Here is a 72,089-nt window from a genome sequence, read left to right on the forward strand (position 1 = left end):
GGGGATGGTGCCCTGAGTTTGATCCCTAAATGGTCTGGGGTCCTGTCACTGGTTTGGTGGATGCTATGCTCCCAACAGAACTACCTGACCTTGTTAGCTGAATCCTGCCATTGGAATAGTGACCCATTTAACCCAGGCATCGTGCACTGTTGTAGGCATTGGGGCGGACAGAACAGAGGTCAAAATAATCAAAACATTTGACGCTCATAGAGCTTACGAATGAGGTGGTTTTGTGTCAATTTACTAAAAAGTGACCTTTTGACACAATTTGATCAGAAAACTTGCTTTCTTTGTAACCTGGTAGTGAAGTTGCAACGGAATAGCTAAACCTTGCCTATTGCAGGATACTGCCTTTAGATCAGAGGCTCTGGCCCTGGACCCAGCATGTTAAAGGGCCTTTGTCTGAACTGTTCCAGACACATCCCTCTCCCAAGGCAGCTGTATGTGTCAGAGCCCTGCAGCCTGGTGGGCTCACGACAGTGCTTCTGCAAGCTGATGAAAGCAGTGATGCAATGCAGGGGCCAGAGGTGTATGTCAGTGACCAAAGCCCCAGACGCCCCGAGCTGGATTACAGCCCGGGGTAGACCATTGCCCTGATGTCTCATAGGCCTGGCTCCACAACTATAAATGGGCTGTGTCTTTTTGCACTAAGCCTAACTGTCCTCAGTGGGTTGGGACTTGAAGGCAGTACATCCATTTTCTCCATCATGCTACAATAATGGAGTAGCAATTCCAAGGAACTGTATTTCTATCACATATATAAACTAGGAGATTTATAGTGATCTTTAGGGATAAATAAGTTATATTTATAATACACATAGATATTCTGTATCCTGTGGGAGATTTTTATGGTAATGACCTCCAATGAATCATACCTCCTAGTATCCACACCTTTGCCAGTCCCTTGCCACCTTAACTCTGGCCTTGGCCTGTGACTTGCTTTGGCCAGTGGAACATTGGCAAATGTGACGATGTCAGCAGAAGCTGGGAAAATGCTTGCAAATGGCAGCTTACTCTCTGGCAACCCCAAGGCTACCATGCTGTGAAGAAGCCCAGGTCTTTAAGAGAAAGGCCTAGATTGTCTTCACTGCCCCCAGCAGCCAGCTTCTATCTCCCAGCCTACCCACCAGCTGAATGCAACTGCAGGAGCAAGCCCAGGTGAGGGCAGCAGCAGGACTTCCCAGAATTGTGGGAAATAATAAGGTGGTTGTTTAAATGTTTAAAGCCACTAGGTTTGGGTGTGGTTTGTTATGCAGCAATATAAAGCATTTATTAATTGATTACCAAAAATATTGTATATGAAAATGTAGATTTTAGTATAAAGTGAGGTTGATGCTCTGCTTTATATAAAGATTTTCCTCTGTTAACATTGAAAATATGATCCTAAGTGTAAAGCATTTGATTTACAGACTAGTTTTCACATCTATTGAATGAGGTAGCCATGAGCTAAGTCCACAGCCTATAGGAACTGCAACACCAATAAATGAAGTGTGTCAAACCCTAATCTTAATTTTTTTAAATCTGTTTACCTATAAGAGACAAAAAAGCCTTACTTCCTGAAAATCTAAAAATCATTCCAGTCAATTGAATATTTTCTCATAATGCACGTTAGTTAGGGAAGCAAATCCTCCGGGCACAAAACTGTTAGAAAACTCTAAGAGAATGTGAATAAATGCAGAATGAACAAGCACAGACGACAAGCGCTCTGAGAGTTTATAAAGAAGGAGAGGCTCATCTGGGCTGGAATCTTTAGGAAAAGTCTTAGAGAAAAGGAGCTTCCGATTAAACATGACAAACTGAACATATTCGTTCCTTCCTGATTGCTACTACATGATTGCTACTGCCAGTTTTTGTCATTGTTATTGGAGTGGTAACCTTTGACGCAGGTTAGAAGTTGAGGAAATTCGCCACTCCCCAAGTAGAAGAATCATGGCGGTACGGAACTGAACAGGTAGAAGTCTAGGCTTCAGCAACAGAGAAACCAACTGTCAGCATCTGCCTATCTTATCCGAAACCTGGATATCTTTAGGCCTCTGAACCTTTTTAAAGTCTCTTGAGAATTTTAAAAAGAAGAAATGTTGGCTTTTTAAAAAGCTAACAAAAAATAATCACAATAATTTTAGGCTGGAAATGGGTGAAACCCAGAAGCAAGCCAGCCCACTCTGCAGGACCACTGTCCTCAAAAACACACTCAGGGAATTGGAGGCACAAGGATCTCTGACAGCAGGGGTAGCAGGCAGAGTTGAAGGCAGGAATGCCTTCCACAGGTCCAATGTCAATTTAAGCAGCAGCCTGAGCCCCCTCAGGGCTGACCCCACGTCCCTCCCTAATCCTGCCCAGGTCTGAAGCTCTGGACTTGGGACACCAAATACAGCCGAGGTCACGAAGTAGTTTTCTGACATAGGGCTATTACGCGAAAATCTTCACATCAAATTAGATCCCTCAAGTGCCCTTTTTCCTTGTCTCCGAGATCACTAGCAGCTACGTGTATATTTTAAAGGCAAGAGATTAACGGTACCATCTGGAAAAAAAGGATCATAAAACAGAAAAGACCTAAGGATACACATAGGCAACGAGCAGAGCCTACAAACAGAGCTTCTGGTCAGATCTGATGGACCTTACTCTTAAATAGGAAGGGATAGCCCAAGAATCACCAGCTATTTCAGGGTAGCTTCAAACATGAAAAAAGAGAGTCAAACAAACAAAGAGACTGGAGAAGAAGAGACAGTGCAGGAGCTAGCAAAGAAGTCTAAAATAGTATAGCTAACATCTTCAGAAAACATTTCATATCTATTATGCTGTAGAAAGATGTTTTTAAAAAAAAAGGAAAGAACATTCAGAGAAAAAGAAGGGAAAATTAAGTGATAGGAGAAATTTTTTAAATTCAAATAGAAGGTTTGGAAGCCAAAATGGAAACAATGTTCCAGAAAACAGAACAAAATTAAATGAGATGCAAAGTAAGAAAAATAAAACTGGAAATTAGTCTCAGAAGTCAATCATCCAAATATAAGGAGTTAGAGAAAAGAAAGGGGGAGGAAGTGATGGAAGAAATAAGAAAGTGTTCACTAAATAACGGAGTTTCCAGATTGTAAGTACACATCAAGTTGCAATAGAATGAATGAAAAAAGATACAATGTGAAATTTTTAAAAAATGTTGGACGAAAAGCTCCTTTAAAAGCTTCCAGAGATGGAAGAGAAATATCAAAACAAAAAATTTGAAATTAAAATGGCATCTGATATATTCAACACTGGAAGTTAAAATAAAAGGGAACGATGCATTTAAAGTTCTGAGGAAAGATGACTTCCAGCCTGGGATTCTATACTCAGACAAATAATCAAGTCTGAGGGCAGAATAAGTTTTGTCAGCTAAGTGAGTCTCAAAAAGTTGACCTCCTTTGTAAATTTCCTCAGGAAGTTACTAGAATCTGTGCTTCAGCAAAGCAATGGAGCAAACCAAGAAAGAGGAAGATGTCACATTCAGGAAGCAAGCGATCCAGCTGAGGGGAGAAGTACAGGGAATCCCCAGGCTAGCGGTGAAAGGACATCCACGCATCCACGGATGCCCAGGTGCTGCCCGCCTGACTACAGCCAGTCCAGGTGGGAGCCGAAGGACGACTCTCAGGAGGTCTGTCTCCAAGAAAAAAGATGATTACTTAGCTATGTTCAGACACATTGAGATGGGATTTATCCTGCTGTTGGAGTGTTCAGAGGTTCATAGAAAATTAAAAGTAACAATTATTAACTCAAGGGAAAACAAAGAGTTATAGAAGCATGAAAATGTAATCATGGAATACCGCATGGCATGGCTCGAATAACAGGTCCACAGGCTTAACAACAAAACCATTGAACACTGGGCCAACCAAAAGGCTTGATAGAAATTTGTTGAGAGAGCGGGGGAAGGGTAAATGTGGGGAGGGGCATGGTATAAATCTCCATTTTTAAAGTATGAATCCAACAATATTCCAAACTTAAATCAAATAGGAAATAGCAGTATAGGTATGCCATCTAGAAATATGGAGGTAAATATCCAAAGAAACAGCTTTAAAAGTCAAAAAATAATTACCTGTTGTAAGTCTGAATGGGGAACAGACAGGGGACAATTTGACTAAAAACTATATACATATAATCAATTAAACATCATCATGTTTTTTAAAAAATCTTTTAAGGGCAACTGAGCAAGCTGGAATCTAGCCAGGTGGAAGGAAGACAAGTTCTGCTCAATCCTGTTCTGTTTAAAGTGAAATGCTTGACCACAGAGCTCAGCGTCCAGTGGGAGAGAGGCATCCCAGCTTGGAACGATGCCTAGGAAAAAGCTGAGAGGTCCATTTTTTTCAGCCTTAAAAGAAGATGATGGATTTCAGAAGGCTGGAAGGGAAAAAAGAAGACAGCAGCTCTGGAGAGAAAGAACAGCATGAAAGAAGGAATGGCTCCACATCGAGCGTGGCAAGTGTGACCAGACAGGGAGGATTTCAGCCTGGCTACAGGAGTATTGAGTTGGGGAGCAACATTAGAAAGGCAGAATGGAGCCAGATTCCAGTCTGAGGAATTTGCCAACTCTGGGCCTTTCGGCCAGCATCTAATCTGTGGCTCCTGTGGATACTGGTAGCTCAGAGCCACGCACCAACCAGAAACTTAATCATGAAGCCTGTGAAATTAGGCTACTGCAGACACTGACCTCATCTTCCATCACCCTCACATGCTTTGTGGTCTCCCTGCCCCCAAGCTCAGGAATTAATTGTAAGACTACCAAAATTCACCAGGAGGGTGAATTCTCAGCCCTGACACATCTTCTACACCGAAGTCAGGGCCCTGATAGGAAGGAGGAGAACCCTGAGACTTGTAATGGGGTTATCTGGGGAGACACACTTGACAGCCTTGAACCCCAAATTTCCCTGAACCCTGTGGGCCTGTAAAAGTTGCTCATTTCCCCTATTAGAGGATAGCAGCCACCCCTTGTTTGAAGTCAATGCAGAATCTTCAGTCAAGGCAGGTACCTTACTGGGCAATGCTTGCCCTCCCCAGGATCTGCTCCCACAGCTCAACTCGGACCAAGAACTGGGGTCAAATCTCAGCATGGCCCACTGGGAGAAGTTCAGGCACGCTAAGGGATGAGAAGGATTACACACTGAAGGAGCTGCAGGAGCTAGCAAAGGTATACCCACAAGAAAGGTGAGAATTTGACTGGATGTGGATCTTGAAGATGCTGAATCATGGGGAGTAGAATAGAAAGCTGGGTAAGGGAGTTCATCAGTATGGGGATGCTCTTCCAAGACACAAGATTTAACACCCTGATAAGGCCCCAGGGACTTTTCCTAATCCCTTGTTGGAATGGTTCTTACAAGCCTGGAAAATGTAGTGACCCACGTTAAAGGAAGGAGGATACCAGACCCACTGTGGCAGACTCTGGAGGAAGATTAAAAGGCTCAGAGAAATGGGCATGCTAAAATGGATTGATTATAATCTGCTCACCAGAAAACCCACTATATTCCTTGGGAAAGCCCAGAGATCACTCTGGTTATCAAGACAATATGAAGTGTGCTGGTGAGGGGGGGGTCACCGGCATCATCAAGAAGCTTAGCAGTTGCATTCTTCTGTAAACTGTCCTCTGCAGGCAGAGGATGCTGTTTCGATGTTGGTTCCTGACTAGCTGTGGGGATCGTGGAACTCCAAAACAGCAGAGGGCTGGTAGCAGTGCTTAATTACAAGGAGCTAAGTGATCATAATTACCATCCTGGGCAGCAAAGTCAGAATAGTAGCCAGTGGTGGCTGACCTATATGGATCTATAGAGCGCGGTGTCCCTAGAGACGGGATATACCGATAGCCAAGGGAGTATTGCTTAGTGTTACTAACAGAGACCAAGAATGTAGGAGCAGAAAGTTGAGATCAGATGCCCCGATAGGAAGTCATGATCCTTTGCCCAATTTCCAGACCCAAGTCAGTTCTCAGAACCAGAATCCACTGATTGAAAGAGAGGACAGACAAGTCAGGGGCACAGACAAATCTGAGCATCAAAGTAATGATAGTAAGGAACTAAAACATATTAAATAAAGTAAAAATCCATGGGCGCTACAATGGTATAAATAAATAAGAGGGATGGGAAAGCTCTTGCAATAGAAAGCCAACCAATCAATGTAGAAGGGATAACGAAATCAGAAGCCTCCATGTAACAAGCACCTTGACCCAGGCAAGAATCACTAGTGATTGCCAAAACAGTGCATGACAGTTTGATAAGAAACGGGAGATGATATTCACATAGTCTCAAGTATCACTGCCCCCTAAGATATTTATTAATTACCGAGTGTATAATAGTATCCTGGCAGGTACTTCTTCAGCCAAATTATCACACTTAACATCACCAGTAATGGGACTAATCTATGGCACATGTCTCTTGCTATGATGCCCCGCGAAGGCAACAAGACCACTTCAGTGGTAGTTCTGCCAAAATATGCGTAACTTGAATCCAAACATGAGACAAACAACTCCAAATTGAAGGACACACCACAAAATAATTGGTCTGTACTCTTCAAAATGTCAATTTCATGAACTACAAAGACAGACTCAGGAACTGTTGTAGATTAAAGGAGACCAGAGAGATACGACAACTGAACGCAATGCATGACCTTGGATATTCTCTTATTATAAAGGATGTTATTGGGACAATTGGTAAAATCTGAATAGAGTCTATATTTCTGATAATAGTGTCATGTCAATTTCCTGATTTTGATCATTGTACTATGGCTATTTAAGAGAATTACTTGTCTTCAGAAAACATACAATGAAGTGTTTAGAAATAAAGGGTAAGCATGCTGCAAGTTAGTCAAACAGTTCAGGAAAAAAATGGTGTATATATATATATATATATACACACACATATATACATCTATCTATCTATCTATGTATCAAGAGAAGGATATAGCAAATGTATTAAAATGTTAACATATGGAGGATGTGGGTAAAAGATACCCAGGAATTTTTTATACTCCTCTTGCAACTTTTCTGTCAGTTTTAAATAATGTAAATATTAAATATATATGTAGGAAAGGAAGCTTCAATACCACATCAGTTGTATACAGTTGTGATTCCCAGAGTACTTCCTAAAAGAAGTCTATGTTCATTTACTCAGATAGCCATGTATTGGGGGGACGAAGAGGACACTGATCTTTTAAGGGACTGCTGTGCCCAAGGTCCAAGGTGACATTGATACCCAGAAAACTAAAGCACCATTCTGACCTCCTGTTAGAGCAGAGGTATTTGGGATCAGGTAATAAATGGATTTCTCACCCAATCCTACTCATCTCACAGTGGGTCTGCTGGGTCCATGGAGCTACCTAGTGGTCATTTCTCCAGCTTCCAAATGTGTCAATGGAACGGACATACTAATTTACAAAACTCTTGCGTTGGACATCGGTCCCTTAAACACTAGGGTAAAAGAATTGTAGAAACTATGCGGGCTCGGTGAATCAAGGAGTTGAAAGATTTCTTGGACTCTCAAGGTCTGGCAGTAGTGCTCTTTTATTCAGAGAACAGCATGGAGTAGCAAGGGGACAGGACCCATGGGCAGTAAGAGCTGCAATGTGTTGAGGGTTAGAGCTAAATTTATAAGGCATAGGTATGTGAGTTATTTCTTTACAAGACAAAGGAAAGATGATGTAAAAAGTCATTAAATGGTATCAGTGCAGGTGGGGTCTGGTTATTGGGTGGTCCTGTAACTTTAGATAAAAATCAGATTGGATTAAGTCAGGGCGTCCTATGCTTCCCGGAGGATGATATAGATCTATAGATCGGTATGTAGGGAGGTCACCTTGGGCTTCTCTCCCTGGGGCAGCCTTGATCCTCATCAGTAGGAAAGGTGAAATGGGATCTCCTGAAATAATTTATTCTAACACAAATGTCCTCAGGCACCCCCTGTAGACTCAATTCCCACTGAGGCAACATTAATATCCCAGGTTCCCTGGACTATCACCCCCACCTACTGGTGCAAATCTCATCTTCCTCATTCATTCCTGGACGACCCAAAGGGAGCCTCACAGTGCTCAGGAACAAGTGTGCTCATGCCCTCTGCCTCAGTCTCCTCCTCGATGTCGGCATCCTACACACCACAGGAAGATGGTGCCACAATGCTGTGGACCTGAGGCTCCCTGAGTGCTGGCTGCTGTCCTCAAGGCTTCCAGACTCTTGAAATGACAGAGTCCTCCTTGATTCCCAGCTGAAATCACGTTGGAGCTTCACTGTTTGAGCAGCACTGGGGGTACTAATGCTCTCCCAACCCCAGTTTGTTTTCCAAGCAGACTTGCAGCACAAAGAGCACTGACGAAGAGTCTCTTTAGAGTAGCTGATAGTGTTGATTCATACACCACCGTCCCATTCACTGAGCATTTCATATGGGTATATGTTACCTAATCAACAAGATTGGACACTCCTTCAGGGAACCTACTTCTTCTGTATAGTCAATAATGTGCATAGTGGTACAAGGCACAATGATCATGCTCAAAAAATCCTGGTTAAGTGATCAGCCAATAGAGACCTGGACAAGGTTCCTAAGTCATTGCTTAAAGAGACGAAAGTTTCGTTCCACATGATGGTAGAAGTGACTATAAGTGAAAGTGGAATCTGTTAATTAATTTGATCATAGGAATATCTGCTGTTATTTGGGGGCTACAGTGTACTGGCACCCAAGACCTTTGACAAGTTAAACTAGAAATGAAAAATGGCTGAGACAGATGGTCAAAGCAGTAGAATGCCCCTTGGGCCTGTAAGAAGTGAGTAGACCTTGTTGGTAGGTCTTTACAACTTAAGTGAAAATAGTCCACCAGAAGAGGGTAAGCCACGGGAAACAGAAGAGGGAGAATCTCAGAGGCAAATGTTGGCAGTACCTACTCCCAGCCCTCAGACACCTGGGAAAGATACCCCAAATCATACTTTAAAACAAAAATTTTATACATGCACACACAAGCCCTAAGAGGGAAGCTAATGGAAATACAGTTTTGTCCAGGGGCTGGTTAGCTCAGATGGTGACAGCACATTGCTAAACAGCAGCAACAACCCTTCAGATTTGATTGCTGTGATATTTGTGATAGGAAATTTATACTTGGTCTTCCTCCTGTTCCTGGAACAGAACACAAAACCCTTGGAATCTCCCTCGAAGAGAGCAATAAAGGTAGCTTTTGTTATGTTAATGAGGTGACTTTGGGAAAGCACCTAAGGTTGGGGGCTGGTTGCCAGTGGAACCAGTGATTAGAGTGTTGGAAGCTTTCAGTCCCATACCACCCCGCCCCACCTCTAGGGAGGGCAGAAGGGCTGGAAATTGAGTTCAATCACCAGTGGCCAATGATTTAATCAATCATGATGATGTAATGAAGTCTCCACAAAAACCCAAAAGGAGAGGGTTCAGAGAGCTTCCTGGTTGGTGAAGACATGAAGATGCCAGGAGAGTGGTGCGCTGGAAGAGAGCTCTGTGCCCTTTCCCCATACCTTGCCCTGTGCATCTCTTCCATCTGGCTGTTCCTGAGTTATATCCTTTTATAATAAACCGGTAATCTAGTAAGTAAATGTAAGTACAATAAAGTAAAACATTTGAGTTCTATGAGCTGTTCTAGCCAATTAATCAAAACCAAGGAAGAGGTTGTTGGAACCTCCTATCTATAGCCAATTGGTCAGGAGCCCAAGCGGCAATCTGGATTTGCAGTTAGTGTCTGAAGCGGGCAGGGGTGACACTCTTGTAGGACCGTGCCCTTAACCTGTGGGATCCAACGTTATCTCCAGGTAGATAGTGTCAGAGTGAGAATTGAGTTAAATTGTAAGACACCTGGCTGTATCAGAAATTGCTTGGTGGCCCCATCACACACATTGGAATTTGGAATTGGCATCGGAATCACAGTGGTGATCAGAAGTGGGATCAGAATCAGATTTGTCCTCACTCACTCATGCAACCGCTATAAAGAGACTGCTTTGTAAAAGGTATTCCACTCGCTACTTTATTTCCCCAAAGATATATACAAAACCAAGCAAAATAAAACACGCTAATAGCTACAAAGGCAGTTTGTGATGAGTTCCTTGAAACTCACAACATAGGTAATGGGAAATTAAGACCAAGGATAAAATTGAAGTAGTATTTAATTTTGTCTTGAACACCTAAGATTTGGGCAGGTAAAGGATAGGAGAGCCAAAGTTTCTCCTCCTAAACCAGCTAATTGTTTTTCAGATATAATAGTTGCTACATCAAGAGTAAGTGAGAAAAAACCCACACCACCGCTGGATCAACGGTTCAGAAAGATAAATCCAGCCCATGGTGGACCAAGGATGTCATTGTTACACAAAAAACAGAAAAGCGCCCATGTGGGAATAAAAGTTCAGAGCTGCACAAGAGAAAGTCTGGCAGCAAATCAGCTTCTTCCCCCCGTGCAGTACCGCACTCTGCACCGAGCAACCTTGAAAGTCCTTCGATTGAAGGGGAAGACATTCGAAGCAGGAGGTGCGGCGCACGCAGTTAAATGTAGTGCTCCCTTGATTTGGTAGCCTTAGAAAACCGGGCCATTCCATTACGACTAATAATGTAGGCAGAGAAGCAAAGACAAGAATGCATTGCTTTTGAAGATAAATCCCCACAGGAAAGCTGCTTTGCTCTGTGTAGGTAGAAACAGACAAAGAGTTGCAAGGAAACGGTCACATCCTCTAACACTTTCATCTCCTTGCTGCCTAGCAACTTTCACAGGGAGAGTGTGGAGAGGGAGCATTCTCACGGCCGCCCAGAGCGAGCAGGCACCGTGCCTGCAATGTCACCTCTTACGAACTTCCCAGCACCATCTCTGCAGAGCTGCCCTGTGACAGCGCGGGCTGCCCCCCACCAAAGGTTTGGGAGAGTGCTCTTCCCTCCTCCTGGCTCCTCAGACAGAATCTTATTTCCAGTTAGTTCTTTGGGCTTTCTCCTCAGGCTGCCAGGAGGAAGAGAAAAGTTGCTGGATTATTTGAAGTCAAAGGAATATTATGGTTTAAAAACAAGCAAGAGCAAGCTGAATTGCATCTGTTTCCACCACTCTCTCTCTCCAGTATCTCAACGTGACAGTCCCTGTTTCTGCCGAGGCCAAGGCAGTGACAGCGACCTCAGCTCGCTCACTCCATCATGGGCTCCTCCAGCTCCTAGAAAGAGCTTCCTAATCTTAAACTAAAATTTGACTTTCAGAGATTCTGTGAAAATCTCAGAGATTCTCTAAAAGAGACAAAAAAAGAATAATTGAATAGAAAAATATTTCCCTGAGCAGAGATCGGAAAAATCCGATAACTCAGAGCAGTATTTTTAAAAAAAAAAAAAAATGACTTAAGGGCCAGCCTGTGGCTGAGTGGTTAGGTTCCCGCGCTCCGCTTAGGTGACCAGGGTTTCACTGGTTTGGATCCTGGGCACCGACATGGCACCGCTCATCAAGCCATGCTGAGGCGGCATCCCACATGCCACAACTAGAAGGACCCACAACTAGATATATACAACTATGTACTGGGGGGCTTTGGGGAGAAAAAGGAAAAATAAAATCTTTAAAACAAAAACGACCTAAATCCAAAATACATGTATCTAAATATATCGTGGGGAATTTCTGATTTTCAGACCTAGTAGACTAACAAATATAGAAAATTAACATTAGCAAAGATTATTTAATAGCAATCTATATGTACACAAATAACTTTGTATTCTTTAGAAAATAGAGACTCTCAAATGCTTCTGGAACAAAATTTGTTTAGGTATTAGATTACTGAAATCCTTTAACACTTACAATATACAATAAAACTGGAAGTAAAAACAAAAACAAACATGCCTACACTAACTGCGTGAAAATCTTAACAAAAAAAATTCTTGGATTAGAAAAAAATAAACCCTGAAGTTAGAGACTACTCAGAAATAATGAAAATATTAATTACTAAGAGTAAGCATTCAATTGTGTGTCAAACAATTTAACTCCTTTATACTTCATCCTCACAGTAACACTAGGAGATGCATACTGTTATCATCTCCCTTTTTCAGGGGAGGGAACTGAGGCACATAGAGGTCAAACGGCTTGACCACGGTCATGTAGGTAATCAGCAGAATCAGAATCTGAACCCAGGCAGCCTGGTTCTAAAGCACACGTCCTTAACCACTGCACTGTATAATCTCACACAAAAACCCATGGCGGGCGGCCCAGTGGCATAGTGGTTAATTTCACACACTCCACTTCCACCCCCCCACCAGGGTTCACAGATTCCAATCCCAGGATGTATGCACTGCCCATCAGGCCATGCTGTGGTGGCGTCCCACATACAAAATAGAGGAAGGTTGGCACAGATGTTAGCTCAGGGACAATCTTCCTCAGGAAAAAAAAAAAGAAAGGACAAAGAAAAAAACATGGCAATGGCCAAAACCAGAGAGAGGAAAATTCATACCCTTAATACCTTTTTATATTGAAAAAAAAATGATTAGTTAACACAAGATTGCAGCATGATGGCAGACTTAGTTAATGAACCTACTGCCTCCTTCTGCACTAAATGTCTAGAGGGACAGGGAAGAAATAAAAAGGAAATGATGTTGCCCTGGCCAAGGATTTACTGGTGTCTGTGTTGATGGTGTTCAGTGAGATGTGCAGACCTGTGTTCACACATACACACAAGCTAAGGATTGGTAGGAATCATGGCTTTGACTAACAAGGCTGTGAGTATTACAGTATCTGTGCATATTGAGTGAAAATTAGTTCTGTGCATACTGAGTCAAAATTGAGTTCTAAGTCAATCATCTAATTGACTAATCTAATCATCTCTAATGATTTTGATTACAGTAACTTGCTAAATTGCTGTAAATGGGGACTTCTAGGGTGAAGTGTTTAAGAGCCCAGGCTGTGGTGTTAGACCCTGGCTTGAGGCTATGGATATTACTTAACCTCATTTTTCTCTTACGTAAAATGGAAAAATGAGAAAAACAATAGCCACCACCAACTCTACCATCTCCTGGGGTTGTTGTAAGAAGTGATTACAAAGCACTTAATATGGTGCCTGGTCCAGAACAGCTTCATTTTGTCATTTTATCTATGTGTATACCCACACAGCCATGCGAAATAAGAAACTGCTATGAGCAGACCAAAATCAGAAGAATATCCACCCTCCAAAAGTCAAAACAGGCAGAAATAAATGGTCAGAGGAAACCGCAAGACTTCAGATTCTCTGGGCTGGAATATCTGGATGAGCCCTCTTGGAAACAAAACAAAGAAAAACCCAAAATAAAAGAAAAACAGACATACCTTTCTCAAAAGTAAGAGGAGCTAACAACATAGTTAGAAATAACCAGAACAAAAGGAACTCCAGAGATAGATGGACACAGAAGCTCCTTTTGTTCTGAGGGGATCTGTTGTTCCCCTAGACTTAAACTTGCATGTGAATGACTTTCGCTGCAAAAGGGACATATAGCAAAGCTCAGACTCAACGAGGTGGGATGTCTAATTGGACATTCTCCCCTCAATAAGCCAGGGGCCCAAAGGTGAGGATGAACCAGAGGAATCCAGGCCTCCTGTGAAATCTCTCCCAGATGGACCCAGACCTCAAACCTTGAACTAGGTTTAGGGGGGTCCAGGACTGGAATTGCCCTCAGGTGCCAAGCAGAAGCAACTCAGACACTCTCTGGAAGACTGCAGCTTTGTTCTAGTTCTCCACGTTCCTAGAGAAGGTTCCAAGTGTAATAGTCCAGAATCAGTGGTAAGGATGCACAGTAAAAACAAGTTACCTTGAGGGAGAAAAGAAGAATCATGCATGCACGTGTGCACACACAAGTGCACAGATGCAGATCCACAAAATATTCAGACTATAAGAGAATTCTGTTTATTACATTTAAAGAAATATATAAGATTATGCTGGAAAATATCTGCAGGGAACAGAGAACTTTGACCAAGTGATCTTGCAGATGAGAAAAAGAACCAAATAGAACTTTTACAATTAAAAAATGTGATAATCCACAAAGTCAAGAACTCACTGGCTAAGTTAATAACAGATCCGGCACACTCATGAATAGGGGTAAAAATCAAAAGAAGTTATTCGGAATGTAGCCCAGAGAGATAAACAGAAGGGCTGGTAAGAAGCAGGAGGTACAGATGCAAAGCCAAGAGTTTTCCACTGGGACCTCCAAAGAAGATGACAGTGGGACAGAGACCACATTTGAAGAGATGATGGCTGAGAACTTTCCCATAACCAATCCAGATTCAAGAAGCTCAATGAATTCCAGAATTCAGAATAGAAATAAGTCCGTACCTAGAGACATCATAGGAAAACTGCTGGAAACCAAAGACGAGGAGGATACTCTGAAATGAAGGCCAAGAAAAACCAACAGATTTTCTTCAAAGGAGGGTTGGACTGACAGCAACCACACAGAAAACAGTAGAATGAGCTTTTCTTAGGATGTTGAAAATCATTGTCAACCTAGTATTCTATTCCCAGTGAAAATATTTCTAGAACCAAGGTGAAATAAAGACATTTTCAGAAAACGAAAAACAGAGTTTGTCACCCAAATAACAGATTTCCTTCAGGTAGAAGAAAGTCTGATTCAAAATTGAAGATCAGAGATGTGAGAAAGCTTTGTAAGTTCATCTAAAGAAACATCGAATGCAACTAGGTCTTGCAGGTTTTAAATATAGAAAGGTCATCGCATTTTCCAGAAGGAGGGTGAAGTTAACTTTAGACTTTGATACATGTTGTAATTTTTAGGATAACATCTAAAAGGAATAGAAAAAGAATGTATAATGTCTGAACTTGTAGAGGAAAAATGCAATTATACAAAAATTTGAAAGAGGCAAGAAAGGAGAGAATACAATAAAACAGGGTAAGCACAAAGCACAAAATAAGATGTTAGATTTAAGCCCAAATAAAGCAGTGATCACACTTACTTTAATTGAAATGTACAAAAGAATGAGGAAAATCTCCATGAGCTGATATAGGGTGATTTTCAGGATATATTTTTAAGTGAAAAAAGCGAGATACAAAAAATTATGTCACTCTTTGTGTAAGAAAGGAAAAATAGGAATACATTTGTTTATTTTTGCAAAATTAAGCAGAAGGGATAAATGAGAAATAAAATCAGTGGCTTATAGGGTGGAGGTGATTAGTATCCATGGTGTGGAAGGAGTAGAGAAGGGAATGAGACTTCTAAATATACCATTTTATGTAGTTTTGACTTTCGAACTGTGTTGATGTTGTATGCATTCAAAAAATAAATTGAAGCAAGAATGGGGAAAACTCTAAAAGTGAATGCAAATAGAAACAAAAGAACCCAACCATATATCACGTCGATACAAAATTACACAGAAGCAAAAATCTAAATAATTTCTGAACACAGTACTCTGAAAATACACCCCAATGGAATACAGTTTAGTCTAAGGACAAAAAGAAAATAGCAAAGAAATCTTAAACTTGACTTAGTAAGCTTGTTGTTGATGAATTATGAAATATTCTGAGTTTATCACAGGACTGAGCAAATATATTGTTGGGAACCCAGGTTCTCATTGTTGGGGGAGAGAGGTACAGATATTGAATGTGGGCAGGAAAGGAAAAATCCTGTGATGTTAGAATGGTATGAGGGATATCATCAGTATAAATGAGATTTTTTAGCTCTTTCCACGGAAAGGACCTGGGAGCAATTACATCTCTGGACCAAGGAACACACCTAGCATCCAGATCTTAGCTTTGAATCCTTTTCTCCACTACAGAGGAACATCATCACATCTTGGAGAAATGACTGTTTTCAGGACATAGATAGGGAAAGCAAAAAGCAAGGCTGGAAGATCTTGTACCAGAGAGTAAACAAGTGCTCAAAAACTGCTGGATACTATCAGAAGGACACAGGACTCCTTGGCATGGGAGCTTGAAAGAGTTCGAAATGGCCAAATTTTGGATAATTTAAACCTCAAAGTAAATAATGACAGGAATAGATTGTAACACTGAATAAACAAAATAATCCATGAATCCACCCTGATGCTAAAAATTTCCTTTAAAAGGGATGGGGCAAGAGAGGAGAGAAGGAAAAGCTTTTCCTTAGAGTAGAATGTCAACAAGTAAGTGTAGAAGGAATGACGGAAATGAAAAATCATTATTTTACAACAGTAAAAATCACCAGCGAATGAAAAATATTGCGTAAGAGATTGGATAAGAGCAGAATGTGGAGAAATCTGACAGACACCTACTGTAACCATGTGATCAAATTTAGTAATAATGTTTAGGCACCCCTAAGACACCACACTGAGGAGAACGCAACACTGTTCATCTGTGTTGTACTCCTGACAGAAATGTTGACCTGGACCGAGGCAAAGAGTCAGAGAAATACAAACAGAGGGATATCCTGCAAACCAGCTGAGCTGGATTCTTTGGAAAGAAAAGAAAAAACTGGGAGCTGTTCTACAAACAGTGAAAACCAAATGCAGTTGATGACCCTTGGTTGGCTACTGGGTTGGGGGCAATTTTTTAAAGACCTTATTGGAACAATTGAGTATATCTGAATGCGGACTGTATATTAAGATGATAATATTGTATCAATGCTAAAATTTTGAAGTGAGTAATTATATTGCGGTAGGAGAATGTTCATGTTCTTGATAAAGTCTCAACTCTCATACAGTTCAAAAAAGCCCCTGTGTGTGTGTATATATATATATGCATAATACACATATTTATGAATTTCATGTATCTATACATATGCATTTGTATGTACACATATTCATATATAGAGAGAATGTAGCAAAGTGTTAATAATTGGTGAATCTAATTGGTGATTATTCTCACAAATTTTCTATAGATTTGAAATTTTTCAAAACAAAAAGTTGGGGAAAATTTCACTGAAACTTTTATTCACTTAAAAGAGAAAGATTGTTATACTAGATAAATGGAAAAAATTCAAGTATATGCAGAAGAGCCACTTTTAAACCTAAGGATGCCAAAAGATTGAAAATGAAGATTTAAAAAAGAAAGCTTGGGGGCCGGCCCTGTGGCCGAGTGGTTAAGCTCGCGCGCTCTGCTGCAGGTGGCCCAGCGTTTCGTTGGTTCAAATCCTGGGCACAGACATGGCACTGCTCATCAGGCCACGCTGAGGTGGCGTCCCACATGCCACAACTAGAAGGACCCACAACCAAGAATATACAACTATGTACCGGGGGGCTTTGGGGAGAAAAAGGAAAAAAAAAATCTTTAAAAAAGAAAGCTTGGGGCAGCTCTATAAATATCAGACAAGACAAATTTTAAACAAAAAGCATTACCAGAAAAAGAGTTCTCTCATGACGCTTTTTCAAAAAGCTCAATTCACAAATAAGATATTAAAAAATCCCAAAATTTTGTATGTCTAAAAAAATGACTTCAATATATAAACCAAAATTGATACAACTGTAAGGAGAAATATAAAAATCTACGTTCGTGGTGAGAGATTTTAACCCCAGTCTCAGTTACTGATAGACCAAGCAGCCAAAACAGCATTCAGAGTAGAGAAGGAAAAATCCAGACGGTCAAGGACCTGAAGTTTGGCACCCATGAACACCTTGTGAAAATTATAGGATGTTCTCTTGTTAAAAAATGAATCCAAAAGGAAGACACAGAATACAAAAAAACAATGGCAATCAATAAAGCAACTAAACTAAAACCAAACCTCTAAAGATTCTTCATTACAGAAAAAAAATCTGAATATACAGAATGAATATCTATCATCTTAACACGAGAGGTGGAAGGGCTGGAGGAAGAAGGAACGGAAGGCACACAAACATGATTATTTTGTGCAAGCGGAAGCTATAGATTCTGATTAACTCTACAGGATAGGAAACTATTAACTCCAGAGGACACACATCAAAATTTTAAGGTTAACTACTAGGAAAATATAGTTTATTGTTTCTAAGCCACTAGAGTAAAAGACAGGAACGAAAACAAAAGCAAGCAAACAAAAAAAGTGATCAAAGACAGGAAAGGAACGAACAAGAAAGCAAGAAGCTTGGTAAACTGTGGGGTGTCGATCGGAACATCTCAGTGACTGTAACAGACACTTGTGTGAGCGGAAGCAAAGCTATGGGCTATTATAAGAGATACCCCTAAAGTAAAATGACACCAAAAAGTCGAAAATAAAGGGACGAAGAAAACATATACCATAAAAATGCTAACTAGAAGAAGGTGAGTAGAATATTAATTTCAAATAAAAGAGCTCAAGGTAACAATCACGAAGAGAAAACAAGAGGGATATTTTTATTTTCAAAAAGTTACAATCCACAAAAATCACATATAGTTGCGCATTATCCCCAGAATTTCAAAGTACATAAAGCAAAAAGCCTTGTAAAAATATAAGAAGGAGGAAAATCTGTAACCACAGTAAGTCTAACACCCTTGGAACCCGCTCCCATATTCTCCAGGTTTCCCCTGATAGATTAGCAAAAGCTTACCTTTCGTTTAGTGTGTAAGTTATTTCTTCCCAGGTCATAGCATATTCCCGTCCCTGGAGCATGCTGGGAATCGACCCTAGTCATAAAGCTAATTAACGGTAACAAGGGATGAGTGTGGGGTCTTGAGGAGAATGAGCATCCCCTTTCAAGGCATGTGCCTCCAAATAAGGTTATTACGGGGTTTTCAAGCAAAGGAAAGCATGTCTCCTCAGACAGCAGATGGTAACGTACTCCACTGGCTGGGGAATCTTAGGGTGAGCTGGGGGTTTCAAGATTTTTAGGTTTGTTTGCTTTGGAGAAAGATTAGCCCTGAGCTAACATCTGCCAACAATCCTCTTCTTTTTGTGGAGGCAGATTGGCCCTGAGCTGACATCTGTGACCATCTTCCTCTATTTTATATGTGCGATGCCTGCCACAGCATGGCTTGATAAGTGGTGCGTAGGTCCACACCTGGGATCCAAACTGGCCGAACCCCAGGCTGCTGAAGCAGAGTGAGCGAACTTAACCGCTACACTCCCGGCTGGCCTCTCAAGATTGTTAGTTTTATCAAAGTCTAGCCAGATATTCCCATTCCAAGTTTCAGAATCCCACTCTCTCCCAGTCAATGCCCTCAACTTTAACATAAGAAATGTGGCAACACTCTGAATTTAGCAATTGTAATTCAACAACCCACATAATTAAATTTTTCATCTGATTTCAGCAATATCAGCCTTGTGGTTACAAGAAATAATTCTTGTAGGGCTGTAACAGAAGCTCTCTGACATTCTGTAGTCAGACCATGACTTGAGCTGAGAGTTAAAGGACCTGAGCTTGACATTTTCTCTCTGTAAATGCTCTAGTGTACTCAGGGCAACCCACCCCACATCACGGTCCTTGTAGTCATCATTACCGACACAACAGTCAAGTCCAGCAGTTGCTCAGGATTCCGAAGCAATTGACATTGCATCACAATTAACTACAGGTGATAGCCTGATGAATTGTGATTCCACTGCATGCCACAGGTTACCAGTATCCCATTGATTACTAGCATCTCATTTCCCATCAGTAAGCAGCTGAGCACTACGCTTAAGCCCAAATACCAAAATACCATAGGGGGGGTGAGTGTAGTGGGTGTGTGTCAGGGAGGGATCTATCTTCTGGGACCACTCCTGGTACCAATTCCTTATCAGTCAGGGTCCTAGTAGGAGACAGAAACTACATAGGAATTTCATCAGGGAAGGTTAATGTAAAGAACTATTTACAGAGAGAATATACTAATGGATAAGGAATACCCTGAAGCTGAGGAAGAGTAGCCAAGGAAGGAACAAACTTGGAAGAGCAGCCCCTTCCCCAGGCTGGAGTTCACATCTCCTTCCTGAGGACCAGGCTGCAGCCCACAGGATGGAGAAGCGCCCTAGGTGCAGGGGCCAGAGCTGGCCCAAAGTGGGTGAGCCGACAGTGCTGAGCAGAAAGCCTCCCGCGGGGTGCCACAGGCAGAGCAATGGGCTGAGGACTGGCAATAAAACTTGCTAGAGGGTAAGTGGCACCAAGTGTCCTACACGTATTCCTGGGACAACCATGGGGCAAGCAAGACAGAAACACTGTAAACAGAAGGGGCCCTTTTCCTCCTGCAATGTCCCTCCAGCGCCCTCTACTGACAAAGTTTAGCATTGCGGCCGACAGCAAAGGAGAAATGTTTACAGAATCTCGCTCCATTATCAAGGCAGTGACGGGCAGAGTTGGCGCTGGGAGGCAGTATATTAGTAGTAACTGTAACTTATTCACTATCCATGGCACCGCCTTTTCCTTCAACCAGCTCCACAGCTGTCTGGGCTCTTCACGCGGCGCAGTACCCTAAACTCGCATTCTCACTAGGGCTGAGCCCCAGGCAGTGCTGCCTGGGGAGTGTGGCTAGAGCTGTCTGTTAACCTTTATTACGAGCATGGTCGTCCGTAGACAGACCCCAGGGGGAGCTCTGGATATCTGCCATCCATAGTTCTCTGAATTCTTCTTGGGCAGCATAGACCCTAACTCCCCCTTGACAGTTTCATTCATCACTCGAGTCTACACTGGGTTGTATTGTTATTCATTTTTGCCCGTTTACCTGGTAATGACTTCTGACGCCACAAATGGTCAAGTGGCTCTCCCAACATTCAGATTCAATAGAAATATCATTGTGCCTCCTCGGGGAAGGGTTTGTCCATCCAAGATGGAGGAAGCATCTGTCCTCTAAGCTGGTAGAGCCCAGATTCATGGGGACCGGAAATACTTTGTAAATGGGTTATCATATAATCATTAGAGGGAGTGCAGGCAAGGTAATTGGAAAGGAAACTGAGGCACATAGAGGTTAGATAACTTACACAAATTGCCCAGTTAGAAACAGTTGAATTTGAATTCAAAATCGGGCCTGACTCCAAAGTCCACATTATTTCCAATATGCCATGTTGCCTCTCTACTAGCTGTCAGGTTGCTATGAAGTATTGTTGACAAATAAATTGTCAGACCCCAAGCAGCCAGTGCTGTCTCAGCATCTGAGCGAATCACCCACATCTCACAGACACGCAGCGCCCATAGTTGTGTTCAGCTGCTTGCAGCATTCCCTGCCTGTCAGTGCTGTTTATCATCCAAAAAGCAGCACCATTTACCCAAGAAGGTCAAAACTGAGCATCTCACCTCTGTGGCTAGGGTTTCCTCCCCTTATCTCAGTGCTGTACCTTTTCCAAGCTTGAAAATACTACAGGAGGACCCAGCTCATGGGGCCAGACCTCCAGCCATTGTATTACCACTCTTCCTACCCCATGGGCAGTGGGTGCTCAGTCTGCTTCAAGTGTGGTGACTGGTTTTGCAGGAAAAAAAAGGCACAACTAGTGATGCATGGGGAGAAATTCAAGCTTTAGAGGGAGGAGGAGCTGACCTTTAAGGACGCCTCCCAGCTGAGCTTGGCTGTTTGTTCAGAAAAGGAGCAGCAGCTGTGAAGGAGCTCAGCCCCTACAGGTGGTTAAATGTCGCCAATGCCTCGCCTTCCAGAAAGGGTGGGGCGGGGCTCACACAGCCTTGAAATATCTGTTTTATGATGCTGTCTATTTCCATGGCTCTCTACTGCGAGCAGGAGAAACACGTGGCTGGGATTTGGGGCAAATACAAAGCAGGACCTACAGTAAATGCAGTCCCTTTTTTTTTCCTAAGAAGCAGCTGGCCATAATTGAATAGGGAAAGAAATGATCATGATGTAACTGTTCTCCTTGAAGATGAAACTTCATAACAATATTACTTTCATTTGCGTGGGTCACCCCTAGACCAGCCTCCCGTGCGGGTTTTAGAGACATGATCTAATTTGTGCAGCTCTCACTGCTCGTCAGGGTCAGGCGTTACTCACACTCTCATTCCACTTTACCCACGAGGCAAGTGAGGCACGAGGCAGAGCCCACCGCGGGAAAGGGTGTGAAATGAGAAAAAGTGCCTTCAGCTGCTGCCACCCAGCAGGGCGCCGGCCCTCTGCCCCTGTCCGCTGTCCCAGCTCCCTGAGCCCACCTCCTTCTGCTCTGCTTCCACTGACCGAAACCTATTTCCTGCGTCTCATGTCTCAGAGCCCGGATGTCAAACGGTGAATCTGACTCATAAATCAGTGCACATGCGAAGAGGCCAATAGGCAGCCTACCCCCATTTAAGTGTATTTTTAGTAAAACATAGCTCTCACCTTTTGTTTAAGTGTGGAGTAATTAGAATTACTTCACTTCTGCTTTGAACAAAGACCAAGAGTGAATGTGGCCCTGTGTGATCTGGAAGGGCCTGTCCTGCCCACATCCTCTTCTGAGAGAGACAGCCCTATAGGGAACAGTGTGAATCGATCCCAGCCCCTCCACCCAGAACCTGGTGGACACCTGACCACAGGTCAGTCAGCCCAGATTTCTGGTCTGGACCAAAAAGAGGAACTTTGAAAATCCTTTTCTTCTCTTGGGAATGGGGAAACAGGAAAGCAGCTGGAATGTCACATAGTCCGAAAGTTATATAGCAGGAAAGTTGTATAGCTAAAGTACTGTGGTCCAAAAGGAACACCTCAGTGGGGCGAGAGAGGCAGAGGGCTGCCCTGAGAGTTTCTTAGTGCCTGGCTGCTCTCTCTGCTTCCAGTGCTAGTCCAGGGAGCCTTCCACTGTTCTTGGTCTGTTCTTGGCTGTCCATGGCATTTCCCCTTGTATCCAAGCTCTACGAAAGCCCTATCTAGAAGATAAGCATGGTGGCCCCCCAGTCAGCAGCAGAACTTGGAGCAAAATCCTGGCGCCCGACCCAAAACCGTCTGTCCTCAAAAACAGGATGATCATGAAAAAATTCTGACCCACTCATCAGAATGGAGGTCTGCCCTGTCCGATGGTGGCAGATGTGTACTGGCTGCCAGCTTATGTCAGGAAGTCACGGTCCTTGGAGGAAGGCCATTACGAACAGCTTCCGGCCCCTTCCTAAATGAGATCATGCTGCAGAAGCTCACTATGAATTATCAAGGATGATACAGTCTTCAAGTTGCTCCCACCCAGACTTGGCTCTTCAAGGCTCACTCCCTGTTCGATGGTACCTGAAAGGAGTGCGGTGGGGCCCTTCTGAAAGACAAGGGAAATCCACTGGTGTGGGCCACAAGCCAATTCCTTGGGTGGGGAACTAAAGTCGTCACTTCAAATTTTGGTTGCTCTGTATCCACATGAGTGAGAATGAGTCAGGGTATGGCGATCGGAGCAGAGGGAAAACCCCTCTGAAGCTCCTGGGGGAAATTTTGTAGGGCCCTATAGATAAATACGGTGCCGGTGGCCATGGCGAAGAGCACAAGAACACCACCTCTCCAGTGGAGCGGTCACTCGCGCCTTCTGCAGATCAATGCATTCTGGCCCCCAGAATATTGACATTTTAAAATAAAACTGTTCCAGGGGCAAGCCCTACGGTGTAGTGGTTAAGTTTGGCATGCTCTGCTTCCACAGCCCAAGTTCGCAGGTGTGGATCCTGGGCAGGGACCTACACCACTTGTCAGCCATGCGGTGGCAGCGACCCACAAGTAAAGTGGAGGAAGATTGGCACAGATGTTAGCTCAGAGCTAATCTTCCTCCAGCAAAAAATGAGGAGGAGTGGCAACAGATGTTAGCTCAGGGCTAATCTTGCTCAGCAAAAGAAGTAAATAAAAAATAAAACTGTTCCATTACTCTTTTAAATGTAAAGATAAAAGTGAATAGTGAGATAGAATGACTGGAGAGTGAGATGGGAGGAACTTTAGGAGTGGAAATCCTCCTGAAGGAGCTGGGATCTAAATGACCCAGCATTGCCCATGCAAAGCAGTAGGGGAACACTCTAGGTAGAGGGAGCAAGTGCAAAGGCCCTGAGGCAGGAACAGCCTGACTTGTTTGAGGAACAGAAAAAGTTTAGTGTAGTGGGAACATAGCAAACAAGCGCAAGAGGAGTAAGAGACAGGCTCTGAGGGACGGGCAGGGCTGCATCCTGTAGAATTCTGGAGGCCAATTGTGTTGACAATCTTCTTTTCGTCCCCACTCTATCCGTATGCCCCTGCTCTGAGCCACCAGAGCCTGACCTGTGCCTCTGTCAATGGGCTTGGTTGACTGTGACTTCTAGGTGTGCCTAGCCAAGGGTGTGCTCCAGGAGCTCTGAAAAGGAAGCAAGAGAGCGGGGTGTTTGGCTCCCTTCTTGCAGGGTCCCGTGGGGCAGCTGGGTTCCTCCTGTGAAGGTCCCAGATCCTGTGAGGGAGCTTCCCTAGGCAGCCTCTCTGTTTCAGTTACTGCTTCCCTCCCTTTCCTTCCACAAGCTGTCCTGCCTGGGGGGGCACCACCTGCGGTGACAGCCTTGGGTACCGCACTCTCTCGCGTGGTTTCCCTATACCCTCCCCACCTTGGGCAAAAGTCCTGTTACTGAACTCTCCTCCAATATCCTAATTTGTGTGTGTCATCCATTTCCTGCTGGGCCCCTGGTTGGTACACTACGAAAAAGTGCTTACATTTTATTAGTAGTTTTCTTAAATCCTTTGCTAGTAGCCTTCCAGCCTGCGAAGCTACATCACGGATCTTTTTCTTTTTTTTTAGCTTTTGTTTCCAAGTGCCTATTAGTGACTGTGTACATGAGGCACGACAGAGCTAAGCGATACTTGAGAGACAACGGGTCCACTGAGAACGAAATGCAGTTGGAGGCCGTGCAGTTCAAGTCCCGAGCAGCATTCCCATGCACAGCCCTCCCTGGGGAATGCGGCCAGTCCCCGCAGACTCGGCTCCCCTCTCCAGGTTAGAAACTTCCTCTTCACCCTAGTGTTGGCTGGAAAACTCTCAGCCATAACCATATTTGGTCCTATTTGGGGAGGGGGGGGAGTGGTGTGTCAAAAGTCGGAGAGAAAAAAAGAATATATATATATATATATATATATATATATATATATACTTACGTAGTTGAGGTCACAGTTTACTCCTAACATACTTGTCTGGGAAAGGCTCAGTCAGAGGTCTCATGACAAAAGCAAAAAACCAAAACAAAACAAAACCTTTCCCTTCCATTGGGTGGACACTGGCTGCTTCCATTCATCTCAATCCAAGAATCATCAGGTCAAGTCATGGCTTTGTCACACTGTGGGAGCCTGAAGGAGCTGCAAGGCCACTGCTGACGGGAGCCTCAGTCCAAGCTCATCACTGCGGGTCACAGCTGTCTTGTTTTTTAAAGCGTGTTTCCTTTATCAAGATAACGTGAATTTCCTGACAAAAGGAAATGTACAGACAGCCCAGAGGGGAGGCAGAAGGTAAGAGGGAATTGGCCAGTGAAAAACCAGAATGTGTGCCGAGGAGAAAGCTTCCCTGGGCTTGGAAGCAGATCCAGGCTTCCAGTACCCTGAGGGGCTGCTGGGGACAGAAGAACCCTGGCGGGATATACTGCAACCAGACTTTCTGCTCACACCTTCGGAGAAAGCCAGAAAAGGCCGAGAAGAGTGTGGGCTCATGAAAGCGAGAGGCAAAGAGGAAAGGATGTAGAGCTTGGTTAAAAATAAAACTTATCAGATGAGAATTAAGTCCTGAGAATGTTATCTCTCCCCACAGGAGGGTGGACAAAAAAAGGGCATGTCAAGGAGAACACAGGCCACAGGATGAATAAGCATAAAAATGAGAGGAAATGACCCAGCAAAGCGCCAACCGTGCGGGAGGAGGGCCCGTCTGGAGGTGCTGACTTTCCAGGACGGGCCCATAACCCTCAAGGGATATAGAAGAAACTGACCAAGGGGCTGTTGTTGGTGGGGAGATGTTTTTCCCACTAAACGTTTTCCAAATGATTTGATTTTTTTCCCCAAGTGCATTTATTACCTTTTCAGAAAAATAAAGGTCAATGGAAAAGGTTCCTGGGGAATTCCTACTTCGTGGCATTTGTAAGGCAGGTAACCTGGCCTCCAATGAACTTTTCAAAATCCAGGTAATTGGCAAATACTTAAGCCCTTCCTCAGCAGCTCACTATGCTTCCTTCATCCTCAACCGGCTCTTGGCCACTAGGAACAGCTACCCACCCCCCAGCCCCACCCCTCGTCCCCCACCCTGTAGACCTACAGCTCTTCTGGGATCCCACGGGAATTTGGGATGCTTCCAAAGCTGTCTTCCAAACGGGCCTACCACACCCAGACCTGTTCTCTCTTAACTCCCATTGCCCTGGAAGCTCTTGGAATGCCAAGTGAGAAGTCCCCACTATTCCTCAGCCCCAAGTTGTCTCCAGCTCTACATCCGCATCCGTCATAAGGGAGGTGCCAATTTCCCTCCAGAAACAGGCACAGAACAAAGACGACTTGTTAAACTGTTAATGGCCCAGTGTTTATCTGCTCCTAAAATAATGAATTTCACTTCACAACTGCTCTTAAGTCTGTATGCAAAATTGTGACAATAAAACACAACAGCCATTCTGTGAGATGTTTCTCTTAACTTTAAAGAGACATCACGAAATGGTCTTTATAAATTTTCTGAGAAATCTCAGCATTCAGGAGCATAAGCAGCAACTACTTCCAAAAAAGCTGACTCTCTTAAGTGCTAAGTTTACCAAAAGTCAAACTAACAAGATTCAAGAAAGAAATCTGATGCTTTTTCAACACTCATAGTCTTTCACAGTATTTAAGGGAGCAAAAGAGCTGTGTTTTATCACTTTTTTTTAAGATTTTATTTTTTCTTTTTCTCCCCAAAGCCACCCGGAACATAGTTGCATATTTTTAGTTGTAGATCCTTCTAGTTGTGGCATGTGGGATGCCGCCTCAGCATGGCTTGATGATCGGTTCCATGTCCGCGCCCAGGATCCCAACTGGCAAACTTCTGGGCCACCAAAGCAGAGCACGTGAACTTAACCGCTGGGCCACGGGTCCTGCCCCGGAGCTGTTTGTTTTAAAGAAATGAAAATGATATCCTTCTAGGAGCCACCTTAAAAAGAGTGGGTAGAAACTGCCCACATGCCTTTGAAAATTAACAGTGTTTATAAATCTCTACTTGCTGTCATTCAGTGGTGATAAAGTATTCCTTAAGATGACACGCCTTGTCTCTCCCCTTAGTTTCCATTTATCAGGTGGAGAATTGTCAGGATCAAAACTCCACTGACACCTCAGCTCCACCCCAAGCCTGAACTGGAAAGTTAGGTGTATCAATAAGAAAGAGAGATCTGCTGCCTTGCCTCCCCTCCGAGTGCTTTGGCATAGGGAGATGAGCAGGGCCACTTGCACACCGTCTGAATGTCCCAATGTGCTGCGATCTGCTGAGAGCCCTCCAAATTGCACCCAGGAAATCCCAATCTGTTTGTGCTTCCAGACGGCCCACACTGCTTCACTCTGCTCTGTGGGAGACGGCACACGCCATCCAGCTCTTGCTCAGCATTCGCCTGAGAGGCCAGTGTTGGCCGCATAGCCCAGATTCCCCCACAATCCTGTGAGGCATGCAGGAAAGACCCCATCACAAAGTCAAGTGAGAATTCAACTGAGAAGTTGGTGTTTTCTGCTCATGAGGTTTATTTTGAGTAATTGACCTTCCTTTAGGATGCTGGCATGAAACCCTTGTTGATAACCAAAACATAATGTAAAAATATCAAGCAGCAAGCATTTAATGCTCCCCCTCTCCCAACTCCACTCATTCCTGCTCTTCTGTTTGGCATCTCCTCTGCAGGAAGGAGACATCAAAGACAATGAGGACCGAGGAGCTGGAAGTCTGGAATCAAAGCCTGGTTGCTGCTCCATCACCGTGTAACCTTTGACCAGCCACCTAACTGCTCTGAGCACACTTCCTCATCTGGAAAGAGGAAGAGCCGTCTCGGGGTGGCTGCAAAGAATAAACACTTGAGAGCACGTAGCACAGGCTGGCATAATAGGTGCTGAGTATGTGACATCATCTTACCAATCGTCCTATATCATGAACCTCTGATCCTGGCCTTGCAAATGTGAACGAGATAGGCCGTGGTAAATGCAGACTCGCAAAGGGCCTCAACTACCAACATGGTGAGACAGCAGCGTATGAAAAGTCACAACTGGATGGGTGTAGACGGTCTGAAAGCAGAATGGGTCTTTTTTTGTAGTTTTTCTTAAAGATTTTATTTTTCCTTTTTCTCCCAAAGCCCCCCAGTACATAGTTGTGTATTTTTAGTTGTGGGTCCTTCTAATTGTGGCATGTGGGACGCCGCCTCAGCATGGCTTGATGAGCGGTGCCATGTCCGCACCCAGGATTTGAACTGGCGAAACCCTGGGTCGCCGAAGCAGAGTGCACAAACTTAACCACTTGGCCATGGGGCCAGTCCCTAGGGGGTCTTTAATATAAACCAGCATCTATTAGCCAACAGAGTTCAATTATAGCCAGCTTCGTTTTGAACACAACTACTCATTTTCACTCTGTTTTGACAAGTCTCTAACCACCCTGCTAACCAGTATTCTTTTCATGCCTTTCAAAAGATTCAAGATTGCAGCTATGTCAATTTCACATTATTTTTATTTAAAATAACTTTACCAAGAACATCCCTTGTGCTTGTCCTCACAGTTGATAAAACACAAAAGTACCTGACACGTCCAAACTCCTATTTTATACAAACTGCTGATCCAGCATGGCGTTTCCCACCATTGCTTTCTAAAACACAGGAAATTTCAAGACTGAGAAGCCAAAAGAAATTAGGATGACCCAGCCTCTGAAAAACCCGAGTTAAAGAAGAAAAACAAAATCATGTCTGAATGGATAATTCATGATTCAGACAGTCCAGCATTTAACTGGTATTAACTACTCTACTACAGATCTATTTAATGCACTTAGGTAAGACTTTTTATCTCCATGAAATTGGATCTTTGGTTCAAAATTTAATCTCCTGCCAAGGACTCTGCACTATATAGGTGATGTAACACTGAGGTAGGCTCTTAACATTTCATTGCCAGGAATATACAGGAAATTGATCAGATTATTTGCCAAATAACGTTTCTTCGGCAAGGCTAAGTCCTCCCCTAAGTGGGCTGTCAAAGAGAGAAGCAAAAAGCAGACACTATCAGAGTCGTATTTTCCAGATTCATCTTCCAGGACTCAAAGTCAGCCCTGAAAAATCAGTGCATTAAAAATTGATTTGTTACGTTGTTTATTAGTTTACAGGACGTTTATCTGAAAGGAATAAGCAGGGCCTAAGAGGTCAGATCTTTTGGCAAGGCAAAATATTGACTAAAATGAAAGATACAAGACATACTATTGGAACGACATGATATTCTTTCAGAACATTGTCACTATCACTCTCATGACATTAGTAATTGTGGGAAAAAAGTTACAATTTTACGAAATATAAAATTCCTAATAAACAACCCTCTTTCTTTCTATCCTATTGAAGTTTTTCAAAATTGTTCCGAAGGAGGAAGGTGCTCTGACCTATCTGAAGCTACTCTCATGTCACTCCTCCAGTCCCAGGATAGCGAAGGGCAGAATTCTCCTTTGTTCCATTTTCAGATTCATAGTGGTCAATGACCTGTTGTTCAAACAGGTAAACAAATATGAAATGACACTATGTCCAAAGCATTCTAAAACTCTGAGTTTAAATTTGTAAGTCAACAATGAGAGGAACATGTGTATGCAAAAATTCTAGCAAGCCCTTCCTGCCAAAGATGGAGGAAATGAAGCAAACCATTACAACACTAAGGAAGGAGAGCGACTTTATTCGACAAGTATTTACTGAGCCCTTACTGTGTGTCAGGCACTATTTTAGGTGCTGGGAATACATTCCATTGATTAAAAACATACAAAAATCCCTGTCTTCATTGTGCTTACTCTCTAGAGGAAGGATACAACACAATAAACATAATAAATAAGTCAATTACATAGTAAGTGAGAAGTTGATAAGCACTATGGGAAAAAATAGAGCCATCGTGAAAATCAAAACAAGTCTTATCTGGAAACTTTCCAAAACCAGAAATAGAAAAAATAAGCTTCTTTCTTGGAAAGTCTATATATCTGTAAAGGGCAAAAGAAAATATTTTTGGCTCTTTAATGTTCATGGGATTTTTCAAGCAAGAAATTAAAGGGATTTTGAAAATATGAAAATGGAATTGAAACCTAGGAAGAGAAACTTTTATAAAATAGGTGCTTGACACAGAGTTTTTGAGGCAGCATTATCTGTGCTTACCGCAATAGTAGAACCTTCCACAGTTCTAGCAAATTCCAAGATTCTGGCCACACTGCCAATCTCAGTAGATCTGGAGAGTCAAGTCTGTTGAAATAATGCGATTGGGGACAGAAAACGTGGAAGAACTCCAACAGCTTTTCAGGATTTTTTGTTTTATTTCCATTTCCTTTTTAAAATACAACAGCCTACTTTTTGTTATTTTCTTATTTTGTTAAAGAGAAGGGTGAGTTCCTCAAAAAGGAAAACTGAGAAACAGGAATGCCCACATTCCCAACTCCATCTCCACTCTCAAACTGCTCAAGGTGCACATGTTTATTGTATGTTGGTAGACCCAGGTCTTTTGACATCAGAGCTTGTTGACTCTAAACTACCAGCTAGATTTTTTCCCTTTAACTTAAATTCAAATTCCATTTCAACAAAGCAAGCAAAACGACTAATGTCTAGTTTTTGCCTCTGGAGAATTAGGTTCTCTAAGTAAGAAGTAAAAACAGAAAATAAATGGTGTTGTCATCTGTGATCAGAAAGTTGTATTTTCAGCAAAATGAGGCAGAGACAGAAAGTCCAGGTTGTAGGACCAGAAAAAGGAGTGTCTACCCACAGGATACTTAAAAATTGATGACTATGACAGCAGCCCTTTCTAGAGGTAATAACGTCACTAAGTTGTAATAATTCTCCAGAAACCCCAACAGCCCTGGATTAAGAACATCTGAAATTGTTCAGATGACACAAATTTCTGTTTCCTGCTGTTAAGGCTTCAATGATGCCTCTTGGTGGCATCTGTCACCATTTTTCTTCTTTGCAAACTCCTCCTTTCAAATCAGGAAGCATACATAAAGTGCAAGTAGGATTCATTCCCTCGCCCGTGGTTCCAAGCGCTTCTTTTGATGGCCAGTATTTCCAAAGCTATCAGTTAAACCACTGGCCAGCTAGGTCGTCTGCAGGTATTTCTGGGGTTAGCAAATGAGTTCATCTGGCAAAGAGAGTGTCTGAAGGTGGATGAGGTCTTGGCAAGAAAACCCAAAGTACCATTGGCAAGACAGGGATGTGAATGATGCAAGCAATAGGGGGGGTTCTTGTCACCGAGTCACTGAAGAGGCCTTCTTTGGATCTCAACTCTTAAAGGGAATTCAGGAACTGTTACTAAAAGGAATGAGGCCAGCGGATTTCAGAGCTCGGTCAGTCTTCAGTGAGGGAAGATTCAGTTTTTCCTGGGTTGGGGACAGAAAAGAAAATGAAGAGGGTAAGGAGCCAGATCTGATGAGTTTAATGTCACAAATGTCACCCCAAAAGCCTCCAGTAAATATTTCCCATTTTACAGAACAAAGCTGAGCAAAGTGCTTCCTGATAGGGCTTAGCAAAAAGTGTTTTCTTTGTTATTAATAGATATTCAGTACAAATGAGTCATGGGTTAGGCAAGGTGACCTATAACTTTACTGCAGGATTTCTTAGATTCCTTTTTCTTGATTAATATGCCAATGAGCACTGTGACTCTTCAAGAGAGGGATACAGTATGTAATATTTCCCACATTTTGGAGACCAGGAATATATCTTCTTGCAAATCAACTTACCCGATTAACAGCACCATTTGGGAAATGCTGCCTTACGATACTGACTGGATGGGACAGGAATGGTGTTAGATCATATGCAGTTTACATTACACGAGCCCAGTTTTTATATTAAGAGTATGGTCCCATACCAATATAACAAATTAACCATTATAGCTGGGTTCCAATGTATTTCCTTCATGTGCCAAAATCCTTCATGAGCAAAATTTAATGTTATGTTTGATAGGTGAATATTAATGATAACAAGTAAACTCTTTCCCATCTATTATAAACGGTCACCAATCAGTGGGCATTCACGGGGGATGTCCTTTTTTTCTGATTTTTCCAGCAGAGCTAAGGCCAGAGTTTCAGGATTAAGCCCATCAAGATGTCATTATAGGAAGCTAAGCCACAGCTGAGACTGAACAGAGTATATTAGAATATATATAAAATGGAACGATTTGATCAAAAATCACAGAAAAATATCAAACACATACTAGTTAAATTCCTGAATTTCTTTTTGGCTTCTGCCCTTTCTTCAGCATCAAAGTACCAAACAGTCATAGCGTATCTGTGAAAAATAAGCAGATATATGTTTAAAAATATTACCAAAAAAATTAAAAATACTGTAAGTCTCACATGAGAGTCATTTGTAAAGCCAACATTTAAAGTGTTCTCTATTATTAGAAGTCCATCCTAATTTTAATTTAAAATAAACTTCTCTGGTTTCAATTCTATTTAAATGTAATAAAATATGTAAGGAATTCCAAGTATGTGCCGGGCATTATCCTGGGCAATGGGAATTCAAATGACCACGCGAATACATCTGCCTCTTTCCCTAAGAGCACAGGCTCCAGCAGGGGAGACAGGCGACTTAAGAAATAATGTAACAAGTCAAGACGATCTACACAGAAAGGACTAGAAGGGAGACATTCTGCCAAAGACTGGGAAACCCAAGTTGGTGGGGAGAGCACAGAGAAGAGGAGGTGACATCTGGGTGAAGCTTTGAAGAATAACTTATTTAAATGACAGGACCCTTAAAACGCATGGCTTGCTTTCTTTAGTTTTGGACACTGAGGCAAAGATGCAATGGAGTAATGGATGCCCTCAAGCTATTTACTGCATTCCCATTAACTTCCTTTATTCCATCTATAAGAAAGACTGTAATAGCCATCATTTCAGGCGTGAATTTTCAAAAAGTTTCATTTTACAATTATTATTAGCTACTAGAATTTCTATAGCACTTGATTTTTTTTTCAAGGGCTTCCCATCAACATTTCCTAACGTTTCCCTTGTGACTTTGGTCATCAAAGAACTAGGAACAAGAAGGGAATTCTGGCATGAATGACACAGTCCAATTACTGTACCCCATTAAACAAGCCACAAGCAGATTTGGTGGTAGAATTAGTTACCTGCTCACCTAGGGCACATTCCAATTTGACATTTAATATGCAACCCTGTGTGGGGCTCAGATCTGTGATTTCTGGAGGGGGATACTTATAAATCTTAGGCACGTTACACATGTGATTTTAATTTAATTAGGCTTGTTAAGGTTTAGTCATTATCCTTCTAGGCAAGTTCTCTCTCCCTGCCCCCAACCACTATTCCCAATTCAAGCCGCACCAGATACCGCCGGCCTCCAATACCTCCTGGTTTACAGCTTTGGCCATAAAACAAAGGTAAGTGCGAGGCAGAATTCGAAATTAAGATTATGCCAAGGGTCTCTAGATTAATACTAAACAATACTAAGTTGTTCAGTTACTCCTAAAATCTTCCCGTGCATGATCTCAAGAAAGGATTTTTAAAAATCCAATTCTTGGAACACAATGAATACAGTGAGCCCAAACCAATTTTAAGCTAAGGAAAGGGTAAAAAGGAAAAGAAGTCAGGACAAAGTCCTCTTTCTTTTCTCAAGGTTCCTTCTCTGCTTGCAACAGCAACCTGTCAACTCATCCAGAGTTGACCAGACAGAATTCCCGATCTGTGACCGCTGACATTCTCTGGGGGTAGTTCAATTCCAGGGGGTTTCAAGAAGTGGTGGGGGAGAAAGGAGAGAAGAGAAAAACATCCCGGGAAATTTGGAATCCAATATGCTCACTAATGGAAAACGATGTGTTGCTAGTTCAAACTGACGTTAGGTTTTGTGTACTAAAGAACCCAAAGTTTCCCGTTCAATTTTTATTGATTTCAAACAGGTTTGCTCTCAGCTTTGGGGTGTCGTTGGTCCCTCATGTGCACAGGACACGAGTTTAGAGAATTCTCCGGGGACTGGGGTTTGTACGAGAGGCTTCTCAAGAGGAAGCGTGGCCGCGACTATTACCTGGTCGCATAGGAAGGCTGGACTTCATGTGGGTTCCTGCGGTCTGACCAGAAGAATAAGAGTCTGTCAAAAATGGGCTCCACATCCGCTATGAATGATTTCCCTTCTGGAAATATCCGCAGGACCCCACCGTGTAACTGAGGGCCACAAAGAAGGTGGATTATTTCCTGGCCTTACACATAGTTAATTAACAATGATATTTCAGCCTCGTCTAGAAACCATGCCATCTTTCAACCTCCACTCCAAGTGTGTACTACTCCAAATTTTTACTTCAACCTTTTACTTTGTACTAAATTTTACTTCAGACTTGGCTAGACCCATCTCCTTATTCACCTGAGACCAAATGAAGCCTTCCCACCCCCACAATCATGAAGCCCACGGATACAAAATGGAGTACTATTAGGTGGAATCAGACAGAATTGCCAGTTTTTGACTGTTTTTGACCTACAAAACCCCCCAGCAATTTCCTACGGTTCAATCTAACATTAACAGCTTTCTAGGGTAGAATTTACAGCTTTCTTTTGAACTCCTCCAGCTCCTATGCGATCTCATCAGTTGGAAGTTACATGTTCTTTTTTCTGAACTCTCAGGCTTCCTTATCTGTACCTTTTATTACATATATCACTGTCTTTCTTGAATTACTTTTTTTACACGTATCCCCGATCTGTCCTAATGGAAGACCCACACCAACGGAGAGTCCAGGCCTCAGGCTCAGGGTCCCCCCACAGCACAGGGCCTGGCTCTAGCAGGCACTCAAATATTTGTTCAACGATTTCAAACTTTGCAATTTATTATCACTGATCTGACAACTCTATTCTTTTGCCTACAACATCACCTTTCAAGATTTTACAGGACAACTAAGGAATATAGTCCAGTCATGTTACCAAACAGGGAGAAAAGACGAGCCTTGTCACTGATTCCCTGGCTTCCCAGCTTTAGTTTTTCTGACCCCAGATAAAATATCCCTGCAGTATTAGCATCTGCCCTAATGAACAGGAAATGGAGACGCAGAAGGTCCAAAAGCCAAATAAGCTTGAAAAGTTCTCTGACTTCTCAGACTCCTAAATCATCCTTAACTTTCAGAAAGCATACAAATTCCAGACAAACGTTTGTAAGCGTGGAACCAGACTTCATATCGCTATCTATCTATAAGTTCCAAAATATAAAAATCAGCCATAAAGCCTCTGGCATTCACAACTGTAGTAAACCATGGCAAGCAGCCACCAATGAGATGTATCACCCCAAGAGAACGGACTGTGTGGGAAACCTCGCTTGGGGATGATTTTATAGCCCACAGTTCTATTTTTGTGGAATCCGCTCAATGTTGCTGCTGGAAGGGAAAAGTATATATCTTATTCTGCATTGACAGTCATCTCAGCTCTGGATTAGACTAAAAACATTGATTGCCATTCCTAAAATAAGAAATTCTCTTCTAACCTAATAACGACCCTACGTACCCTCCATCAAATTAACTTTATATCCATTATTTTCATCTCATCAGCTTAAGTACTAATACCATGGGAGGGGAAAAAGGAAAACGTAAAATAGAAAAGCTTTATCAGCAGGAATTATGAACTCCTAACCCATCTCTGAGTCATCTGAGTTCCTTTCCTACAGTTTCTAACCCCACACTCTCCTCCCATTATTCCAAAGTACCTTGGCATCCCAATTCTTGTTCAGATAGTAGATGCAGGTGATGCAGCGGCCGTCACCGTTGGGGTTGTCTACATGTCGAACATAACCTGTTCCATTTCCCGGGTAGCAAGCCACCATCGCCTATGGAGAAATCCCAAGAAAGCTGGTTAACAAAGCTGAAACAACCTTCTCCCACTGGTGAACAGCTGAGTAACACAGTCTCCTTGGGTGCTATGGGACATTTATAGGTGGCTGCTGGCTTCTTAATTGCAGGTACAGTACATAAATTTGGACTCCTCAGCATGTAAGATTAACAGCCAAGTAACACCACATGGCTCAGCCCAGTGGAAAGTGGGTCAACAATATTTCCATAGCTCTAAAACATTTTAGACAGTAACGCATCTACATTGTCATTAGGAGCTTTCTTCAATGCTCCTTTTGGAAAAAGCAGGTTCTGGGTTCCCACCCTAGACCCACAAATTCAGAATCGCTCCATATGGAGTTTAGGGGTTATGCTTACTCAACAAGGACTCCCGAATCACTGAATCACCCACTGTCTTAGAACAATGGTGGAGGAAGCCATACCAACAATCCTTCTGGAAATTACTATCAGAGGATTACTATTAAGAGAGTAACAAATCTCTAATTGTTCCATGGAAAAATTACAGCAAGGAGTAGAGAAATATAGGCAAAGTGCAAAAAGCTAGTTCTTTTCACAGGACACTGCCCTATTTCTAAAATATTTTTATAGGCATGAGATATATGCAGGAAAGATACTGGAACTACTGGAACTGGCAACAGAAGATGAGGAAAGGGCTATTTTTCCCGTTTTGTTTGTTGATGTATTCTACTAGAACAGTGCCTGACACATGGAAGGTGTCTGTTTAAAATCTGATAGATAAATAAATAAATGAATTAGCAAATGACTCTTTCCTCTAAAGAGTAAGTTTACGTTCTACCTAGATCAATAGAGATTTCTGTCATTTTAAAAACCTCTCTTCAAACATGCAGGTAGCAATCCAGTTTGTACTTTCCCTTATAAATGCCAGGGCAGTCTCATTGCTTAAAGGATCAGTCAGGTAGAGGCCCAAAGCTGTGCTCTAATGGCTCCATGAATCAGCTTCGATGCTGTGGGGGCCACTCCCATGGTAGCGTTGAAAACTTGAACTAGGCATGGAGCTTTAAAGGCTTCACACACACTGCATACTGGAATAATAAGGCTGAACGGTCACTTGGCTCTGCAATGAACTTAAAGCTTAAATCACCATCTCTCTCAAACTTTATACCCCCATTCAGCTAGCAATCCCCACATCCTGCCTTTGAACATCTAAAACATGAATGCAATGTCGTCTTAGAGCTGAAGTTAGGCTGTTAGCTTGAACATCTTCCAGAAGGTGGAATTTTGAGGCTACTGCAATCAAGATTTAACAAATGATGGTACCACCAAGCAAAGGATGGCTTGGGGAAAGGTGATTGGCAGCAGACAGAAATGATGGGCCTAGCTGGGGAAGAAGAGATAAAAGAAGTCACCTGTGAGGATGAGGATGCGGTAATTACCCATCCCTGGAAGCAGCTATTAGGATTCTAAGAGCCACCACTGAGCCAATAATGAAAGTCACTTAAGCCACAAACAATTACAGCCTGGATTCCCCACCATCTCAGCCTCTCCCCACTGTGAAGGCTTGAAAAGAAAAAGTGCTCCATCAACGCTACACAATCTTACATTCTTAAACAGCTCCACTCTAAGGAAAAGGTCAGTGGTCTGGATGCCTGCCATCTAGTTCACTCTGCAACTGATCGTGTGAACCCAGGCTCGGTTTCTTTTGTATAAAGAGGGGCTTGGGTTATATGGCCTCTGAAAGTCCGAGAAGATTTAAGACTTGATCTAAGCATCAGCCCCAGAAAACGCAACAGAGTTCCTCAGGGCACTGTGAAGTATTTATCTGCCTCAGCACTCAGCTTAAACACTGAAAAAACAGATACAAACTCATAACAATATAGTCCTTACAAATTGCAGCATTTATAAAACACACACAGAGAAGGAGCTAGCACATTCCAGGGGATTTATTAGGAGGCTAAAACTCCTAATTGTCAGCAAAGTATCTGACTGCTTAAGCGAGAGGAACAGAGAATTTTTCTGGCCAGAGTGAATCTTCACCCGTTCTCCTTGTTCCTGAAGCCACAGCATCAAGTCTGAAACAATGGAAGGAAATCATTGTGGGCCTCGGTGGGCCTGTCAAAATGACACAGGCCAATTTTATCAGTGTTTTCTGGACAAGAGCCATTGGAGATGGGTCTTGGCTTGGGCACATTCCCAACTACTGATTGGTCTTTGACACAGTCCAAAACCAGGAGGCTAAGGATGCACTGAGAAGCAAGCCTCACTTCAATGACGAGTCACACATTTCTGTGCCAATTTGTGCACGGGGCAAAAACAAACCCCGGAAACTGATCGGGTCAAACGCACTGCTATCGAGACCTCAACGAGACCAGGAAGGGATTCAGACGGTATAAAGGAGGAGAATGCTTCAGAACAGTAAGAACGGGGGCCAGACTACTTCAATGATCATGTGATAAATATGCCAGGCAATTAACAATGACACTGATCAGGAGGATAGGAAGGATGCCACATCTACTGTAGACTGTTTATTTGCCAAAATTTCCTGACTGGATTAATATTTGAAATTCACTGAGGTTTAATAACATGTTAGTGTGACCTACAATAGCACATATACTATACAATATAGTCCTATTCTTGGATGTACAGATAAATCCACAGGTCCCCTTATGCATTCACCATTCCTTCCTCTGACCTCACCGTGGACACCCCCCTCCCACCATCCCCAGAGGCCTCTCCACAGCTTTGTAGCGAAAGGAAATGAGCAGAGGGGTGAACCCCTCCCAGGCTGGCTCCAGACCAGAGATGTGTGCTCCAGACACCTAGGCGGCCACGTTGAGGCAGGACACATGTACGGATTCTCTGAAGATGTCCACAGATATACAGCCAAATCCAAGTCACAAAATCTGCTCCCCAAATGCCACAGGTGGAAAACAGTGGATCTGTTACAGTTATTGTCAAGCTGGCTTCATAAAAAACCATGTCTCATTAATCCCAAAGGTAAAGTTGAAAAATTAAAGTCCAGGATGTCCGTTCCAATGCTAGATCGCATGTATAAACCATTTCAAAAAGTTGGTGTCGGTGACCTCCATTGTCCATTCAGCAATGACGATCATTTTAGATCCACAGCTGGGAAGGGGTACACGTGCCCCAGCCCAGCCTCCAGTTAGACTCAGCACTTATCTAACAACAATCAACAAGAGATTTTTTGAAGAAGAAGAATAGCCCTGAGCTAACATCTGCCACCAATCCTCCTGTTTTTGCTGAGGAAGACTGGCCCTGAGCTCACATCTGTGTCCATCTTCCTCCACTTTATATGTGGGATGCCTACCACAGCATGGCTTGACAAGCAGTGCCGTGTCCGTACCCAGGATCCAAACTAGCGAACCCCCAGCGGCCAAAGCTGAACATGTGAACTTAACTGCTGCGCTACCGGGCTGGCCCCAAGAGATTTTTATAGAATTGTATTTTACATCTCTCATGACTTTGGAGTCAGATTCATTAGTATGACTTGACCTTAAACAAGTTATAATAAGGTGGCATTTACGTGAATTTTAACTCAGTAAATTAAAATGCTGATTTTAATGCTCTCATTTTATTTGCAAAATTTGCAATAAATGTGAATCCATTTTTAAAAATTGTCAAGAATAGCATAATTTCAAAGCTGTCTGATTGAGTGACCTTTCAACTGGTATTTCGGTCCACTGCCAAATGCTAGCCCCCTCTACCTGCTAAGCAGAAATACCAGGCAAAATTTGTAAGGATTTGTTTTGAATTATGAATGGTCTCGAGCAGAACATACTTTCAATAAAATGCAACCTGAGTACAGAATAACCTGTACTTAAGCTCTTTACACCTCAGTTTTCTCATCTGTGAAATGGGTTTATGAGGAATAAGGAGACGACCCATTAAAATGTGTAGTGCAGGCCTGCACCCACTAACTGCTGGTTAACGTTGGCTATTGTTAAACCTGATGATATGCTCGTTGTCTTCCCCCCACCTGGGGCTCCAGAATGTCTCCCCTTCAGGAATCCAATTCTACTTAAGTGCATTGTGACTTCAAATCCAGGCTGGCAAACTCCAACAGCTTTGGGCGTTGGCAAGTAACCTAAATGCCTGTAGCCAATCAGGTTTCTATGTGTCAGAACTCTGAACTACGTGCGATGCTACCACACCAGGGAATCTGCTGCCCTTTGCAGTGAGCGCCCAGTGTTACAAAATCTTCAGATTTTAGCAGAGTAGCAGGCAACCGAACGGGATCTGTATATAAACTGTCCTGAATATTTTTGACCCCAATTTTTAAATCAGGGCCACAAAAAATACATCCTGTCGAATTTTGAGATCGCCGTCTGAGGTCTCCTAAGAAGTCAGGCTACTCTGCAATAGCTCTGGAGCTCCAAGTGGGCACCGTCCCCGTCTCTCCTCACCAGGCTCAGACGCTTCCTGTCCCAAGGCACAGCCCCATCTTCCAGCGCCATCCGCACTCCACACGCCTCCTCCACACCTCCCTCCCCTCTACTCCTTCCCTCATGTCTGCTCTGGACAGAGCAATGGGGACCCCAGATCCTTCTCCTCTCCATCATAAGATGCTTACTGTGCAGCGAATTAGATGTGTAAAGACTTGAGAAGAAAGACATGAGACCACGCACCTTCTTCGGCTTGGAGAAACAGCCTAGCAACTCATCAGAGTGGAGAATGTAACAGCCGAAGTTTTCTGGCCAGAAATGAGTCTAATTTATATTCGGGTGACAACAGCCTAGGTAACAAACTTCCAATGTTTCTAATCAGCTGTAGGTGGAGGAGCTGAAGGCTATACTCCCAGGCTTATTTTTCTGGGACATTTGTGTTCACACATATTTTAACACTTACATTTAATGTGGACAGTGAGCAGAGCAGCCCCACGGTTGTACCTTTATGTCCCATATTCATAAAGGCATCCATGAGGAAGGGACACTATTTGGTAATTCATCAGGGGGCGTGGGCGGTTTGTTAGTAAGTGGAAAAAAGGCACATATGGTGTGCTTTTAAAAAGAAAAACAAAAATAAAAAATCTTTAAGAATTCAAACTGCTATATGCAGGTGCACCATAGGAGAGGCTGGAGTGAGAGAAAAACCAGAAGGAGAATGACCTTTGCAAGTTTTGCTCTTTTAAAAAAAAATCTAGGGACCGGCCCGGTGGCATAGTGGTTAAGTCTGCGCACTCTGCTTCGGCAGCCCAAGTTCGCAGGTTTGGATCCTAGGCGTGACCCACACACCATTTATCAAGTCATGCTGTGGCAGGCGTCCCACATATAAAATAGAGGAAGATGGGCACAGATGTTAGCTCAGGGTTAATCTTCCTCACCAAAAAAAAAAAAAAATCTAAAGATAAATTAAGCCAAAATGTCATTTTCCACTATTTTCCACTTGGCTCCGACAAGGGGTGAGATAAGAGAACTCCAAAAATCCTTCACAGGGGCAACGAATTTAAATCCAGAGGACATGGAAAGCAAACTGGAATTATTGCTTTAGCCTTTCTTCATCTTCCCTGTTCAGGAGTGTGTAATCTTCAAGGATATCTTGTGGGACCCACCATTGTCACTTAAATTCCTAAAGCACTATATTCATAAGGCATCTTTACAAGATGATAGCAACTGTGCAAGGCTTTCTCCAAGAGTTCAAGAAAATGCCACTGAACAAAGCTCACTTTGCTGCCCATCCCATCTTTCCTATGACATTGAACCAAAAAGTAAGCTGTCATGTGATGACGAACAGCTCAGATGCATAAAAAGTTTTTTAAGGGGCCGGCCAGGTGGCACAGCAGTTAAGTTTGCCAGTTCTGTTTCGGTGGCCCGGGGTTTGCTGATTCAGACCCCGGGTGCAGACCCACATGCTGCTTATCAAGCCATGCTGTGGCAGGCCTCCCACATATAAAGTAGAGGAAGATGGGCACAGATGTTAGCTCAGGGCCAGTCTTCCTCAGCAAAAACAGGAGGATTGGCAGTAGATGTTAGCTCAGGGCTAATCTTCCTCAAAAAAAACAAAAAGAGAAAAAAATGCTTTAGGATTTTTATGTATTCATTCTAACTTCACCTAGACTGGCATAAAGAAATCAGTTGTAGATCATGCAAGCACTTTCAAGAAAAAAGTAGGAAACTTTGTGCAAACTACCAAGTTATCTTGGCATCTCACTTATTATCTATCTTACTGGTTAAGAGCAAGCCTAGCTTTTCCTTCCTCCTGGTGCCTCTAGTGAAAGGCTGAAGTAACAAAATGAGGGGGAAATGGGAAATAGGCTTTTGGTGGGCAATAACATGAGCTGTGTCCAGCTACCAGGTTCCCCTTCCCAAAGTTTCAGCATCTGACCAGACAATTCAGATTCAGAATGACAGTCAGACATCTGTCAGGTAGGCAAGCCTTTCAACAAACCCCAAGTCATTCATTAAAATGTTTTCTACTATTCTATTTCTACAGTGAGAACGACTTCTGCCTTCCTCATTTGCCCTAAATCCACACTAAAAATTCCTCTTTGAACCTAGGTACCCAGAACACTGCTACCTATAACCTCACCTCCAATTTAGAACAATAATCCTCACGCCCCCATACCTGAATTTTGTAGCAATGCAGGAACTTCAGTAATTCTGAGAATGAAAAGAAGTTATAGCCCTCTCAGTTGCTCTGGAGAGGGGGGTCTGTCGGCCCTTCTGGTCCCCCAACAGCATCGTGCCCGTAAGGGCAAGGGATCTGCCATCTTCACTGGGAGACCTGTCCTCACGTCGACCTTTTCACCATTTTAGTCTACTCTGAGGTCCTAGCTTCAGGGTCATGCAAACAACCATCAACAACTACCCAGACGCTGGAAACTTCTCCTAGCTCAGTGATAACAGTTCCTTGAGACTCTTACATTACAGAGCTGGCCTCGCGCGTGCGCGCGCACACACACACGCACGCACACACACACACAAGTCCTCATAAAATCACAGAAGGTTCACAGGCCTGTAAAGTCTAGCTGTACTAGACCAAGCTTCTATTCCAGAGGATCCTGCACTTCATGCATGAACTTGAGTGACTCACCCTCCCGCAAGAAGCCACTGAAACTCTCAAAGGCCAGGAATTTAAAGAGACTATTATCATTCCTTTCTGAATTGTGGTTAATTCCTCTCGTTGGAGGGGATTCAGCCAGAGCCCTGCAATTAAGCACAGTAAACAGGCCCGGGAACATCGACATATCAATACAGGCTGTTTGGGTTTGGGAAGGCGGCCCTTCCCAGGGAGGCCTGGCTTTCGGCCAGCAGAGTGACGGCTGAGTGACAGGGCTACGTGCGCTGCGTGAGGGTGGCAGCCAGCCCACACCCGAGAGCACACCGCGGGGCAGACCGCAGAGGGAACGGGCACAGGAGAGCCCCCCGCCCCCGTCACCACTCCAGTTACCAGAGAAATGTTTTTAATAAGGACTTCCTTGCAATTATGAAATCAGCAAAGGTCGGCCAGGCCCAGGGGTAAGGACATTAAAACAGGCATTTAACCACATCCATTCTGATACCTTTCCCCAAATCATAATGGCTGCCATTCTGAAGACCCACGTAGCCAGGTGGCACTTTATGGTGGCGCTTTACACATATGGTCCCATTGAATTTCCTGGTTAGGGGGAAGGTGAGCAGCAGCCATCCCCCCTGAGTCACACTGCTCACACGCCTTCAGGAGAAGTCATTAACCCTGGAAGTTATCATATGAACCTAGGCGTTATCTTATTCCTATGCAAACCCATTCAGGAGTAATCCTTAAGGCAATGATGGAGGTAGGAATTCGCAATATTTAACTTCTTTTGATGTGAGAAACAGCCCTCTTAGAAAAAGAAAACCTGTAGCTCTCTAACGGCTCTGAGCCTAACAGACAAAAAGAATGTTTGAGACTGCAGGACTGTCAGAGAATTCAGTATGGTTGTCTGTAAACTCTCATCTGAAATGAATCCTAAAATACTTGAGGGAATCCATGATAACTTACAATTGAGGAGACAAGGTTTTATTAATGGGTAATATACAAAAAAAAATAGTCACCTATCAAAACACGTCATGAAAAATACCTTGAAGCCAATAGTCTTCAGATAAGAAAAACCAGGAAAACACTTTACCTGCAATTCCCAGTGAATTTTAAGAGTATTAACAGCGGACTCTGCAACTATGTTGGAAAATATAAAGTTAAAGAACTTTCCAGGAAACCAGATCTTGTATTTACATTTGCATTTCAGCCCTTGGAAAAACATATCTGCTGAAGGAAAGAAATGACACACAGCAAGTTGGTTAAAATTAGAGCTCACAAAATTCAGTGGGCACGTTTATGGACCAAGCAAACTTCGGTATGGTGCTTACTACGTGCGAACACTGTTCTCTGTGCTTCACAAATGTTACCTCATTCAAATTCCTAATAACGCAAGAGGCAAGAGCCATTATTATCTCCATTTCACGGATGAGGAAACTGAGGCACAAGGAGGGTAGGTAACTTGCCTTGTCGAACTCAGTCCAACTGCAGAGTGTGAGGCCTTCATCATGGTCATGATTTACCATCACGCTGATCTAATGTCGAACATGAACCAACCCACCCCACTTTTGAGGGAACTAAGACCTTCCTTCGCTTCTGCTTGAAGTATCTGACTCCCTAAGCATCAGCTGTCCAAGGTGTCTTTGTTGGTTACTCCCACTACAGGACACTCAACCCCACTCTCAACTTTCTGTGGTGCCTGCAGGGCCCATATCCGCTTCCGAGGCGACTGGTCTGCAACAAGCTCATGCCTCGTCTCCAGGCTGCCGTTCCCCGGCCCGCCCGGGTTTCTAGGGAAGGAAGTGAGCCTCTCCAGGACCTTTCCTTATTAGCTCGGGTCAACACCTGCCAAGGTTTTCAGGCTTGTTTCAAAGTTAGAAGAAAAAATTTTAAAGGAAATACATGAGTGCATTTCCCTTGGGAAGACAAGATCCAGCACCTGGTAAATTCAAAGGACTCCCAGGGACGAGATAAATTTCCCTTACTCAGATGCAAAGCTTGTTTAGGAGACGTCTTATCTCTATTTCTACCACATTAATGAGAATTCACCAAAGGCCAAACTTTCTAAAATAACACAAATTAGAAGACACTGAGTATACACCCACTGTGTCTTGCAGGAGGGGCGAGATCCAGAAGACCTCTTAGAGGAAAATAAAAAGGTTCTTCCGAGAGAAATGTACAAACTATTTGGGGAGCAGCAAGGGACTGGAAATAAAGGAGTGCCTGGCTCTGAGTCTAGGGAGCAGGGATGGTTAATTTAATTGTCCCCATGTTCCTCCAAGACAGATATAAGCCCCATTTTACAAATGTGGAAACAGAGTCAGAGACACAAAGTAACTTCGGGACATCATAGAACTAAGCGTGGTCTTTCTGCCACTAAACCCTGCTTCTAAAATATGAGGAAAAAACTGTTAACTGAAAACAGGTGCTATTATTTCCAGACCGCCCATGAACGAAATTGTCTTCCCTCGACTCAACAATGCAAGACGCTCCAATGATTCTCGTGGCTTACCAAATACAGGCTCAAACCCTTAACTGGGAAATCAAGGCCCCCCATGCAGAGGGAGGAAAAGGCAAGTGGTAGCTGTGATCTGACCTCAACCTAGTCAGACCTTTGATTCCAGTCAAGCTGGATTCATTTGTCAGCTTTTCCCCCCAGAGCCCCACACCTGAGCCTTCTTGGGCCTCCCTCAGGCAGCCATCTCACCCCAGAGGGCCAGAAACCCCCCTAGGCTTCTGTGTGCGGTCCACAGCACATAATAGATGCTCAATACAGAGAGACTCAACTGCTACAAGGCGCTGTTTTCCAGTTTGTGCTCATCCCAAGTCACTAGGATTCTTTCCCATCCTTCCTTGTGCCTTCAGCTTGCACTCCTTGAAGCACTCCATGCTGGATACACGAAGGGGAGCAATTCTGAGTCATTAACAAAGACTTTTCCCCTCCATTCAACACAACAGGAGAGAATCAATTCCAAATTCTGCTCTAATTCTAGTTCTGGAAAATTAACTTTATTGGTACAAATAATACAAAAATTGTGTGCACGTGTGTGTACTTAACATGTTAATAGGTGGTGGGTTTTTCTCACAAATGTCCCAAATGAACTGAAAACACTTACATTTTTTCGTTTTCGCAATGAATGAGCTCAGATCCGATCAACTGATTGAACTCCGATTTTCTCAATAATATCAGGTAGGAAGATACAGCACCAGCCCTACGTAGCCTCCTCTTACTCATCTTATTCAATGGTTCTCAAATGTTAGCACGTATGAGAATCACCTGGAGGACTTGCGAGTTTCTGATTCACTAGGTTTGGGGAGAAGCCCAAGAATTTGCATTGGCAGCAGATTTCCAGGTAATGCTGATGCTGCTGGTCCAACAACTACACTTTGCAAACTGTGGCTACTTCGTGGCAAAACCAAGAGTTTGTACGCTATGCCTCACCCTAAATGAGAAAGGGTAAAGGTCAATTAGTCAGCTGCACGAGTTAATTCAGGGTACAGGAGGTGGGAGGGAGAGCAGGAAGCGAGAGGAATTCCTGGGGCGGCTCCTGGCACAGGCTCTACAGCGCGAGCCCTACAGCCCAGCCTGCAGGACACGTTCCAGCTGTAACTCTGTAGCATTGCTGAGGATCGGGTCCTGTCAGCGTCAGGGTGTAACTGTTGGTACAGTCTGCTCTCTGCGGGAATCCAATAAGAGGTACTGAACCCACCTATTTGCCCTCTCAGATGAAACTTTAGCCTCAGTTTTCATTTAATTCCTTGGAATCCTGGAGGTAGATCCTTATTATTGTATCCGCGTTATAGATGAGGACAGGGAAGCTCAGAGAACTGACTTGCCCAAGATGGCAGTGAGACGAGATACCAGGCGAAATGTTGATCCTAGTGCCTAGCAGCAGGTGCTGACTACATTAAGTTAAAATTAAAACTAAAAATCAACCTTGTTCCTAAAGAAGTGGAGAAGGAGGTCCCGAGATACTGCCTACCAGGGGCTCTAGCCTCCTGGCCCCAGGCTTCTCGGGCTTCTGTGAGCCAGACCTGGACGTAGAAGCTGCCAGGATCTGTGTGTGACTCTGGTCCTTTCTAGGGCCAAGCAGAGAATTTCAGAACGGAGGAAAAAACCTTAGAAAGCCAAAGCCCCTCCTTTGAGATAGTCCCTCATAGCGTGTTAATGTAATAAAATATTTAAACATTCTGGCATCAACTTGGGGACCATGCTGCAAAACCTCTTTTTTTTTTTTTTGGCCTAACAAATTATTTATAGCTTTTTTGACACCCTGACATCCGTTGAAATCAAAGTTCTTTTTGAAGATGAAATTAAGTCAATAAGCATGTATGAATTGTAAAGGATTGTTCGAGGCACTAAAAGTATATTTCAAGCCCAAGAGTCTCTGCCTTCAAGGATTTATAAGTAAAGCGAGGCTAGGGTAAGCAGCCGAATAAATAAGTGTACCAGAGCAGCCTGGATTAAGCCACCAACAGAGTTCCAGGGAGCAGAAGGGAAGACTTCACGGAGAAGGCATGAAGATGGATTTTGAAGAGAAAACAATAGGAAGCTCAGTATGCCTGGCAATCAGTTTCTAGCATTTCAGGGAATGGGAGGGAAGGAAGGCAGTCAGCGGGAGATTAAGGATAGAAAGGTCAGATGGGGTCAGATGGGGTCAAATAGGGTCAGCTGTGGAGGGCCTTAAATGACATGCTCAGAAGTTCACAGCGTGTACAGTAGACAATGGGGAGAGAGGGCAGCTGGGTTTTTTAAGCATGGAGACTGCATGATTAGAGCTGGGTTTTGGACCACTTATATATACCCTTGCAAACGTACACTGAAATAGATTCTAGGGGGAAGGGGGAACCAAAGGCAGGAGGATTTATGGTTGAAGTACGTCTCTTTAAAATACTTCCCTCCTCAAGGATTTCTACTGGAAAGCAAAATAAAATTTAGTTCTAAAAAAGACAAAACTTGAGGTTCCACAGTGAACCCAAAAAGCCACAACAGCACAAAATAGGCCAAATTTTGACCAATAATATTGCTTGTTCCTGCCTGAATCTTCAAGATTTTTTGTTTTAAAAAGGTGTTATTTATTCACTCAAATCACTCAAATTAACCTACAAAATAATATGAGTAGGAAAAAAGCCATCCAAAAGAAAGACTCACTGTCCATTCTGTGTGGGGTACTGAGCTTTCTGAGTAAGCGTCCTCAGGTTGACCAGACAGATGAGTGGAAATGGGAACGGAGGTGGAGGGAGGGCACGGGCAGCATCTCTGTTCCATGCGTCTGGGGGACAGAGCCAGCTCCACACGAAGTTCAGACTGTTGAAAACAGTCGACTCCTTCTAAGCGGTGCTCAGATAGATGAGTATTACTCGGAATACTCAAAACAACCTCAAGTCCCCCTACGAGAACCAAAAACAGACGTCACTGACACCCGGAATTGAGTTTTGTTTGGCTTTAAGATTTTATTATTATTATTTATTTCTTCTTCTCCCTAAAGCCCCCCAGTACATAGTTGTAGATTCTGGTTGTGAGTGCCTCTGGTTGTGCTCTGTGGGACGCCACCTCAGCATGCCCTGCTGATCGATGCCATGTCTACGCCCAGGATACGAACCAGCGAAACCCGGGGCCGCCGAAGCAGAGCATGCAAACTTTACTCGGCCACGGGGCCGGCCCCTGGAATTGAGTTTTTCATTTTGTCTTCTTCCCACTGGCAAATCATCAAGACTACTATCCTATTACTTGAATCTTTGTATTTTGGAATTATTTTTATGTGGTAATAGTATTTTGGCCTCATTTTGGACGGAAAAGTAATATTTAATATGGGATAGATACCTTTACTCCAGAACTTGAGAAGTGTTGATCAATGTTGATTATTCTCCTAAAGAATCAAACATTGGCTTGACTTAATGAGGGTGAACTCCTGTGCAGTGAGGACAGGGTGAGGAGGCAGTGAAGGAGTCCAGCACAGGATCTGAAAACCTGCATGGTACAACTGCAAACCCACGTGTGTGTAAGGCTGGGACTGGGTGGGGACAGCGGGGGTCGGGGGGGAGACACTCAGTCACCAGCAGCTCACCACAAGCAAGAAGAAGAACTCACCAACAAATCACTATCAAAAGAAGATACAAAATTAAAGTAAGTTCGACACTGGTTTAAGATTGAAATAATCGAGGGAAACAGGGTACCCTTCTATGTACAATGAAGCAGGCTAACTAATCGTGCTTGGCAAACAGACACACAGCTCTGAATCTGAGCCAAATCAACGGCTCCTGGCCAACTGCCAAAGCCGAATTCCTTAGTCTGGCATTGTAAAATGATTTGTCTGTCGCATTTACAATTCCAGTGCCTCTGGATTCGGCTACCCGCTGGGAACCCCTGGCAGTTGCCCAGCAGAACACATCTGAACTATCATTACTGTTAGGACATGCGCATTTGACAAACCCTAGAGAAAAAACGACACCCATTTCTCAGAGCAACATTAGTTAACAGCTACAAAGGAATCATCAAGTCTGTTGCTGCCATAATTAACAAAGTATTCACAACCTGCCCCATAGTGCTAACCTGCAGGCTGCTCCTTGGTGTTCAATAGACATGGGTCAGAATGTCACTTAATTTACTAGAGGCACAAAGATCAATCAAAAGCAGAGGTCTTGCCAAACTGAGCACGGGTGAGGGGCCCTCTGAGCTTTAACCTGACTCGCCGGATGCTGGGTGTGCAGGAGGCTGGGCGCTCAGGGATGCTTCTCAGATGTGCTCAGCTCATTATGGGTTAAACCCCACCGCCTACTTGAAGTTCATCAGAGACATCTTCCATACATGGTGTGTTTTCAGGATGGAGTTGTAACATGCAAGGCTGCTTGTTATCTACAAAATCTGAAATTCTTCTAGCCAGAGTTGAGAATCAGGGAAGAATTTCCAATTTTTCCTTGAGCTGAGTAAGGTCAGAAAGGGAAATAGTTCATAACCCCCAAAAGTCCAAAGCACAGATAAGCTACATAATTCCACCTAAGGGGTGTTTATCAATTTCAAGTCAGAATGATATTTAACATTCCCAAATAAAATGCTGATACATCTGAATTAACCTACCAACCGCGTCTCCCAATCTACCTGACTTATGGAGCAACCCCAGCCAGGGAAGCCCCTCTCTTTAAAGCACCTTTGCTCAGGCCTGAGACCCACTTCAATCCCTTCTCGAGACCTCCTCTCTCCAAATATAAAAATGACTTGACTGCTGAATGATTGAGGGATTGATGAATGTGATTTCTGATACCTCTCTAGCTCTAAAAACCTGTATCATTAAGTCCTGTATAGCGGCCGGGCCAGTGGCGCAGCAGTTAAGCTCGCACGTTCCACTTCAGCAGCCCGGGGTTCACCGGTTCGGATCCCGGGTGCGGACATGGCACCGTTTGGCAAGCCATGCTGTGGTAGGCATCCCACATAGAAAGTAGAGGAAGATGGGCACGGATGTTAGCTCAGGGCCAGGCTTCCTCAAAAAAAAAAAAAAGGAAATAAAGTCCTGTATAATTTTGGTCACTTCATTTTAAGTAAATAGAGAACCTGGAGAAAGTCTGAAGAAGAGAAACAAAAATGACTAATCAGTGTAAAAGCAGGACTGTTTAACCAGAAAAAGAGAAACCAAAATTGGTGACAACTATTTCACACCACTCGACTTTCAGCTTACTTCTTTTATTTTTCATTGAAGTATAACTGACATATAGCACTATGTTAGTTTCAGGTGTACATCATACTGATTCGATATTTATATACATTACGAAATGATCACCATGGTAAGTCTAGTTATCGTCTGTCATCATGCAAAGTTATGACAATATTATGACATATTCTCTATGCTGTACATTACATCCCTGTGACTTATTTATAACTGGAAGTTTGTACCTCTAGATGGTTTTATAATCTCGTTCCACCTCCCTTTCCTCATCCACATACACGTTTACCACAGTGGAAGACATTTAATGATTTGTGAATGAATAAATTAAATTAATACCCCCGATTTCCCACTTCACTGCAAGCAGATAAGGTTGTACTGGAGTGGCCAATGGTCCAAAATGGAACAAAAGAAATTATAAAGTAAACATGCACACACACACACACACCCCACCTTCTTTTCTTTGTTCCCAAGTGTCATTCAACAAAATAGACAAAGAAGACTATGAAAACTCACCCAATGGAGGAACTTACTTCACTGTCACTGAGGCTGCATTCTGTAAATTATTTCCTTGGATTAATTTCCTTCCTCCAAGAGCTAAGTTATTTTTAAATACAAAACCTTTTATAGGAATCCTCACATCCTTACAGAAAGATGTTCCAGCACTTCAAACTCAGTGCCTCCTCCCCCTAAAATACTTCAAGCACAGAAAGATTTTTAAGATTTTAACTGTAAAGACACCTTTTATGGTGTCAAACTCTTCGAACCCCAGGCTCGAAGAATTGCACCTCTCATGGGCCCCAGCAACCGTACGTGTGACACATGTGTGACACCCGTGTGACACTACATGCTCCACTACCACCCCAACCAAGGCTGATCAGTCTCCTGAGCCGAAGTGAGACCATCACACTTTCTCCCAGGGAATGAGAACAGGGAGCCTCGAATGGTAGTCAAGACTCTGAGGATGTCAAACTGCGGCTGAGGCAGCCACTGTGCGGCAGCCACCTTGAGTCATGTGCAAGAAAAAGCAGTAAAAGCTGGAGGGAAAGCAGAGAAGCACAGGCAAAGAAGGAAAGAGGGAGGCCAGAAGGGGCCAGAGAAGAACTAACATGCCAGCACTCCTGGATGTTAAGGCCTTTCTGGTTCCCAGGTCACGGCTCCAGCATTCTGTGAACGCTGACTGCACTTCCTGCACGTGGATACCAAGAGAGATCCTGGTCTTCAAAATACATTATCCCATTTTTGCTTCAAGTAGTTTGCAACCATGTTAAGCTCCACTGAGTAATGGATATTCCTGATGTGATTTCGGGTGGGCCAAAACTGTTATTGCTAAACAACAAAGGAACAAACCTACCACTTTGCAACACATTTTCTTTTATTCATAACTTACTGCTGTTTCATCACGTCTCAGCACTGTTTCCAGGGGAGCACCGATCTGTCTGTTCACAATACAACCCCCACCACCCCATCGTCCAGAACCACTCCGGCAGGGACCCTAACAACCAAGCTTATTAACAATACTTTTCCTGCAAATAACAGTAGGAAAACACTAGCACTGCACTCCGTTTTCTTCTTCAAATGTACTTAACTGACCCGCTTCAGAGTTTGCATTTTGTTGTTTTTCTTTTTTTAAGCCTTAGAATTAATCAAGTGTGAACTAGAGGATCCCACAATTCAGAAGTCCATGTGTATGTGAGCTCTGGGAGGCAGGCGTCATGCCCGGTCACCTTTGTGTCCCCGGCCCACGCACAGCACCCCACACTCAGCGGACACTTGCTAAATAAATGCAAGGATGAAAAGCAGGAGCCTAACAGTCAAGAACCCAAACTCTGGAGTCAGATAGAACTGGGTTCAATCCCAAGTCGCCCATTTACAGGCTCATAACTTTATGAAGGCTCAGAAGTCTGCTAAGAATTTTACGCACATCATCTTATGTAATGCCCTTCCCCCAAAAAAGCTTTAAGACAGTATTATCCCTCACTTTACACTTGGTGAAAACGGAGTAACTTAGCTAAGGCCACAAGGTTGGGAACCCCAAGCCCCATAACCCCTATGATAGACTGCCTCTTACACCAACTTTGTGACCTTGGGCAAATGATTTCATCACTTAGTTTGCTGAAGATGGTGGTTCTGAAGACCAAGTCAGACAGACAGTGTTTGTAAAGTGCTTAGCACAGTTCCAGACAGAGCAAGCTGCTTATGAAAAGGTAGTTAGTATCACCAGAGTTACAAGCTAGGGAGTCTTCAGTGAGATGCTCCAAGCAGAAGGACTTTTGGTTCTGTAAATTACACGTTCTCTGGAAAACAGCCATTTTCATGATCTAGGCAGCCAAAGCAAAAGCAGCAAATTATAACCAATGTTTATCTTGGATACGGTCTAAATTCTCCAAAAGGGAGTTAGATAAGAAATCTTTCGATTGTCTGAGAGCAATGACCATGCTTGCAGTTAGGGGGCGCCATACTGCTGTACATTATAGGAAACTACTTTCCCAAAGGGTCTTCAGCTCCTTTGGATTTTTCTCCAGCAAAGTGGACGTAGATAAATTCTGACCAGTGACAACTTTTTTGGCAGCGAGGGGGAACCCTTTAATATTGCTTTCCATACGCTTCCACAATTCAATTTTAGGTCCAGTATACATTCCTATTTTATTCCCAATGCTGTTGCTATTGCTTCTTTCAGATAAAGCGCATGATTACATTATTCAAGGATCTTTAAAAGTCTAGAAAAAAAATACTCAATTAGGATCAACACATTAATAATCATAACCCCAAGAAATTTAAAGTACCTAAAAACAACTGCTCTAAAATAAATGTATATGAAAATGGGTGATGGAAGCTCATTATACCAGCCCCTCCACATTTACTTACGTCAAAAATTTCCATAATAAAAAGTTGAAACAAATTTTTAAAATAAATGCACAAATTCTGCCTTTTAAAAATTTGGTTTTTACTGAAAACCTGCTTGAAGGAAGCAGCACAGAGGAAGGCGTTCAGCTGAGGGCAGAGAAGTAAATAAGAAGGTTAAATTAGGGTGAAACTCACATAAATCTGGAAGTGTTTCTGCAATGCTTTAATAATGAACTTCATACAAGAGACCTAAGGCCACAAGACATTACTAAGGAAACTTCTTTATACAAACAAATCAAGCTTTTTCTTATTTTTCACTGTAATAATTGTTTGCTCAACCTAGCTTGCATTTGGTTTAGCTGGCCAGGGAAGATCCCAGTCGAGAGGTGATTTTTCTAAAGGGCAGGAATGAAGAGCTTTGTGCCAAAACAGCCGAAGGAAAGCTGGAAATCTGGGTATGGAAGAAATCTCTTCAGTGGACAAAAGATGAATTTTCTCTTTTCAATTTACAGTCACCTGCTGAAAGGGTTAACTGAAAAGTTAGCTGAAAAGTGATCTGTTCTACCGGGAAGATAAGCCATAATTGAAGAGTCCTATCTACGGATCGTTTTTCTTCTTTAGCCCGACATACGCAGGGCTTTTCATTCAATTTGAGGAGTTAAATTCTAGCCTAAAACCCTACCACTGTCTACTAAGTCAAAGCTAAATGGAAATCCTTAACTTTCAGATGTTAGTGACCTCTTTCTACCGATTCATTCTGACTTCCCTCAGAGCAAATTCTGTTCCTAGAGTGCTGGGAGGAGGGCGTGGGGGGTGGAATTCCTAACACTTAAGTTTAAAAGAAACTTTAAAAAACTGATAAGAAGCCATCTGCTCTTCCAGGTTGGAACCCTCAAGCACCTCGCCACACGGAGGCTAGCCATTCCCCTCCCCCAGCCTGCCCGAGACAGGCAAGGTCAGTTAATGCAAAACAAAACTAATCAAGACAAATGGCTCTTAGCCACCACCAAAACGATGGAAGAAGAGTAAAGAAACATTTTAACATCAATCTTCTACAGAGTCCACCTAACTGAATTTTCCCCAAATCAAAGTAAAATTTAGAAAGCCCCATTTTCTTTTAAGATTTAGTCTATTTTCATCCGATTAATAGCATGCTTTCAGGGATTCTATTCATGCCCTCCTGGCTTGAAAGGTGCACAGCAATCTACTTCTCCCCATTCACCCACTCCCACCCCTTCATTTCTACACACGTCCAGTCTCCACCACTTGCCGCTAATAAAGAGTGTTCCTCGCAGCTTATGAGACAAAAGACAGAAGAATGATATGTTTTATCACAAGATCAATTTTAAATTGAGAAATACCACAAACGTTGTTAAAGAATGGTACATAGGTGACTGTTCACCTTCCTTCTCACACTGGTAGGCTTTGCCTCATTGTGTTAAAGTTCCTAGAGGTCTGAGGGCCCCCTGACCAGTCCACAATAAAAGAAGTACAAATTACTCAGAACTGCCACTGGAAAGCTGGCTGGATTATATGGAGAAAGACAGTGATCAGCTAGTCTATGCCAAAGTAATGTACACGCACCAACATCACGGTGGTACATGTTCCCATATTTCTGCCAATCTACCTGGAAACGTTTCCAAGATAAACTACCACCCAGAGAGTCACTTCTGACTGTGTGAACAAAAACACGGTTTCTTTCCAGAGGTACTTGACTACCCTCTCCTGATCACTTAACTGGCTGTTTTTGAGTGATTTTCCCATCAACTGATAGTTAGGAAAGGGAAGGTGGCGCGGTGTAGGGCTCAGCAGCAGGAGAGAATTTTCAGTCAAGCAGATGATCTAACTAGTGTCCTGGGTGCAACAAGCCAAGGGCAGCTCTCAAAAGTGAAGAGGAGCTTGACTCTTTCACGGGTCAAACTCTTCCCGCACCTGCCAAACTTCACAAACCAAATGCCACTTCGCAAAAGCACACCGTCTCCAGAATTCTTTAAGAGTGCTTTTGTAGGCATCAGCTCTGAACGTAATTGAAGGGCAATGTTATGTGACTTTCAAGTAGACATTTAAGATCACGAGTTCACGTGTGTCTCGGATAATACACAATGTTTCTAATCACCTGTCTCTCGTTTGGACCTTCGAGAACCTCCCATATCTTCGACCAAAAAGTCACAGCTTGTCCGGCTTGTACCAGCCACCAGAGCCATTATTTCAAAGTTAACAGAGAAGGCCATTATAATTATATACCTGAGACCCTTAGCATGGATTTTCGCTCAGAGGAGAGGGGGAAAAGAGAATCAGACTAACTTCTTGCTTCTTGATTAAAAGCTAAAGTTTGCTTGCAGCCTTGCGAAGGCGACAAACGGACTCCGAGTGCCCCCGGTCCCCGCGGGCTGCAGGAGCGGCGCGGCAACCGCGCACATCCTACCTTGGACCTCTCCTTGACGTAGTATTTGCCCAGCCGGCTCCCGCAGTACAGGACCAGCCTGTCGATGAGGGACAGGAGGAAGCTGATGGCCTCGCAGCCCTCCTCGTTGCCCCCGATCCACGTGATCTGGTCGCCCCGCAGGTGCCGCTTGGAGACGCCGGCGCGCGGCCCGGCCAGCTGGCCGTCCCTCAGGGCCCCGCTGCAGTGCAGCTGCTTGACGCGCTCCAGGACGCAGTCGCCCACCACCTCGCCTAGGAAGTTGTCCAGGTAGCAGAAGCCAACCTCGTGCAGACAGGGCACGATGTACTCCAGGGCGATTTTCTCCAGATCCAGCCTCATGATGTGTCCCAAGGGCATCTCGCCCGCAGAGCCGAGCGCGCCGGACCCCCAGCGTGCACCCACAGCAGCAGCGACCGACGCGCGCGCAGCCGAGGCGCGGGGAGCGTGGCCCGGGTTCAGCTACCTGCGGCGGCTACGGTCCCCGAGCCACCGCAGCGACAGGGAGAGGGGAAAGTTGCTCGCAACTCGGGGAAGGAGGGATCCCGTTTGGGGACCAGCAGGAGTTGTGCGGGGCTCCACGACCCGGCGCCGGACTGGACCAGCGAGGAGTCGGAGGGCCCCTTTTGGGGACGCGGAGCCACCACTGGCGCGGCGGCGGCCCGGGTCGGGAGAGGCTGAGGTCCAGCCCCGGAGCCGGCCGACTCTGCGCGTCACCGGCCCCGCCCAGGCTCCGCCCCGGGACCGCCCCCGGGTCAGCCCTTCCCCCGGCCCGTCGGCCCCGCAGGGTCTCGCGCTCCGAGAGGAGCCCGGAGAGCGCGGCGCCAGCCTGGTCTGTTCATGACGAGGGGAGGGGCTGGAAAACAGACGGAATTTTTAGAATGCTGCGATTTGCATATGTTTTGCATAAAATCACACAACAAACTTGAAAACCTGGATCCCAACCTGAAAATGTAAATAAAATTACCAGCATAGTTGACTGCCACATTCCGGGCTGGTCACAAAATAATAAACCCAGGAACAAATATATATATCAAACAGAGATCTCCTTCTAGCTTTACCTGGTGCCTTTCCTTATTCCCCTTTCCTCTGCTGTCTGACCCGGGTCAGGAGGTTTAAGCCACTGAGAGATTGAGTGGAACCCAGTTTTAACTAAAATTAACAAACATTTCTCTAACTCCCATTGCGTGCAAGGCCCCATGTGCTCCGTGAGGGGGCATGTGCGCTATGAAGACAGACTGGATGTCACCCGATTGAACCCTGGAAACGCAGTGTTTTGCTTTGCTGGATGTTTTCATCCACTTGTCTTTCCAGCTTCTTACTAAAGTGTGATATTCTGAAAGTCTGCCTTCCAATTACTCCCGTGCTCGTGAACAGCCAGTATAGCTGTGTCCCCCAAAAGGCAGACTGTATTCTAGGTTTCTCCCCACTTTTCCCACAAGAAGCTGCAGTTAGTGGGAGGGATGGCCACCACCTAGGAGAATTTGTAGTTATCCAGAGGTAAGCTGACGGCTTTATGGATTTTTTTAATCCTTTTACTATGGAACACCAGAGATCAGAAACCAGGAAAAAAAAAAAGATTCACAAATGGCATACAAAACCATTTACGTATTTTTAATTTTACATTAGTTTGCATGCAGGTTCTTGAGTTAAGTGGAACAAATGAATGGACAGGTTTGACAGGTATCATTTCTTTTGGACACAATCCCGGACAGCTTTTCCACTTTTATTCTCCTTCCCACCGCCCTCTCCTCTCTGCATCTGAGGGGAGAAATAGGGAGGCAGAAATGGAGGGAAGTCGGGGCCAAGAATGAAGAGCGGGATAGGAAGGGGACCCTCCTGCTGCATGATGCAAAGAAGCAAACAGAGGCCCACGGTCGCGTAAGAAGCTGACGAATGTTCAGGAGGAGTGACACTTTGGTGAAACTTCTAGTTATATTGAGAGGAGGTTCTCCGCTAAGACGGTGATTAGTTAGCACCACTGGTATTGATGCGGTGTCGGTGAGCCGAGGAGTCGAAAGAAAAATTTCTTAGACTCTTAAGATCTGGCAGTTGTGCTCTTTTATTTAGAGAACAGTGTAGCATGGGGACAGGACCCATGGGCAGTCAGAGCTTCTGCTGCCCCAAGTTGGGGGTTGGAGCTAAATTTAAGGCATAGGTATATGATTCATCTCTTTACAAGACAAAGGAAAGAACATGAAAAAAAAGTTAAAATGGTATCAGTGCAGGTGGGGTCTGGTCATTGGGTGATCCCATGACTTTTAGACAAGAATCAAATCGGATTAAGTAAAGGTTAGAAAGGTTAGAAGCCACCACCCTAAACCAGTTACATGAGATTGCCAGACAGCAACCAACCTAAGTTCTTGCCTTCCCCATTAAGAGTTTCTAGGGACAAGGTCATCTCTCCTCTTCTTCCTGGTACAGAGAGGGAGGCACCTTTTACAGATAGAGATTTACCTTACAAATGTAAATGTGTCCCAACCAGGGCAAGTTCCATTCCCCAGAGCCTCCCTCCCTGTCCCAGTTTATCAAAAGCAATCAGCCCCAAACAATCCCGATGCCAAAGAGACATATCTTGGGGTGGCCAATTTCAGGTCCCTACAAGGTCATCCCCCCTTCCTTCACAAATGCAAATATCTCTCAAAGAGCAAGCAAATTCCAGTCCTCGGAGCTTGCTCCTCATCTGCAGTTTTTAAAAATTAACCAGCCTAAAATCCTCACCAGTACGACCTCTCAGCAGGAGGTGCACCCACTAGGGTGAAGGCTGAACTTGGCCAGCCTCAAGGAGCTGTCATCTCAACTCCCACAGCTCCTGTCCCAGGATGACAGGAGCCCTTCATCCTTGGCCCCCAGCACCTAGCACCTAGTAGGTCTTAATACACAGTTACTGGGAACCTCGTGTCTGACCCTGAGCCCTGGCAACCTCCACGTGCAATCCGGACATGTCTGGGCTTGTCTGGAAGCCTGTAGGAAGGGTCTATTTGCATGAGGGGCTGGGGAGCCACCCTGGAGAGAATTCACTGGAAGAGCGTGTCAGGCAGATCAGCCTGGCCCAGAACAAAACATGAAAGGCCAGTGAAGGGGGCAGTTCAGTGCCCTGCAGGGTATTTGTCTCGTGGCTTTGTCTCCCTATCCAGCCACGGTGGACGCTGAGTGGTAGGAGCAGGAGGCCTAAAGTGACCGCTGCAGACTCTTCGTCGGCAGCAAGGAGTGAACTGGACATGCAATACCATAAAGGAGGAGCTCCTTTGGGGGTTGAACCTCTGCTTGGACCCCGCATAGCCAGGAACTGCTCTGGCCCCTCTAGTGAGCTCCTCTGGGGGCACTGGGAATACTGGCATGACCAGGAGAAGCGTGGTCTGAGGCAGCCTGAATGTGGGCCCACCCGGGCAGCCACTGGCTTGGTTTTTGCAGCTCAGAAGTAGACATCCCTGAAGAGGGCTAGAATTAAAAAGGGGAGAAATGACATAAACCTTAGCCGCTAGCTGAAATTTTTCTAGCTGAAGGTTCTTTGTAGATATGCCTGACACTCCTAGGAATAATTAGGAGGGAATTTACAGGGGAACGGAAATCTACAGTAGCAGGTGGAGGAGGTGGTGGTCAGTAAAATACAGAAAATTTTGTACCCACCTCCTGGAATGAATATGTTGACCCAGGACTTTAAATCCAAGGCTGAGTAAACGTGGCTTGCTGTTCAAATAATATTTCAATGATTTTAGAGTAAAGCTCTAACTAGGCTAGTTGTAACACAGGTTCTGTCACTCATGGCCTTAAGCTGTTCTAGATTACTTTGGTGGCAAAGTGTGAGTAGTTTAGAAGGGTATTCAATCCCTCGCTGCCATCCCTGCTTGCCAAGGGCACCTATTAGTCAATCAAGGGCCTCCAAATGAGTGTGGGGGTGCCAGCACCGCACTTGGCAGAAGAGCCTGAGCTCCCACAACTGGCAAAAAGCACAGCGTGTGATGACACAGAGGGACACAGACAAGCTGGAGCCGTGCAGGGGCTCTGAGGCTGAGCATCAGAGTGGCAAGCCCCAAGCTAATTGTTAAAGTGCATTTGTTTTAGTTATTTGCCCATTAATTTGTGTCATTATAATAATGAATATTAAAATACTTTTCATATTAATAACTAAAACAAATTAATTTCCCTGTAATTGAATTCCAGCCTTGTCTTCCAGTGTACATCTGCAGTGCAGATGCAGTCATTTTCAAGCCTGTGATGAGATGGGGAGAAAGAAGGATGCTGCATTTCTTTGCCTTGGAATTTGAACTGAAAGAGATCCTAGTGGTCACCTAGTCCAATGTCATTTTCCTATAGATGAGGAAACCAGGGCCCAGAGGGGCTGGACAGCAGGAACCTTTCCTAAGTAAGGAGTCTGTGGTGAGTGGAAAAGTTCTGTCTTCTCAACTGGAATGAAGAGAGCCCTCACTCTTGTCTTATTTGTGTATGTATGTTTTTTAATGAGGTAAAATGCACAAAACTTAAAGTTAACCCTTTTAAACTGAACAGTTCAGTGGCATCTAGTACATTCACAATGTTGTGCAATCACAGCCACTCTCTAGTTTCAAAACATTTTTGGCACTGCAAAGGAAATCCCTGTGCCCACTGAGCAGTTACTCCCCAACTCCCCAGCCACTGGGACCCACCAATCTGCTTTCAGTCTCTGTGGATCCACCTATTCTGGATATTCCTTATAAGTGGAATCACAGGCTCTGTGACCTTTTCACTTAGTGTAACGCTTTCCAGGTTCATCCGTGTTGTACTGTGTATCAGTACTTTGTTCCTTTGTATGGCTGAATAATATTACATTGTATGGATATACCACGTTTGTTGATCCATTCATGAGCTGATGGACATTTGGGTTGTATCCACATTTTGGTTACTGTGAATAGTGCTGTTCTGAGCATGTGTGTGTGTAAGTATTTGAGTACCTGCATTCAGTTCTTTTGGGTTTATATCTAGGAGTGGAATTGCTGGGTCATATGATAACTCTATGTTTAACTTTTTGAGGAACCGCCAAACAGTTTTCCACAGCAGCTGCACCATTTTACATTCCCACCAATAATATGGGAGAGTCTGATGAAAACTGTCTACATTTCTTCTGACCCTTCAATGTCCTGCCATGGCTGAGGTTCCCTCCTTGCTAGCTGTAAGTGAATATTCTTTTTTGTGTTTTTATCGTGCCATATCACCAAGAGGTTTACCATTACAGTGAATGACTTTAGCATGGGCTAGGGCTATCTTATTTATTGATTTATCAAACAAACACTTTCGTAGCACCATATTCCAGGCATTGTGCTAAAAGTGTTACAAATGTTACTTCTATCAATTCTTATGACACTGCCAAGAAATAGATACTATTATTCTTCCCCATTGTGAAGATGACAAAAATGAGGCCTGGAGAGGCTAAGGAATTTGTCCAAGGTCACTCGGTGAGAGAGTATAACAATGCTGACAAAATCTGAGAGATTCCAATGTAGTAAGATCAAAGGAAAAACATCATTTTGAGCCACTTGCTTGGTATAGCAATGTTTTTGGCCTTAAGTACTCTTTTTTGTTGTAACTCTTAATTATAGCACTCTCACCTGCAATGACAATTTTAATTATTGGTTTCCTTACTGATACTTGGTACAGAAGGGAGATGAGCAAAACTTACCATAAATTATTTCGTTGACTATGTTAAGAGTAACCTTCCAAACTACAAATTAGGGTTTGTTCCTTGCTCCATTCTAATCACGGCCCAGTATTTCCAGGAATCCCGCGTAAACCTGGTGATGTACAGTCTCTTGAGAGTAGTCGTTGGTAATGAGCCACACCTCAGTCCACTGGGCTGCATGGCTCACCCCTCGGGACACAGGAAGTGCATTTAATTTAAATGCAGCTGGTGAAGCAAGAGGAGAATGCTGAAGGGAATTCATGCCTGAGCTCATGCCTATGAATTGGGTTTAGAGAAAGATGCATCTGATTATGTCCCATTCCCTACGGGGTCCAGCCTTCCTACTCCTTTCCAGGCATAAGGGGACAAAAAGAAAGTGGCTTTCTACATCGGTTCTTAATTATTTCTGAGCATATGAACAAGTTTAAGCCTCCCATGTGCTGTTTGATCATTCTGGCCGCATGCAGATTCTGGGGAGTGTGACATATCAGGAATCTTCATTAATATTTTCCAATTCAACTCTTGCTAAAGCTGAAAATGTCTAAAAACTATTTGCTCTGGCTAAAAACATGACATAGATCACAAAAATACAGCAGTGTATTTATATTAATATGGACAGGTTTGGGTTTTTTTTTTTTCTAAGTCTGGTGCCTCAAGATGGGAGCTAATTGGGGCTGCACAAAATCTCCAGAAGAAAGTCTTGCTAAGCAAACTTGTTTGGTAAGTGGGCTATTTACTCAGGCGAACAGATTATCTTTAATAAATTTATCTGTAGCATTTCCTAAAACAATTGGTCAAATTATTAATATAGAGTTTTTAAAGAATCTTTCATGCTTAATTTTATAGAGCCTTTTCCACAGGCTTTATATATATTTATTAGAATTTCACATCTTAATGTATTTAAAATAACTTTTATTTTAGAACAGTTTTATTTTATTTTTTAAGATTGGCACCTGAGTCAACAACTGTTGCCAATCTTTTTTTTTTTTCTGCTTTATCTTCCCAAATCCCCCCAGTACATAGTTGTATATCTTAGCTGCAGGTCCTTCTGGTTGTGGCATGTGGGATGCCACCTCAACGTGGCCTGACGAGCAGCGCCATGTGCGGGCCCAGGATTTGAACCAGCGAAACCCCGGGCCGCCGCAGCGGAGCGCAAGAACTTAACCACTCAGCCATGGGGCCGGCCCCTAGAACAGTTTTAGAGTTACAAGACCGTTGTGAAGATTTATACAGAGTTCCCATATGCCCCACACTCAGTTTCCCCTGTTGACATCTCACATTAGTATGGTGCATTTGTCACAACTTATGAATTAATATTGCTACATTTTATTATTAACTAAAGTCCTTACTGTGTTCAGATTTCCTTTGTTTTTACCTACTGCCCTTTTTCTTTTCCAGGATCCTGTTGAAAGTGTACACAGTTGAAATTAATTCACAGTGCTTTCAGGAAAGTATACCAAGTCAATCATTTCAGTCCTTTAGCTCCTACAGAAACTTCCAGAGATTTCTCAGGGTGGGAAGGAATGGCCACCTACAGAACATGCCTTCTTCCCATCCTAACAGCCCATTGCGGTGGCTGAGGCTGGGTGGCACCGTTGGGAGGCCCTCTCTGTACAGCTGGGGTATCTGAGGTTTAGGTCGCAGGCTCTCTCCTCCCCTCTTCCAGCCTGGCGCTGTGAGTGGGGGCTGCTAACCACTCCAGTGCCCTGGGGTTCCCTGTGCTCAGAGACCTCGCTCCTGTTCACGTATCTACCTCCTCCTTAGCTCCAGAGAAGGAGCCTGATTGGTCTAAGGCAGTGGGTCTCAAATATTAGCATCCATCAGAACCACCTGGCAAGCTTGGTAAAACACATCTTGCTGGGCCCCATGCCCAGAGTTTCCAACTCTGGTTCCCGGGAGCTGCTTCTGCTGGTCGGGGGTCACACTTTGAGGTCCACTTTTCTCAGCCAATCAGCTAATGGCATTACCCTGGTGCCAGTTAGTCTAGAGGTAGGTGGGTGACCTAAACCAGACTAACCCAGTGAGTGTCCACACTGGCTGTACATTAGAATCACTTGGGAGCTTCTAAAAGCTGCCTCCAGCTGGGCCCCACCCTACACGAATAAATTAACACTTGTAACGATAAGGCCTAGGTATCAGCAGTTTAAAAAAATCAAATAACAAGTAAATAAATACATCATCATCAACAAATAATAAATTAATGAAATAATAGCCATAAAATAATAAGTAGTAAAGCACTTCTGGTGATTCTAATGTGTAGCAGTATTGAAAACTTGCAGTCTGCTTGAACTATAGAGAACAATTTATATTGAAGGGAGGGGTCTCTCTATTTTCCTTTCCACCTGAACATGGAGGAAGGAAACAGGCAGCTCTGGGGCCCCTGGCAGCTATCTAGTCCTCATGAGGGAAGCCAGGCTCAGAAGGAAGCCAACACCGAGGCAGGCGGAACAGAGTGTTGAAAGGACTTGGGACCTTGGTCACATCACTGAGCAGCTTATCTTACTCTTCTGGGAGCCTGTCCTACCTCTGGAGTTTCAGTTGTGTGAGATAATACATTTCCTCATTTTTAAAGCCAATATAAGTCACAGCTTTCAGCTACCGGTAGTCCAAAGCATTCTAGCAGGTAACAGCAGAGAAACGGTCGCCCTGTAGCCATTATAAATAGTGTCTATCCTTAAAGAGCCTTCTCTCGGTGTCACCCCTTCTGCACGCTCCAGAGGACCAGCTTCCTGGTTAGAAGCCTGACTCATGGAGACCAGACCAACAGAGCAGCAGGATAGTTCTAGCACAGTCTGTAGGGAAAGCTCCTCCCCACCTCCACGCTGTACATTTCCAGCTCTGAAATTCTGCCATGAGTTTTCTTCTCCCCAACAAAGGAAATGAACAGGATAAGAAAAGAGCTGGCATTGTACCTTATGTTTAAAATAATTAGTTCTCTCTTTCTACCTAAGCAAATAATCTCATCACAGTCAAATAGGAGGTTACAATTGTATTCACTATGAAATGCTTTCTTAAATTGCAAATTCGTTTCCAGGCGATAATTCCTTTTTTATATTTATAATAGGAAAATGTTGGTAGAACATAAATATTCCACACTGGGAACCAGTGTAACAAAGTAAATGTCCAGCAAATGTTTATTGCATAAATTTAGTACAGTGGGTTACAGAACCGAAGGACGAGTAAGAGTCTCTTTTTGAAAGAGAAAGAAAGAGACAGGGACCAGGATGTTATTATTGCTGGGTAAGTGGGAATATGGAAATTTTTTATCTTCTATTGTTTGTATTTTCTAATTTTTCTCTAATGGGAACATATTGGTTTTGTAAAAAGACAGAAATAATGTATTTTTAAAGGATATGGGATTGTTTCTCCTGCTTACAACAAATCTTTAATTCTTCCGTGTGCTGATCATTGGCTTGTCGATGCTAAGTACTGTTCCCGCCATTAAGTGCATAGCTCTGTTGGAGGTGGCTGGAATCCTGTGAATTGCATTTCCCAGACTCCTTTGCCAGCTGGCCCAGTTAGATGCTGCCAGTGGGAAACACTGGTGGGAAATTGAACAAAATGAGGGAGAGACCCTTTTTTTCTTTAAGCTTCTGGCAGTGGCAGCAACCAGCAGCTGTGGGTTCCAGTAACCTTTAGCAGTTCCAGGAACAGCATCAATGGTTGGGGCAGTGGCCAGTTCCAACAGCATCAGCAGCTTCCCACAGTGTCAGATGCCAGGCACTCCTGGCTTCTGATAACATCACCACCTCCCTTTTTTTTCCTCTAGCCTTGGGAGTGGTCCTGACTTTCTGCAGATGCTTATCGCTAGGTTACCACACCTCTCCTCTTTATTCCTCTAATCTTTCCAATGCTTTTGTAACTGATTCCTTAGGTTAAATTCCCTCTGTTTGAAATACCTAGAATGATTTCTGTTTTCCCAACTGGACACTGACTGATACGCCTACATACTCTCAGTTCCTGCATCAAATTTGAGGACAACTCCTCTCAAATCTACTGCCAAATTGTAACTCCGACCTTTCCTCTTCTCCCTGTCTCTCTCAGCTCTCTCTACTTTTACACTTGCCCTACGTCAATCCATTCTCTCCACAGAAGCCAAAGCAGGCTTCCTTAGACGTAAATAAGATGGCATCACTCTTCTTTATGAAACCCCTGCACTTAAAATAAAATCCAGACTCATTAACATGGCCTACGAAGGCCCAGTGACCAGCTCATCATTGTACCTTGTCTTCCTCACTCACTGTGATCCAGTCACACAATTTTCTTTCAGTTTTTGAAACAAGCCATGCTCTCTCCTACCTCAGTGGCATTGTATGTGTGGTGTCTTTGCCTTGGAATATGCTCTCCCCACCCTTCATAAAGATAGCTTCTTCTCATCATTTCCTACGTGTTATTTCTTCAAAAGGCTTTCCTTATCACCCTAGTGAAAGTAGGCATTGCCCGTCTCCCCTCCTTGTTTATTTCCTTCATGCTGCCTATGAAAACTTGACTTTCTTTTTGCTTTGAGTCTGTTCTACACCTATTTCTTCCGGAAGTGTGAGGGCAGGAGCTTGTTCACATGTATTTCCAGTGCCCAGCACAGTGCATGCCATAAACCAGATGTTCACTGTACACTGAACGAATGCACTGCATATTTAACTGTTTCTATACTCATGTACAGAACTCAAGGAAATCTGATGTTTTCAGTACATTTTTTATTATTGGATGTTTATGTTTCCCTAGAGAATAAGCCAAAAGTTAATTAAAATCTAAAAAGCAGAAAGAAAAAACTAAACATTTTGGAAAAACAGACCAAATTGATGACAGATAAGTAAAGAGCTGAAAAGCTTCCCATGATGTAGCAGAAAATGTTCTACCAAATCTGATTTGGTCCAGATTCTTCCATTGACAAATTTTCTTTTGCCTAAATTGATTTAAGTCCATTAGCTAGAGCTGATTCCATTATCCAAGCTGGGATCTGAGTCACTTCTAAGGCCATATGAAAGACAAGCAGAGAATTTCACTTAGGAGTGGATCCCACTCTTGAAACACTTTTAGCTCTTGCATTCTTATATCCTTCAGTCAGGCTGAAGGATATTCGTTCATTGAGTCAGTCAGTCAGTCAGTCAACAAATATTGTCTTTCATGCCTTCCATGTGCCAGATATTGTACTAGGTGCAGGATGCAGAGGAAAACAAGACAGACAGGATTCCTGGGCTTCTGAGGCCTACATGCACAAGGAGACAGACAGTCAACAAGGAAGCACATAAATAAGCACTATAATTTCAGGTACTGATTAAGTGCTGTGAGAAAATACAACAGCAGACTAAGAGAGGTGGTGGAGGGGCACCATCGAGTCACTGGTCGGAGAAGCTTCTCTGAGAAGGCAACCCTCCACCTGAGGCCATCGTTACCAAAAGGAGCCAGTAGGGCCACATGGACACTTTAGAGGTCTTAACATGACAAGATTGTGGTGTCCTCCCTCCTTCTCATCCCCCAGGTGATTAAAAATTTTAAAAAGGCTTAAAACAAGTGCAAAAAATGTCAACAAAGTTCTGATCCCCCACCTGCTACCCCCAATGACAACTACTTGAATACTTTTTGGGAAATACCTAAAATCAAATTCGTTCCAAAATACTTTCTCATTTTTAGAGCTCTCTCTTTACTGATTCTCCAAATATACGTTTAATCTGCTGACTGAGCTCTCTAGCACTTGCAGCATCCATGCAAAGATCTGAGGAGAGAGCATTCCAGGAAGAGAGAAGGGCAAATGCGAAGACTCTGGTATGAGAACTTGGTGCATACAGCCCATGGGCCAAATACAGTTTCATTGGAACATGGCCACGGCCATTCTTTGTGCATCGTCTGTGTCTTTTCTTGCGCTTGCATGGCCCTGAGAGTGACAGTCCCTTTAACTTTGTTTCCTTAGGCAACTCATTTGCCTCACCCCAGCGAGCTCATCACTGCAGTACAACGGCACAGTAGACACCACATGTTGGGCAGAGCCTAGAACACTTACTGTATGGCCCACTACAGAAAAAGGTTGCCAGTCCCTGGGTTTTATCTATTTATTTTTATTTATGAAATGAGATCAAGAGCTGTTGGAGAAACTTCAGCTGTTAAGGGACATGATCTCATTCTCTTTTTTTAAGAGATGACTTTGGCAGCTGTGTGGAGAATGTGTGGGGGAGGATGGGCATGGCAGAGACAAGGTGGAAGCTCTGGTAGTAGTCGTGGTGAGATCTGAGGCTTGGACTCGTGGGGGCAGTAAGCATGAGGTCTCCTGAAGGGCCAACCTTCTGCAGTTACAACACAGCCTTACTTTCCTCCTAAAGTAAGGGCTCTAGGTGTCCTTCTGCAGTGTCCAGCTCTTTGCAGTAGAAGCAGATGCCTTTTGAGCCTTCCTGCCTGATTAATCATCCTATTTGAGAGGTCTTTGATGACCTCCTGCCCAGCTTCAGGTCTTCAAAGGAACTTCCAGAACTTCAGTATCCCATTTAGTTCCCAGATGTCTTGACAGTGCCCCAGGGCCCCTGCCAGCCATCAGAGCCGTAAGTTACACACAATGGATGCTAGTGTCACCCTCCAGCTTCTTCGGGTGACAGCCGGTGAAAGCCCTGAGAGGCTAAAGGCAGAGTTTGTGCTGTGCCCCCTCTTGGCCCACCTGTGTGGACCTCCCTCCTGAAGAGCCGAGACTGTATCCAAAGCAGGCCGGTGTCCCTTTAGTGTGATCCACAGCAACACGGCCTCTTTTCCGTGACTTGAGAACTCCCAGTCTGCCGCCCTTCTGGTGGCTGTCTGGTTTCACTCTTCATCTGCTTCCTTCTCCAGTTTTGGCTCGTACTGAGAACGGAAATGAAGGGGCTGTGGGGGGGTGACAGAGGTTGGAGTTTCTGACAGTTTCCTTGATTGATGGAGAGTAGCTCATTTACGCCATATCTCTTTTGTTTACTCTCAGTATAACTGTATTCAAGGTTTGGTTCAATTTTTTTAAAAATAAATTGCTTTTGAGCGGGCCAGGTGGCATAGTGGTTAAGTTCATGAGTTCCACTTTGGGGGCCTGGGCTTCACTGGTTCTGATCCCAGGCATGGACCTATGCACTGCTTGTCAAGCCGTGCTGTGGCAGGTGTCCCCTCATTGTCCCACAAGTGGGGGAAGATGGGCACAGATGTTAGCTCAGGGCCAATCTTCTTCAGCAAAAAGAGGAGGATTGGCAGTGGATGTTAGCTCAGGGCTAATCTTCCTTAAATAAATTAATTAATGAATGAGTAAATTGCTTTCCTCAAATCAATTGGAATCTTCAGTGTGGGGACTGCCCGAAGGTGCCTTCGTTTTGTAAGTCTGAAGGCAAATCCAGTGAAGACAGAGCCTGAGAGGCACCACAAAATAATATTAATAATAAAAAAGAAAACTGTATACAGTGTTTTTAGTTATTTTTATTCCTGAACAGGAAGGAAGGAAAAAAGAAAGACGAAGGAAGGAAGGAAAGAAGGAAGGAAGGAAGGAAGAAGGAAGGAAAAAAGGAAGAAAGAGAAAGAAAGGAAGGAAGAGATGGAGGGGGAAATTTAGGAAAGTAAATAGAGCATGTCTTACTGAATACTGTGGAGCTACTCCTGAGTCTGCCCCTTTATTTTTCAAAGTTCTCTTCTTCACTTTTTTTCTAAATTGTAGTTAAAACAACAACAACAACAAACACATGACTTCGCTTCTTGATTCATGTGACTGTACTTTTTCCTGCCAGCCTAGTTTACTCCCCATCCTCCTCAAAATTTCTCCGTACCTCCCCAGCAGCAGCACGTGTCCATCTGACGACTGGCAAGGGGAAGACAAACAGGAAGTGAATACCAGACGATTTAAAAACGATAAGACCTGTCGAGAGGCTGCGGCCTCCAGGAAGCCTGAGGGGCTTCTAGAAGGATCTGGGAACTTGGGTATTTTGCCGTCTTCTTGTTAAACGTGAGGTGAATAGTGGCTGTGTTTCAACTGGAGGTGGGAAAAGCCAGGGAGAGGAGACACCTCTGGAGTTGGGATGGCGGGTCCCAGCTCCTTAGGGGCAGCTCAGGGGCCCAGAGAACCAGGCTGACAAGGCAGGGAGGTGCGATGAAGAGGATAAAGGCCTCCTGGGCTTTCGCTGTAGGCGTTTATCTTCATCTGAGAGGGAGAGGGGTTTGGGAGCCTCCAGGAGAAGGGGTGGGGTGGGGCGCGGGGGTGCTGTGCAGGATTGGGGACTCCTGGGTTGAACACAGAGTCGTAGTGACTCTCTAAGGGGTGGAGCATATCAGAATCACCTGTGGAAATTGTTCACTCTCAATTGTGGTCTATGCCTGTCCCCAGTCCCACGCCCCCACCCCATATTCATACTACCCCCCGTATTCCTCCATATCCTCCTCTCCCTCCTGTCACCGTGGAATGAAGCTCTGTTACTGCCCGAGTGTGTATGTCTCCCAGGTGTGTTGGCGCCAGGAGCGTATCCAGGTTTTGAGGGCCCTGAAGCTGATACAATTTGAGGGGTCCTCTTTAAGAAAAAAATACAAAATAGCAAATATAAAATGCCTGCAAGCGAATACAAAATGCACTCACAGCACCCTAGTGCCACAAAGCATCTCCCTCCTTCTTTTAAATAACTGTGTACTATCTTATTGAATGAATGCACTGTGATTTACTTACTCATCCCCTACTGATAGATCGGTGTATTGTGTCCAGCCTCTTGCTATTACAGACAACACTACCATGAGTACCTTTGTACAAATATCAATTCCCACACTCGGAAGCATATCTGTAGGGCAAATTTCTAGAAGTAAATATCACTGGGTGAAGGGGTTTGTGCGTTTGTGAGTTTGATAAATATTGCCAACTTGCCCTCTATAACAGTTGTTCCACTTTACTCTCTTACCAGCAGGATATGAGGGTACCTGTTCCCATACCCTTGGTGATACAAAATTATTATTGTTTTATCTTTGTCAATTTGATAGATGACAAATTCTATCTTTCTCTCTCTCTCTCTTTTTTTTTTTTTAACCATAGGTGAATTTGAACTTTTTCATATGTTTGAGCAACATATGTGGGTTCTTTGTTTGGTTCATATCCTTTGTCTATCCTTCTCACATTACACCAATAAGCCAAGTGGTCTTTTTCTTACTGAATTATAGAAACCTTTTATATTTTAGAGAAATTAGCCCTGTAATATATAATATGGAAGTCTTTTCATAGTTTTTGTTGATCTTTTGACTTGGCTTACAAGGGCTTTGCCATCAGATTCTTTTTTTTTTTTTTTTTTTTGAGGAAGATTAGCCCTAAGCTAACATCTGCTGCCAATCCTTCTCTTTTTGCCGAGGAAGACTGGCCCTGAGCTCACATCCATGCCCATCTTCCTCTACTTTGTATGTGGGACGCCTACCACAGCATGGCTTGCCAAGCAGTGCCATGTCGGCACCCGGGATCCGAACCAGTGAACCCCGGGCCGCAGAAGCAGGATGTGCGAACTTAACCGCTGTGCCACCGGGCCAGCCCAGATTCTTTTTTTGATGTCGTCAAACTTTCCCTTCCAAGAGTGGGCTATTTTAGCCATGGTGGCAGGGGAGGCTCCTTGAGAAAGGTGGCACTTGAGCTCAAATTTAAATCTCATGCAAAGAGCAGGAGACGGCACTCTAGTGAGAAGGCTCAGGCAGGAATGTGTCTGGTGTGTTAGAGGAACTGACAGGAGCCCCAGCCAACACGGCACACAGGAAGGAAACGGCACACGATGAAGTGTGAGAGCTGGGCGGGTCCAAATCACGCAGGTCCTGAAGGCAGGGGAAGGAGTGTGGGTTATCTTTAGGGCCCAGAAGGGAACCAAAATCAGTGGAAGAAATGGTAGGAAGGCGATTTTAGGTTCTACATATCATCAGATGAACATTCTCACAGTCAACACTGTCCAGCATGGGATGGGCTCCAGGAGCATTCATCAGTAGGTGAGTTTCCTGTCCCTGGAATTTTTGAGGCAGAAGTATAACACAGCTGGGTGGCAGTGCTGGAGGGCAAACTCAGGCATTAGATGGGAGTTCGACGAGGTGACATTTATCTCTTTCCCAAAAATACTAGGATTCTGAGATTTCTGTGGCACAGTTGTCTCCCTTATCTGTGGGGTATATGATCCAAGACCCCAAGTGGATGCCTGAAACCACAATAGTATGAACCCTGTATACACTATGCTTTTTCCTACATGTACATACCTATGATAAAGTTTAATTTGTAAGTTAGGCACAGTAAGAGATTAACAACAATGATTAATAACAAAACAGAACGATTATAACAATATAGTATAATAAATGTTACTGTAGATCTTAGCAACCTCAACATATGATTTTTTTTTCTTTCCTTATTAAGTCAGGAACTTTCACTTTTTCACTTAAAGGAAGCACATTATGGCTTCTCTTTGGTGTATCCGAATTGCCAGCATCACGACTCTTGCACTTTGGGGTCATTATTAAGTAAAATTACGGTGACTTGAACGCAAGCACTGTGATACCGCACCAGTCCATCTAATAAGCAAGACAGCTCCTAAGTGACTGACGGGCAGGTAGTGTATAGAGCGTGGATCCTCTGGACAAAGGGATGGTTCATGTCCACGGCAGGACGGAGCGGATCAGCACGAGATTTCATCTCGCTACTCAAAACAGGGTGCAACTTAAAACTCACAAACTGCTTATTTCTGGAATTTTCCATTTAATATTTTCGGACCATGGTTGACCATGGTAACTGAAAAGGGGAGACTATTATATATTGTATATACCCGTGCTTTGCTTTTCTCTTTCCTCATGGTTTCTCTCCTCCTTTTCTGTTCTTAAACTTTCTTTCTTTCTTCCCTCTTTTCCTCCCTCCTTCTTTTCTGTCTCTTTCTTTCTATT

At 43.7% G+C, this 72,089-nt stretch overlaps 1 protein-coding gene and 1 long non-coding RNA gene across 2 annotated transcripts; one reads left to right on the forward strand and one right to left on the reverse strand.

Annotated features, from left to right (window-relative positions):
• The first annotated feature begins 19,409 nt into the window (after window positions 1-19,409).
• LOC111769102 (uncharacterized) lies at window positions 19,410-27,716 on the forward strand. Its single transcript, XR_002801867.2, has 3 exons — window positions 19,410-19,920; window positions 24,456-24,650; window positions 27,534-27,716. It is a non-coding gene; the product is annotated as an uncharacterized lncRNA (long non-coding RNA).
• Window positions 27,717-28,328: 612 nt separating this feature from the next.
• Window positions 28,329-56,302, reverse strand: EGLN3 (egl-9 family hypoxia inducible factor 3). Its single transcript, XM_003363671.5, has 5 exons — window positions 55,571-56,302; window positions 35,527-35,646; window positions 33,871-34,007; window positions 32,048-32,121; window positions 28,329-31,214 (listed from the first exon to the last, which is right to left on the reverse strand). The coding sequence occupies exons 1-5, from the start codon at window positions 55,925-55,927 to the stop codon at window positions 31,183-31,185; spliced, it is 720 nt and encodes a 239-aa protein (XP_003363719.1). The 5' UTR covers window positions 55,928-56,302; the 3' UTR covers window positions 28,329-31,182.
• Between the last annotated feature and the right edge of the window lie 15,787 nt (window positions 56,303-72,089).

Source organism: Equus caballus, chromosome 1 (genome assembly GCF_041296265.1).
Source record: "Equus caballus isolate H_3958 breed thoroughbred chromosome 1, TB-T2T, whole genome shotgun sequence".
NCBI lineage: Eukaryota > Metazoa > Chordata > Mammalia > Perissodactyla > Equidae > Equus > Equus caballus.

Bases quoted from the DNA above. Each gene is read 5' to 3' on its own strand.
- EGLN3 (XM_003363671.5), bottom strand. From the start codon at position 55,927: ATGCCCTTGGGACACATCATGAGGCTGGATCTGGAGAAAATCGCCCTG. The intron at 35,647-55,570 runs GTAGGATGTGCG...ATTTCTCCATAG, and splicing joins ACGTCAAGGAGAGGTCCAAG to GCGATGGTGGCTTGCTACCC. The intron at 32,122-33,870 runs GTAATAGTCGCG...TATTTTTCACAG, and splicing joins CAGCCTTCCTATGCGACCAG to ATACGCTATGACTGTTTGGT.